The sequence below is a fragment of the Prionailurus bengalensis genome, chromosome D1, assembly GCF_016509475.1.
Source record: "Prionailurus bengalensis isolate Pbe53 chromosome D1, Fcat_Pben_1.1_paternal_pri, whole genome shotgun sequence".
Lineage (NCBI taxonomy): Eukaryota > Metazoa > Chordata > Mammalia > Carnivora > Felidae > Prionailurus > Prionailurus bengalensis.
Window position 1 is genome coordinate 84,870,851 of NC_057346.1, and position 72,089 is coordinate 84,942,939.

At 37.8% G+C, this 72,089-nt stretch overlaps 1 protein-coding gene across 1 annotated transcript; it reads right to left on the bottom strand.

Annotated features, from left to right (window-relative positions):
* Positions 1 to 24,701: 24,701 nt before the first annotated feature.
* KCNA4 (potassium voltage-gated channel subfamily A member 4) lies at positions 24,702 to 33,576 on the bottom strand. Its single transcript, XM_043580854.1, has 2 exons — positions 33,169 to 33,576; positions 24,702 to 30,025 (listed from the first exon to the last, which is right to left on the bottom strand). The coding sequence occupies exon 2, from the start codon at positions 29,243 to 29,245 to the stop codon at positions 27,281 to 27,283; it is 1,965 nt and encodes a 654-aa protein (XP_043436789.1). The 5' UTR covers positions 29,246 to 30,025; positions 33,169 to 33,576; the 3' UTR covers positions 24,702 to 27,280.
* Positions 33,577 to 72,089: the final 38,513 nt, after the last annotated feature.

Consider the following 72,089-nt stretch of genomic DNA (forward strand, 5'->3'; position numbering starts at 1 on the left):
TAGAGTTACAAGTTCTTAGAGTGAGTGACATTGCCCAAGATGATTCACAAATACTACAAAGAGTTGTGTCTTCATTTATGAGTAGATTCACAATATGAATATCATCGCTCCCTGAAAACTGTGATTAATAAATTAGTCAAATATAAGGTACTACCCAGTACTGAATCAGGCTAACCATTTAGTACCACCTGAATCCATATATTTAAAGAAAGCAGATAGAGCTTAAGACACAGAGAAACAACAGCTGAATGAGAAAATACAGTGACAACAGAATGAAGAAAACTATTCTGGGTTTTTACACTCCCCATCAGCCCCTCCACCCATACACATGTCAAAACCTGGTTATATGGACTTATATACCTATATTCATGTTAAGTTCTCAATTTCTGTTCTCTTCCAAAAGATATATCAAGTAGGTCTAAAATTTCACAATCCCCACCCTTTCTTTAACTTTTATATTATGGACAGTTAGTGTAAGGCAAAACTTCAACCTGTTGTTAAGAGTAGCTGAGGGACCCCAGGGAAATTGTATACTCTGTAACCCATGCATCACTCAGACGAGCAACACCTGATCATAGGATCAAGGATAGAGTCCCTTCTCTCCCCACAAATCCTTGCTTGTTAGATCCTAAATACAAAGACAGGAACAAAATAATGCCACAGGCTACTGTCTGGGGAGGCAGATATTCCCCTCTGAATCCTCACCACCAAGACCTCAGAGACTGATTCTTTTTAAGGGTGAAGGGTGCCCAGCCAAGAATGGAGGACGAAGCCACACCAGGAGACAAGTGTTTTGATCCCAAACCAAAATTAATAGAGCCCTCAGGGTATGTTTCATTATGAACCAGGAACAAACAACCATACAACCACTTATCTCAACATTCCCCCAAAATGTAAACACAAGCTCCTATCTTATTAACAGCTATTAATAAGTAAGAGCTCTTAAAATCTATACTCAGATTTGCCCACCTTAGGACCAAAACTTCAGTGCTGCAATTTAAAGATATTAAACTTTTTTTTTGAGACAGAAAGAGGAGAAAAGGGTCCATTTGATAGTAATAGAGGTAGAGCAACCAACCAGGTTTGAGCTACACACACACATACACACACACACACACACACACGCACACACACACACACACAAACACACACATACATTAGGTACATCAGGCCCCCAAATTGGATCCTATGTCATACAATATATTCCAACTTTCAATTCAGAAAATATGGTCACTCTAACATTAACAAGAGTAGAAGTATGGGAAATATCTTGAACCAAATTTGGTAAAGATTGCATGACTTCAGAGGTAAATAAGGAGGAAATGCCACATTTTGGACTCTCAAACTAGTTCAAGCTGTAAGTCGCTAGAAGGTAGAACCTCCAAACAGCTGCTCAGTAGCCTGTGCAAAATGAGTCAGTTTTCTAAATCAGGTCTTCAGTGAGTTGTAGAGGCAATGGAGGTTATAGTGCTTTTAAGAGGGGCTATGATGCCGTCACACAGATGGAAACAGCTGTGTGGGCAACTATGGGAAACAGAGGATTTCCAGAATCACACACCTAAAAGAAAAAATGAATCTGACCATTTCTTTCTTCTCTGAAAGAAAATCTTGGTTCCATGGGCCATGAATAATTTCTATCAAGGACTTTCCCCCAAAACTAGCCTAAATCTCTGCAAACCAACCACATGAGATTACTCTAATTGGACCCATCTCACTATCAGAAGTTCTTTCAGGGGAAAACATGACTTGCCTTTTAAAAAATTAATAAATGTATCCTATTTAAATTACATATAACTTTGACAAGTATAGAAGGATCAACCCAGAGTGCCTTTGCAGGAAAAGACATTAATCCTTGATGATATATGAACATAGCCAGAAGTTGGACTACAAGAGACAAAACTGGAAAACTCGAGCACTGGATAATGCACAAAATAGGGCACAGAAAGCAAGCTCATGGGGAGATCATTCAGGAGACAAGTGAATAAATCACAGAGCCTGTATCTCTAAATATCTAAATCCCCTTCCTCTTTTAAGGGCCAGCTAAATGCCATGAAAATGCTCCAAGAAGGCTTTTCTGGTCCCCACAACATAGTTTACCTCTGAACTCCAACGGCTTCCTATTTGGACCTTTCTTGTGCCACATAGCACTTTGCCTTGTATATAGTTATTCATAGATATCTTTCTTACCAGACTGTGAGCTTTTTGAAAATAGAAATGAACATTTATGAAGCACCTCTGCATGAGCCACTGCACTTGGTGTTTTCACATGCACTATCTCAATTTAATCCTTTTAACACCCCTGTAGTATGGGTCTCGTTTTCCTACTTTTGGAGGTCAAGCAACAGGTTCAAAGCGGTTATGCATTTGCTCACAGTCTTTCTTTTACTAAGGGCTAGAGAGGAAATGAAAACTAAAGTTGCATCTGAAGTTGATGGCTTTTCCATTATAAAGAGTTGTAGCTAATTCATCTTGATAACCCAGTACAGTTTTTTCAACATAGGAGATACTCAATATCCTTGCTTATTTGGTTAGATAATTTAGACATGTCTAGTGAATATAAATGACAAAATCTATTGTCTATAATTCACGTCATCTTCTGAAATGCAGCACAGAATGTAAAATAGCATCAAAATGACCATGTGTATCCTCTACAGACTGTAAAAATTCAAACCGCAAAAAGAATAAAAAAGAAAATGAAATAGAGGCATCAAGCCAGTTTCTAATTTATTCTTGGGAGAGCTCCATAAAAACTACATATATTGTACAGAAGAGCACACTGTTCTAATTCACTATAGCATCCGGGTACATTACACAGATGAGACGTGGGAAAGTAGATGGTACCAAGTTTTCTCAACAGATCATTAAGTAGTCTATAAGAACAATCAATGACTAAGCTCTAATTGTGCCCTCTGTTCATAAAAATCAAATGTTTGCCATTTTTAGTATGTAAATTTCTTAGTTGCGGCCTAAATGAGAAGTATTCACAAAGATCATATTTTCCCCTCTAAGAATTCTAGGTGGCACAATTTCAACTGGAACCACACTTATAAATTTTATAAGCTTCTTGGGAAAGCCTTAAGGTATTTTTCCCTTAAAAAATATCAGGGTACTTGGGTGGCTCAGTTCGTTAAGTGTCGGACTTTGGCTCAGGTCATGATCTTGTGATTTGTGAGTTCAAGCGTGGCATCAGGCTCTGTGCTGACAGCTCGGGGCCTGGATCCTGTTTTGGATTCTGTCTCTCTCTCTGTCTCTCTCTCTCTCTCTCTGCCCCTCCCCCACTAGCACGCACACCTGTGCACGCTCGCTCTCGCTCTCTCTCAAAAATAAACCTTAAAAAAATTTTTTTAATGCGACTGAGCTAATTTTGAAATATTCTGTTAAGTGTGTCTACAAATGAAGTCCAAGTGGCTAGACTATCTTCAGATTTCAAAGTGGCCTCAAATTCAGTTTAAAACTACTACTGGGAATTTTATAATGTGGCCTCTTAATCACAAACCAATTAATTGGCTAATGGATACACTTTTAAGAAATGCTGTGTGAAGGGGCACTTGGGTGGCTCAGTTGGCTAAGTGTCCGACTTCAGGTCAGGTCATGGTTTCACATTCACGAGTTCTAGCCCCATATTGGGCTCTGTGCTAACAGCTTGGAGCCTAGAACCTGCTTCAAATTCTGTGTCTCCCTCTCTCTGTGCCCCTCCCCTGCTCATTCTCTCTCTCTCTTTCTCAGAAATAAATAAACATTAAAAAAATTGATAAAAAAAAGAAACAAAAGAAATGTTACATGAAAACAGTTGAAAAAGTCACCTGATTAGCGGTCCAGGACCTGGGTTTTAGTTCCAAATGGTATAATCCTCTCTGCTATGTTTTATTTTCCTCATCTCTAAAATTAGTGATCTAATGTACTTTTCAGATCCAAAATCTGTGATTCTACCCACCAAGTAATGGCCATGGCTTCCAATGAACCTTCTTTCAGGCACAATTATGGACCCCAGATATATTCACATCCTGATTCCCACAACTTGTGAGAGAGCTTTTGTTCATGTAATTCCATTACAGATCTTGAGATGGGGAGATTATCATGCTTTATTCAGATGGGCCCAGTGCAGTCACAAGGATCCTTACAGGAGAGAGACCAAGGGTCAGAGTCAGAGAAGGGAATGTGATGTGGAGGTTGGAATGATGTGATTGTTAGCTTTGGAGATGCAAGAGGATCAGGAGCCTAGGATTTGGGCAGGCCCTAAAGGCTGAAAAAGGCTCTGCTAGAGCCTCCAGAAGGAATGCAACTCTACTGATAGCTTGCTGTCTGATCAAGGACCTTTGATCTCCATAACTGTAGAATAATACCTGTGTGTTGTTTCAAGCCACTTGATTTGTGGTAATGTTTTAAAGCAGCAATTGGAAACTAACACAGACCTGAATATGTTTCAGTATGATTGTATCAGATATGCCACAAAAATATGAAAAGATATTGTTCTCTTGCTTACATGCGTCAATTGGATATATTCAAAGGTGAAAATTTTGTGTTGCTAATGATTATGAGGAATGGTAGAGAAATGCTTTATGTAATCCTACATAATCATAAGACATTCATGTAAAAGCAAAGTGAAGTAATGAGAATAATAATTATGATAATAAATAAGCATTGAGCATTTATTATACACTAGGTACCATTTTCATCACTTTGCATGTGTTAACTTTGTTGTGGCATGCTCCGATGTCACTGATTATACATCACTGCATTCTTGCCTGCTCCATAAAGCAACATTTGATACCTGCAGGTGGGGAACCATAGAGTAGGAAGGCAAGGTAAGATTAGTTAGTACTAGGTAATAGTCTTCAGAAAGAAGAACTAAGGGTCATTTTTTCTTATTTAATTCAGAGAATACTCATGTTATAATAATGAAATATGAGTCAGCCCTCTCAGACCAGTCAGACACTAGTTTACGATGTACCAGAAAACCTCTCTTCCATTTGAGACTAAATACTTTGTTCAAAATCCATCCCTGGAAGCCAAGAGCAGAAACTTAAAAATTAATGCTTAATTGAGCTGCTTACCTAGAAATTCCCATAAGAAGAGTCATATTATTATTACCTAACTGGGGCCCATTATATTCTGTGTATGTGTATGTGTATGTGTATGTGTATGTGTATGTGTATGTGTATGTGTATGTGTGTGAGAGAGAGAGAGAGAGAGAGAGAGAGAGAGAATGAGAGAGAGAGAACACAGCAATGGGTTAGGTGCTTTCACATTTAATTCAATTACCTGGAAAGGCAAAAGGCCAGAAGTCAAATTTCACTGTTGTAAGGGATACATGTTAAGAAACAACCACAGCCATATCTCTATAAACAACATAATAATCAGCTGATGAAATAACAAGTTAGTGGTACATGAAGAAATCATGACAATTAACAAAGATAGACATCCGAATTATACACCCCAATATCCAATTTTACAATCATATGCAGAGAAAATATGTCATCATTTGTGAAAATATCACTGCTTTCACCTGATCGTAATCAATTCTGACCAGTATCTCTCTAAATATGGGATATAAAATGTTTCTTTCCAATAGGAAACACTATTTCAAAAATAAGTTACAAAATGAAATTGACACTATTAAAAGAATATGAAAACTACAGTTCTAAATACATATTTGCAAGAGTTTAAAATAAAAATAACCATAAGGTTAAAATTGTGTGTTTTCTTCAAACTAAGTCTTACTAAAGCAACAGAATGGGTTTAGCAACAAAATTACATTTCTTCCCCCATAAGTTTTCCAGAAAGCTCTGGTATGAAAGAAATGCCAAGTCAACAAGGAATTTAAAATTCCCATGACACTGGGTAATGCCACTTGATACTCACTAAGAGTTTTTTGAATGATAAATTAACAAGTTAATACCAAAGACTTTGACCTGAATATACACTGAAGTCAAGAGTATGCCTCATCTATGCTATTGACACAGCACAGGTTTCTGCATATAAAATAGGTTCACTAAATATTGGTTGAAGACAGAATTAATGAACAATTACACCATATGCCATCCATGGCATTTTAAAATTTTAAAATCAGTGACATCAAATTATAACTATATTTCAAGACCCTTAACTATCCACTAGCCAAGTCTGATGTATTCTCTCCTCGCTGGAGTGGCTGTAAATAAAATAATAAATGGCAATTTTTATTAATGCTCAATGACAACCCATCCCAGGGTATCAATACCTCTTCTCTCTACTTCTCCCATTTCTCCATTCACCCATCCACTTAGCCAACTGGTTCACAAGGGTCCCAGTCTGCATTTGAAAGCACAATAGAACTGCCTAATTGTTATATCATGACAACTAAACTGTGATTAGTTTAATGTGAGATGGAATGTGATAGAATCCCAGGAGCCCCACAGTCAGTTCAGCCAAAGCAACTATGGAGTAAGAGAAAGAAAATGTTTCTGGGGTAGAAGAGGAAGATACCTCCAGGAGCTTAATTAGTGTAGAGATATACATATGTGTGTTTGTATATACCTGAATATACACAAACACACATATGTTTGTATTTTTATGTACATAATCTTTATACTGATGAAGTGGTCAAGTATTTTGGCAAAACATTTTAAGGACAGCATTTGGCTAAAATTCTTTTAGGAAAGCAAATGGAACAATGCTACGAAGATCTCAAGGCAGCTTCTAAAACAGAAATCCCACTGGGACTGGTTCTAGGAGCTTTGCCAGGGTATAGGATAGAGAATTTGCTCCAGCAATATCATTGAGATTTCTGTGTTAGGAAAGCAAAATTTCATAGGCAAGATGGTCAAAGTAGAGCCAAAAGAATTTCTTTCGTGGTAGTCAGTCCTTCCCTGGAGAATCTTTGTGGCTAGAGGGAAAAAGGAGAAAAAGAGAGAAATGTAAATGCAGATGGAAAATAGACGAAGAAAACTTCAAAGGAGAGGACAAATGAAGAAGGCCCCAGAGAACTTAAAAATGTGAATGCACTTAGACATTAATATTAGATTTAAGAGGATAAGTCTGGAGATTTAAAAGAAGAGATGTTAAAAGAAAGATTTAAAAGAGCAGGCCTCCTAAACTCACATTGCTCTTAACTTAAGTAACTATCCTAAGTTTGACAGAGATAAAAATGGTCTTTTTGCCTCAGAATACATTTGCCTCAGAAGAGAGACTGCAGCTCCCCTGGTGAATGCAACTTCTGGTTGAAATGATTGTCACAAGAAGAAAGAAAAAGGAAGGAAAGAAAGAAAGAAGGAAAGAAAGAAAGAAAGAAAGAAAGAAAGAAAGAAAGAAAGAAAGAAACAGAGGCAGGGAGGGAGGGGAAGGAGGGAGGGAGGGAGGAAGGAAGGAAAAAAAAGAGGAAGGAAGGAAGGAAAAAAAGAAAGGAAGGAAGGAAGGATGGATGGATGGAAGGAAGGAAGGAAGGGAGGGAGGGATGAAGGAAGGAAGGAAAGGAAAGAAAAAGAAATCTAATGAAAGTCTCAAAGAGCTTAATTTTAAATGGGGAACATAGAAAACTCTGCATTTCACTTATCAACTCTTATAACTAAAATCCATTTAAATGTCATGTACTGTTTCTTCAAACAAAGAAGTGCTCTGTCAGCATACTGCTGGTCTACTTATACGTCAACATGTATTTCTACAGAAATCCTCATCATTGCTGCCATCAAAGTGACAAATGGCCTAGAGATAAAAGTGACCTCTGGAAGAAAAGATTGTGCATTCTTGATTAGAACCAATTTCCTTTGGGAAATAAATCATTAAGACCTGAATTTTTAAATACTAAGTAATTCAATTTAAATATACATATCTTGTTAACTTTTAATCATCTGTTATTTTCCTGTAGTGTACAGAGAAAATACATATCCAAGTATTATAGTAAATGACAAAAGATGAAATTTAGTTCTAAGGACATGAAACAATTAGCAGGTGGCACTGAAAACAACTTGGTGAAAAACATCAAAATAGGGCTTAGAAAACCTAAATGTCCACCAACAGGTGAATGGATAAACAGAATGTGGCATATCCATACAGTGAAGTACTCAGCGATAAAAAGAAACCAACTATTGATACATGCCACAACATGAATCAAAAGCATTATGCTGAGTGAAAGTAGGCAGAAACAAAAGAGTCCATAGTGTATGGTTCCATTTATATAAAATTCTAGAAATTCCAAAGTAGTCCATAGTGACAAAATGCAGATTTAATTTGTTGCTGGAGTCAGGGATAAGATGTCTGTACCTTGACTGTAATGGTGGATTCATGGGTATATACATTTGTCAAAATTCACTGACGTGTACATTTTAAGTGAATACTGTTTATCATACAAAACTTATTCTTCTGTAGGGATGATTTTAAAGAAAACACAAGAAATAGAAAAGAATAGGGTCTGGGTCCAATCTTGCCACATTTTCCAAAATAAATTAGCAAAGGTTTAAATATACCGTAACAGGATTAGTGAGTTGGATTTGCATGTCAGGGCCTGTTTCTTCAGAGCTTCTAGTATCAGTTCAGATACTTCACCCACCACTGGATAAACAGGATGAACAAAATTCAATGGTCTCAACCATCAGAGAGGAAAGATTGAGGCATGGAAGAGCTCATGAATAGGATAGCCATGCAGATGAAGGCACTATGACAATAAGTGGTCCAAAAGAACAGTTTCCTGCTCCTCTTTTGCTTTTAGAATGTGATTTTTCACATTTCATGGTGATATGAAAAGATGTCTAACAGTATTATCAACATGGCAAAGGATACAGAAGATAAGTGAAAGTCTGTCCAATTGTTTTTGACAAATATTTCACATTGCAAATTCTCTCCAGATCCTTCAGGAAGGGTCCCTGTAACCTCTCTTTCTTGGCATTTTTTTCTTTGACTTTTTAATATTAGCAACCATATCACTAGGTGAAGAACACACAATAAGTGAACTATAAATATACTATGTGTTCCTTTATGAAAAGCTAAATAAATGTTCTAAAAGAAAATAGAAGGTAAATTCAGGAAATAACTTTTGACTACTCTTACCTTCTCTCATTAAATACACACATATTTTTTTGTGGTCTTCCCATAGAAATCCCTAAAAATAGAGTAGTCAATGAAGCTACCCTCATCAAGCAGTGGATATGCCTATGTTCTGGCTAACAAGTGTTTAGGAAACCCTTGTTGTTTTTGTCATTGTTGTTGTTGTTCTATGTTCTGGCTAACAAATGTTTAGAAAACCCTTGTTATTGTCATTGTTGTCGTTCTTGTTGTTGCTCTCCTCCTCCTCCTCCTCCTCCTCCTCCTCCTCCTCCTCCTCCTTCTTCTCCTTCTCCTTCTCCTTCTCCTTCTCCTTCTGTTGTTCTTATTATTAATCAAAATTTAATCTATATGCACACAGAGGATACTACAAGAGCTCTGCTGCCTTATGTGTGTGGAGGAGTAACAGCTGCAAGAAATATAATTGATGGAGATATCCACAGAAAAGAATTGTCTTTAGTTATTAAAGAATCCTAATGTTATCCAAAGCACTGACTTTGCCATCTGATGGGTATCTGGAAATGAAAAGGCAATGTTCAGGTATGAAATTTAAACATGACAAAGGAACCATTCAAAATCTCTTATGGATAGAAACAAAGAATTCAGAGTTTTGAGCCAAAGGGGAAAAGATACAATCACATACATGTCTATACAACAATAGCAAGGGAGAGAATTATTATATTACTATGTATAGTGATGATAATTTTCCTGAATAACAGATTGATCTGCTCTACCAATTCCAAAGTCCCTGAAAATTAATGATTTGCTGATAGATAAAGCCATCACGTGCATTTGGAAGACATCTTTATACCATAAGGAAGAGAAAAAATATAGAAATTCTCAAAGCATTTCCTCACAGATACATTAGAAAAAAATCCTCTTTTTAGCCTATGATGCAAGACATCTACTAAAAGCAAGAGAAATACAAAGTTTAACATAACCGTTATTGATGTCAGTAATGAGCCAATATGAATACTCTGAAATCACTTGAAAATTTGTTATAAGATTGATAATACACTCGCCAGATATCAAATTGAGCACATTTCAATACCAGATATTTCATTTACAACTGACTAGAATTGATCCACTGCTTGATGAAATTCGCATGTGCTACATATAAAAAGATCCAAAGTTGGACATGCACTTTCTAATCAAATCTCACAGGAGATAAGCTTTAAATTCACAATGGAAAGCAATGTTCTTGGCTCTAAATTCAAAGAAAGAGTTCACGTTAACACAAAGATTTATTTTTTCAGATTGTTTGAAACAACTGCTAAAAGTACTGAGTCACAAGAAAACAAAATGATGTACTCATTGCTTAATGTGAAATTCTTGTCTCTGTCTAGCCAGTGGAGTCTATAGATTAGCCAATAACACTGTGTAGGCCACTAGCCTGGGAAAGAATACTAGAAGAAGCAAACAATCCTTTATATTTTGAAACTTACAATTTTCTCAGGAAAGAATTTCAAAAACCTAATAGAGACAAAATCATTTTACTTTCTACAAACTACTACCTTTACAGACACATATAATCAGAGTCCATAATGTGAGTCCATTTCCCAAGATGCACTACACAGAAGAGAGTTTGAAAAGTAGGCTAAATTAAAATATTCTTTTTTCTATGCATTCTATCCATAGACAGGGTCAGCTATCTCTAAAAGATTAGTTCTGGAATAGATTCTTTATCAGACCAGATCTGCTCACATGCTGTTGTTAAGTCTATTGTTTTAAGCCACAAAGCTTTGGAGTAGTTTGATATATGGAAAATGCGAATTATATACATGCTACCATATAAACCAATTTATAATTATAACTTTTAAGCACTTTAAAAATTCAAACTGGGATTTATCTACCATTTCTATGAATCTGTTTTCATCAGACCCAGGGTGCAGATACACCTTAGTAGACTAAGACACAGAAAAAATAAATAGATTTACAAGATCTGAAACAAAAGTCAAAAATAGAAACCAAATCCAGAAATGCTAGAACTACTGGATTGCCTGAAGTCTGTTTACATATCAAGAATGATATTTGAAATATACATGAAACTGGTAAAGCATGAACAATTAAGATGAATCATAGCCTTAGCACTTGTAATAAGTTTTGAAGGTACCTTGAGGTACCTTAATCCATAGCTCTTAAACAGATCTAAGGGGTGGGGGGCAGACCCTGGGGCATTTACTGGGCACCAACCAGAGCATCAGCTGGTAACTAATCAATACAGATACATTCCAACAATGCCATGCTAAGCTCCAAATATAACCAATGAGTTTTCAAAAATAGAAGCATTATTCATAACTTCACTGTCTCACTTAGAGAGTTAAAATGTTCTAATATCTTTGTTTGCTTATTTGTTGTAGAAACTAGTATTTGGCTCCTGGCTTTATCGTCTCTTCATTGACATGACTGAACCTCAAAAGCCCATTGTTACAGTTTAAGATACCAAGACCTCCCCCTCTCTCTCTGAAAAGCAAGATGCAATTTGGCAAACTGTCTACAAGATATTACAAATTGTTTCAAATCTTTAAAAGGAAAAGAAAAAACAAACAATCTTCTTTATTTCTATCATTTCTTCCTAACATGAGAGGTGATCTCTAAGAATAACTGGAAACACCTCTAATTTAATTGGATTAATTCCCCCAAACTAGCATTTCCAAAAAATAAGTAGATAATAAGAAACAGGAAAGAATTATGGGCTCAAAGTTCAAAATAAGCAGAGATTTTCAAAGATTCCAAAAATCCTTTTGGGAAGTCCTTAAAAAAAAAAAAGAAAGAAAGCTAAAAATATGCTTTTAGCTACAAATAAATAAATAAATAAATAAATAAATAGGTTAGACACTCTGCCTTCCCACCCCCAGCCTCTTTTCATTGAAGTATTGAATTCAGGAAGTTAGGTAAAGAGAGATTATTTTTGGAGAGCAGGAATTAGAATTCCTAGGAATAGCCTGTATTATTGCCAGAGACAACTTCCACAAGAATATAGGATTCATTCCCATAAGGTTTATGTACAACCCAATAGTCCATGCAGCTCAATTCTCTAACCAGAAGATGGGCTGGTAGGCTTTGACCTGAATAGTTTTAAGCTCTTCTAAGGGACCTTCCAATTCCATATAAGTGAGAAGAGAGAAGTGGGCAGAGAGTTTCTCATTTGTAATCTGTCCCATAACATTGAAACATCACATCAGTGAAAAGCTAGATATTCAATCAAGAGAGAGAGGAGAAATCGAAGAAGAAGGAAGAAGAGAACAAAGAGAAAGCAGAGAAACTAGAAGTAAAACCTGTGTCCTGTTATTAAATATCCTGTGATGAAATTAGCAGGAGACCATTCACAAGCCACACAGAGATTAGGTGGTTCAGGACAATACGTTGTCTTAAGGGCAAATGAAGGACTTGTGATGGTAGAGTTAAGAGAGATGAGAGCTGAAGGCAGGCCCTTCAGGTAAGATGCAGACAGAGAATTAACCTGACCACCTTGAACCCAAAGAAAAGTTATAGGAGTCTGCTTACGATAAGACAGCAGAGAACTAATGTGAACTACTTTGTTAGGAGTTGTTCAAGCAACATTTATCATCTCAAACAATTTGCTATATGATTAGGCAAACCTGAGGTCAACAAATAGCCATTACATTATTGATATTTAAATGATTAATGCTTGCTAAATGGCAGAGAACATAAAATGAATTATTTTCAAAATTTATTTCTTGTCCCACTAGATTCATTATTAATATATTGCATTATACTGGAAAACAATGCAATATCATTTAAAATTAAAATCCCTTTATTTAAAAACAACTTCCTCTGGGAAAATAGCTTTAAAAATAGTAAAAACATATTTTAAAATATTATATTCATGAAAATATTCATCACAGTTTTATTTATAATGAAAAAAATAAGCAATTTAGAAAATATCCATCATACTGGAATGAACAAGAAAATGACATGCATTGATTCCGTGGAATATGGTGCAGACACAAAATCATGGCAAAAAAAATGAAAATAAAAAATTATGTAGCAACACTAAGAAAAAGGTAGAGATATTACATTCAAGGGAAAACACAATTCAAATTATAAATATGTTATAATTACATTGAGGTAGGATAAAAATGCTTAGGGAAAAAGGTGTTACAATTACAATAACAAAATTCCTCCCCCCTCCCTTCTCTATTTACATATTGAGAACATAATAGAGTAGTATTTAGGTAAAAAATATTTAAAATAACTCCTCTGGCCTTAATTGGAACTCTCTTCATTATGATCACATGCCATCATTGTTACATGCAATCATTACGTTACACTCCGAAATACTAGAATGAGATAAACAAGCTTTAATGGTGCTTTAAAAAAATATGAAAACACATGCACAGAACCCACAAAAGCAATGAGTAGATAATTTGGTCATCCTCACCACTATAAAGGCACAATGCAAATGCTTCAGAGCCTCTTACAAACTGCTGGAATTCATGGAGCATACCACACAACCTTGAATTTCAAATGTCATTACATAGCACAAACCAAGCTAAGTAGGAAGATTTCTTCCACTAGCATGAATACAAATGAAGACCCTTTTGTCAGCTGTGTAGGAGTCTCTTTGAAAACACTTCACATATATACAAAGCATATATCAGCCACTTAATCAAGGAAAAGCACGGATGTCTTCATTTGGTTATGGACAAACAACCCAACTGGCCAAAACCACAAACACATACTACAGCTTCTGCCAAATACTGTTGCCATGTGATCTGTATTTCAAAGATGGATTGGATACACTCTCCTAAAAAATAAAACTTTCCTTAAATAAAATAAAATTAAATACTATTCTCCTAAGAGAATCTGAGAAAGAAATAAAAAAATAAGAAAAAACTTTCAGCACAGATATGTTGATAGTACCAGTTAGTAGTGATAGTGGCAAATTCTATGACCATGTCTCCCCATCTGCTAACTACTAACAGACTGCAAAGCACACAATCTGGATTTACCACCTAGGCTTCACTGGAAATTAACAAATTACCAAAATATGATTATATTAACATGGTAATGATAGAAATTATAAGATAATAGATTTGTGTTATAGCCACCAGCAGAAACATACAAAGGCAAATTTTGCTTCTTCATGGTTAATCTAACCTTCTTGTTCTTATCTATAGAAAAAATAGCAACTAATAATTATGACTTGCTTATAGGGGTAACAATGATGTCAAAAAAAAAACAAAACAAAACAAAAACCTGAGAACAATCTGAAGGTTGATGGGGGTGGGAGGGGGGGAGGGGGGGTGATGGGTATTGAGGAGGCCACCTGTTGGGATGAGCACTGGGTGTTGTATGGAAACCAATTTGACAATAAATTTCATATTAAAACATAATAAAAATAAAAACAAAAATATTATTTTATTTAATAGCAAAACCCTCCATATCTCTACACCTCATCCCTCAGGTTTTCATTTGACCATTCGATAATAATTAACATTTGGCAACTAATATCATTTAAACAATTGGAGCTATGAGAATCTGAACTTTTTTTTTTTAATGAAATTGAATCACTTAAGTTGTCCATACTTTCTATTAAATGCCCTGGAGTTACCTATAATACTCTCCTTGAATATCTGCCATAGAACCATCTTTCTGGTGAGAGATTATAACAAGATGCTTTTAATACTATTCTGTGGGGACCAAGAGGTTTACTTCTCTATGCCAAGCAGTTAGGTTTAGATAAATAGCATGACAAGGCTGCAATAAATACTTAGTGAAATAATGTGAGTTTGAAATTTTAAAAAAGGCAGAAAAACAAGATTATTACGAAATTGCTTTACATGACTAATAAAGAAAGAAAAATATGTTTTATGTGCTAATTCTCTAGGCAATCTGCACAAATTATTAGTCTCTCCTATTTTTAAGGCAAAGTTTTATTTTAATGGAAATAAATAATTAATTATTATTTAATGCCATAGAAGCCACCCATTTGGTGCCAGAAAAAGTAAAACCTAGAACCAAACTGTAAGATCAAGATCCAAAATAAAAGTTAAAGATAGTTAGGCTAACATATTTATATTCAAATGTGTACATAAAGAGAACTTTTCTTCTGAAAACATATTGCTTTTCTAGGGAGACAGGCTTTCAAATTGCCAAACTCTATTCTAAGAACATTCACACATAGCCTGTGAGGCTATTTAGTATGTTTTAAAAAAATAGGCCCTAAATAGAGTTAACATTATATGATATGAATTTATTTAAAATCTCAGAAATGTAATCTACTTAATGTAATACCACATTTCTAAATTATACACTCTGAATAGATACAGAAAAATTCTGATATATTTTAAATGCACTTCGCTTCCATTAAAATACTTATAAATGAACCACACAGAATGTTTTGACAATAAATATATATTAAATACATATATAAACACATATATATTAAATATATATAAACATATATGTTTATATACTATATATTAACATATATATGTTAAACATAAATGTTTATATATATTAAATATATATAAAGTTAGTTCCTCCTTTATACTATAACAATGAGCAATTCAGCTATTTGCCCAAAGATCTTCAAATATTAACTATGTGTCTGTTAATTTAGGCTAAAATATATATTTCTAGTTTGCAAATACTTTCATGAAAAATTGCAAAGGAAAAAAATCTTAGTTTTAAGAAATCACATAAATAATGGGTTCATTACAGAATGTCATATTTCTAAGGCACAAGAATAGTTGCAGTTTGCTAAAGTTAGAATAAAAATCCTACAACATAATGATTTTACAATTAAAGGTATTTCCCTGACAGAATAGATAGCAATTGAAAACTCAAATTTAAAGAGAATCCAGGATGTGTTTTATACTAATGGCTTTAATGAAGCAGAATTGAATGTCTGACTTCACAGTGCCTTGGCTTTTTTTTTTTTTTTTTTCTCTTCACTGACTCCACCAAGTGTTTTGGCTTCAAGTAGAAGTGGCTTCAATTAAAGATAATGGTTGTTTGGTGTGAATGAAGACTAAAAGCCAGTGTCTCTAATGTTATGCTCTGAAACAGTCGGAAAATAAACAAGATAGTCTTTAAGATATATTTCACAGGAAAAGTCTGAGTTGTTAAGAAGTTAAAGCTAGTTAGAGAGAGCTGAAAATGTTATTGCGACTGCATTTCAAATGTGAAAGTCTGAAATCCAAGAGAAAGAAATCAGACATCATCTTGAAAGCAAATGGAAACCTGAGCAAACACCTATGGGATCTGATCAATGTAGATAGAGGCACCTCAGAAAAATCCCAAAAGTCTGCCTCAACTGCCCTGACTTAACCATGTAATTGATGCTATTTCATTTGACTTGTCTCAGTAGAAATGTCCACAAAAAGAACTATCTTTTTCACATCTCTCCAAAAAAGAAACCCAGGTCTTTATTCAAGTCAAAAATTGTAAATGCACTATCAATGGCAAGCAAGCCTTTCCCAAGGACAAAGATATAGGTGTTTTTGTTTGTTTTGTTTTTAAATGGGGAGGAGTGGCAGAAGAACCATGGTCCTGGAAAAAACCTACTTTAGAATAAAAAATATTATTATCATTTACTGTTTCATAGATGTTTATTATTTCAGTCAAATCCACTTTCTCTCACTTATAATTTAATCACATGCTATTAAATAGAAGAAATAGAAGTTCTGGGGATTAAAAGAAGTAAATATTCTGTACAATCACCTCTACTATTTGAAAGCACTGACTTGTTATTATTCATGCAAGAATCATAAAAAAACTGGCAAGTTGGAATTCAGTCCCATTTACTATGCAGTTTATATAGAAGCTATTACAGAAAATGAAGCACATTACAGAACACAAGATATAATTTATAAAAATTATTATCAAAGCATGATAGCATGGAAATTCACTCTCCAAGGAGAAACAAGACCTAGTCACATATATAGATTCAGGGTTGGGGGGAGGGGGGGACTAATAGTAATAATAAATGAGAATCCTGCTATTTAGAAAAAGGAATCTTTCCGTAACTCAAAAATCCTTCTACATGGACTGTGATTCTTTGAAGTGTTAGTACATTTGGAGACTGGGAACATGGGCACAGCCCAGTCATCTAGCATGAGTCTAACAAACATCTGTTGAAAAAATAATTGGTGAAAGAAAAGAAGTCTGTACACCCTTTTTATTCTAATTTTAGCCCTGGGTGAGGAACCGACAAACAGCACCTGAATTAAATATGTCCCGTTCACAATACCAAACAGTTTTAGAAACCTACAGATCATCATAATAAAGCATTGCCTTGTCTTTAAATTTCAACCCCATCTAGTCAGGGTTGAAGCTAGTCACAAAGGGACAAACCTAAAAATAGATTCTGGTGCATGAGAGGACTGAAGCCTGCCTGCTCTGTCAGCTCCTCTTGCCAGCAGTGAATGCAAAACTCAGGTAATGTCTCAACATGTGTAGACATTTCCCCTGAAGCAAATAAATGTAACAGCCAAAGCATAGCTTCAGTAGCCTAAGGAATATAGCAAGAGGCATTTTAAAATTTGGTAAATCAACTGTTTCACCTAAAAGTGGAAATGAGTACGCGGTATCTAACAACATGTTTGCAAAGCAAACAATAGCCAAAACTGTTTGCCCTGAATTTTCTTGATTAAATTCCTAATAACAACAGTTGCACAGAACAAGATTTCCGCTATTATAGTCCCAGCTCATTCTACACTGAGGCTGTTTCTACACAGTAATAAAGCATCTGAGTGAAAAATGCAAAATACACAACTAATCATCCAGCTGTTTCTAAGATCCCAGCTGTTCAGTAATAGGCAGACAATACCCAACATAATAACAGAACATAATAGACTCACATTGCAGGTGACTGTAGAAGCTTCCCGGGTTTGCACTGGAATGACCTGATTTATAAAATGGGAAAATGTCTACCTGGATCATACAAAAAACCTCCCCCTGAGAAATTTGTGAACTTGGGATAGCAGAAGCCTTCCTGATCTGGGCTTTCACGGAAATAAATGTGAATGGGGTGCAGCGGGGTATGGGGAAGATGAGGGTGCCAAGCATTTTAATGTCTATTTCTGCAGTTAAAAAAAAAAACAGGCTTAGTAACTGAGGGAAAAGATTGAAACAGGAAACTAAAAAGGAGACCTTTGAACAAGTTTATATTTGGTCAGAACTTAGAATCTTCTACATTAATTTCCCGTCCCAATCTTTTCAGGGGTGCAGTAAAATTTTTAAAAGTTGAGTGACTTTCTAATCCCTCTTGCAGAGCTTATAACACAACTACAGCTTTTCACAACTGCAATAAAAACATGTTTCTGGTATGTAATCTTCAGCTTATTTTAACAATGATGGCAGTATTTATCCCATGCTAGACTGATTTCCAACAGTGATACCACAAACAAAAAGGGAACAGTAATTCCTAAACAGAGCCTCTCCTATCCAAAAATTCAACTCAGTCCCTTGAGTGAGTAAAAATAGTCTGGTGTCACAAGATGATTCACACCTTAAAATACTGTATGTTGCTTCACCCTTATCTGTCTAATCTAACCCTTTCTTTCCCCCACTGTTTCTCACACTGCCTTGAAGCCTGTGAAGTATGTGGATTCTAGTAGTGAAATGACATGTCTTCTCTTTGGTTGAGCAGCAGCAGCAACTAAATCAGCAAAGAGCATACGATGACAGCAAGAAGTTCTAATTATGTTGCACAGATTTTATGATTTTTCCATTCCTCTAAGAATTGCACACCAGCAATAACCAACATAAACACATCATTCAGCTCTGTGTTAGTGACAAGCACTCTTAGGGCTTCAATTGATGCTTAATTCTTAGTTTTAATACACCTACCACATTAACATTCTGCATTGGATTAAGGGTGGGGGAGATTATCCTCTGTGAAATATAAGTGCCCGCATGGTAATCTTTTAAGAATGTGACTCTTGCTCTGAAGGGAAAAGTGAGTTTTACCCTTAGTAAGACGCAGCTTTGGTTTAATGGTATGTGAGTGCTCTCAGAATACCAGCAAAGGGAGTTAGAATATTGGTACATATACATACACATGCTTAATACATCTGGTACCAATACTAAGTGATCAATCTGCTTTTCTGGATTTCCTAGATTAAAAAAAAATTAATAGCATTACCAAATGAAGCAGTTTCAGTCTGATCTACCTATTTTCACCATCAAATGAATGACTTCACTTAGGCAAAACTCCTTACCCCTTGCCTACCTCCCTCCCATTCCCCAATGCCCCAGTTAGCCCTTGATCCTTCTTACACCCTGTTGCTATACCAGGAAAAAAGCAGTTTACTAGCTTCACACCAGTTGGCTCAGATCTGGAGGAAACAGGTCAAGAACTCTGAGAACACATCTAGGATCCCAGAAGGAAAATCTATTCCGAGTATACCTTCTCGGTCATCTAGATTCTAATATGTATATGCATTATGTTATGTTGTTTTCCATATATACTGAAATCAGACTGATTAATAACAAATGTTGCAAAAAAAAAAACCCATCAAATGATCTTGTCATCCTCTGATCAATTTGTAATCAAGCTTATCACTTGGTTTGGTAAAAGAAAATTCATAACCACTAATTTAAGTATAATCCATAAATTTAAATACAGTTTTCAAAAGTCAGGAGACAGGGAAGAAAAATAAAGAGATTCCATTAACCTCTCAAGAAACCTGAATAAATGAATCATTATTTATGGGCTAAATCTCTTTCCAAATAAATGGCTCTAAATATGAACTGCAATCTCCAAATCTCAAATTAATATCTTAAAATATTTAACTAGAGTTATTCCTCAAGCTAATGAGATAGTGTGGAACTTATGATCTCTATTTTGTTATCGAAATTCATTTTAATATTAGGTAAATCACCCTGAAATTAAAATCCATTCCCCCAACAGTAATGTCAACGACACCAATTAGGAATGACAAATAAACAAATAAATATAAATCCTACTATATTCCCTAGAGATTCCATACCCCTTGCTATATTTCAGTCCAGTGGGAGCTTCATTAATTATTTCCTACCTTATCTGCTAGCGAATGAAAGCCTCGTTTGGATCATGATCCCTACCAATTGAAGAAGAAAAAAAAGACTTGTTCAAGTGCTATGAACACATTAGTGTTCTCTAGGGGAACCATCAATCTACTCAGGTATGAGTGAATTAAGTTTATAAATAGAATAACATGCATCCTCTATGTTAACTAATGTGTCCCTATCATTGAAGGAGCTCAGATAATACAGCTCTAGTCTCTAAGAGATATGAGATTTTCTAATTATCTTACAGTTTTGTGTGTGAGTGCCTGCAGAGGCTGAGATATTGAAACATTTGCCCAAAACAAAACCAACCTGAGACTTTTTAATACTGTAATTGAACCTAAGAGAATTAAGGAAGTCACATCAAACAACAGCTACGATAAAAATGCAGAACAATAATGGCTTTAAGTTAATTGATTTCTAGAAAGCACAAAGTAGCTCTATGGGCCTAGATAGTCTAGTTTCCATGCTCTATGTATCCTTTATGTAATGGGAATAATGACCATGAAAAATAAGACAAACATTTTGCAATGTTTCATAAAACATAAAAATCAACCCTTCCTGGGAATGAAACCCCATATATCCTTACCACATGGAATATCTCAGAGCTTAGCCTTAATACCACTGTGGTTGTATGGCACAAAATCCAACCTAGAGTGTAAAGAAAGGTTCCTCAATCCTTAGGTCTCACCATTTTCCCCAAACACAAAAGAATTATACACTTTTACTTCATTTCAAAAAGTCTCTTGCAATGCCTTAGACAATTCATTTTGCTTATATATCTTTGGCCAGAATAAAGGCAGAATATTAAATATATGATATGTATATAAACATATGAATAAATATTAATCTAATTATTTTAAAACAAATATAAATATTTGGCTCAGCATTGGTACAACTGTAGTCAATATCCACAGGGGCTATTTATTTCACTGATTTAAGAGGTGACTGATTCTTCAACAGTCAGTAGCTTAAGAAGCTGTGTATAAAAATGCCTTCATGTTCTGTGGCTTTAAAAATATGCCTTTGGTCTACAAAGTCATGAAAAATTAATCCAAGTACATTTGCACATAACACCAATAACTGGGAAAAAACAGCATATTTTCCATATTCACTAGTTATTCCTAATAATTACTATCATGACCACTTCTAGGTAAGTTAGCATTTCTGCCATTTTCACAGAAAATGTTAACTTGCATAATATCTCAGTAGCTCATTTCTGCTTTACAACACACAATAGTCACTCCTGGTTAACTCTGCTAATGGCAAGAAGATAGGGGAAAGGTTATTCCTAAATCCTTCATATTTCATTCTAAGGTACATAAACATTAATTTGAACAACAGATTTGGTTTTCCAAATAGTTTACTTGGCTACCTAGTTTCAGGGTATTTGTTGTTTCTTTGTAGTATATTGTTTTCTGTTTACAATTCTGCATGTTTCTAGCCTGGCTATTGAAAGGGAGACCATGGTTTTGAGCCTGAGTAAAGCCAACTCAGATGAGAAACTAGTTTTGGACAATATGTACAACAGGTAATTTGCAAATCAGGAAGCAGAAGTTAACTATTTGTGGATCAGCGATCAAAATCATTTAGCTCCTGGTACTCTGGATACAAATTCTCCTTCCAAGATACCAATGATGTTAAATAAATCAAAAACTTGACTGCAAATCAGCAACACCATGATCAGTGGATGTGGGAAAATCCCTCCCTAGACAACATTAAGATGCCTTCTTTAGCATTTTATTTCCTTGATATATCTATTCTGGTACCATTTCATATTACCTACAGGCCTGAAAGGGAATATGTTGTAGCCTCACTTAGAGCCATAGCTCATTACTATATGCTATGTTTTTCAAAGCACCCAACTCATACCCTGGGATTAATTTATTTATCCGTAAATAAAGTAACCATACTTTCTGTACCTCAAATTGGGCCATATGGTCTGATATGTATTAGCATACTTTTTTATGAAGATACTGTAAGAAATTGGGACTGCTATGGAAACAGAGAACCAAGTCAGAAATAAAACTCATATCACAGTCCTAATCTTAATTTACATTTCAGAACTACACATTCCCATTTACCGCAAAAATAGCTCTGCTTCCTTCAATCCTGAACACAAACCACTCCATCAACATTCTTTCAAATAGGAATACTGATCTTCGTACTAGAAAGTAGGATTGTTTTCTAACCTGTAACAGTTACATTGGTTTGGATGACCCTGTGTTTTGAGTCAAGCTTCTTTGCAGGCAGGAAAACCAAGAAGTACCTTTTGTCCACACCAAATGTCCCTTGCCGAACTCAGAATGACTTTTGGGTCAGGAAGATTTCCTGGAACAGGCCCCTTTGCCACTGAATGACAACCCGTAATCATTCTATACTGTATCAATAAAACACACACACACACACACACACACACACACACACACACACACACAAAGAGGGATGTTACACTCCGCATCATGCACATGAGCACATCACATGCTCACCAAAAACTGTAAAACAAACCTAGGTGTATTTGCCACTTTACCTAGGAACAGCTGCGATGTGGTGGCTAAAGGTGCATCACAATCCTCAAAATCAACAACAGAGAACACCATTTCTGATTCTGTTGGGATGTGGAGATACTACTGTTTATGATTCCAGTGCAATTAAAAATAACTTTCTACTGGCTAATGTTGACTTTCTAAAAACTGGATATATATCTGAACTCAAAAGTATGTTCCATAGTTATTTCTTATGCATAGATTGGATTCTATTTCAACAGATGTTTTATGAAAACATTTTCACAAACCTTCAGTGATCCTGTTTAAAACTAATTTGACAAGCTGGGGCACCTGGGTGGCTCAGACAGTTAAGTGTCCGACTTCAGCTCAGGTCATGATCTCAGGGTTTGTGAGTTCGAGCCCCACATCAGGCTCTGTGCTGACAGCTCAGAGCCTGGAGCCTGCTTTGGATTCTGTGTCTCCCACTCCCTGTAATCCCTCACCTGTTCATGCTGTGTCTCTCTTTCTCAAAAATAAATAAACATTAAAAACAAAACTAATTTGACAAGGAAAGCAGTGACACTTGTGAAATACTACATGTGCTTAGGCATAAAATGAGTTCCCCAGCATAGGTCGGAACACTCGTTTACTGACAAGACTGTACTATAACAAAGCAAGAAATGAAAATGTTTACTTACCAACTTTCACATGTATTCAACTGGAGACTGAGTTATTTTTTATTAAGGGAATCCCTTCCCTTTCATTGTTAGAATAAAGAGCTTCAAAATACACCCTATTCATTCAGTTTCATTTACATTCTAAAAACTCAATCTCAAAATCTCTGGTTCTCTATTTAACCCAACAGTGAGATTTTAAACTGTTTTTGCTCTTATTACCTATATCAAGACCGATATGATTTGAATACTTAGAAAATATCCAGCTAGTCTAATAACTTCTTTCCACTCCAGAGAATTTTGGTGCTAAAAGGAATCAAGCGATAAGGTAGCACAACAGCCTGGTTGTACACTTAAAAACAAAACAAAACAAAACAAAACAAAACAAAAAACCTGAGAGTCAAGATGAAATGATGTGTCAATGTCAACGAGCCATCTCTCCACTCCCAGACCATCCATCATTCCTTTGGCACAAAAAAAGCTCTATTTTGCAGAAATTAAAAGGAGTATTTAGTCCTCTTTTCTCCATAACTGGTCTGCATAACTGTTTCCCTTTCAAACATTTAAAAGAGAGAACAATGTATCCACCCTTGAAAAAACTCTGGTTAGGATGACCTTCAAATATTGTACTTCTGGTAACATTATCATCTGAAAAGCAACTAGAGGATCCGAGGTTCCCAAAATTCAAATCTCTAAATGGGGCCACTTCTCTTTTATCTTACAGCCAAATGTGTGTGGTGGCCTCTGAGAGGAGAGTTTCCTAAATGTCAGTTACAAATAGCTTCTGAAAGCATATTACCCAGTAGATAAAATGTTTACAAATGGTACTAAAGCACCTTGCTTAGCTAGCTTTAACTTGGAAAAATGTTATACATTCACAGCTGCAATTGACACTTTCTCTACCTTCACACATTCTCTACAAGAGAAGTGTTCCATACAAAAGTGCCCTAGACAAATCTTGAGGGCTTGCATGCTTTCTTCTTAGTGTGGAATCAAGATTCAGACATCCTAAAATAAATGCATCTTGAAAGAAAATGCAAACCAACACACATACATGTAGTGATAACCTAATATTTGCTTTGGAAGCCCATGGCTGTCACTTCTTGTCTGTATTACACTTAAAAAAAACTATGTAAGATACAGGAAAATCCCAGGATCCCAAAAGGACTATATTTCTTGAATTCACAGAATTATCAAATCTAATACATATCGGCTAAATTTATTATAACTTTCAGCTTTAAAAAGGAGCTGTGGTAGAAATGTAATACCTTTTCCCTTCCAAGCATAGCCAAATCATTGCCATTGGGATTATTGAATGTTCAATAAACATCCAATGCTGGATAGCATTTAAATTATCTAAAATATAATCTGACCTAGTTGGGTACAGAAAAAGATACATGGTACCTCACTCACAGAGTCAACTTTTTTACAACAGGACATGCCGGGGATCTTTCTTTCCCCCAAGTGAAGAAACTGTAGCAATTATTCAATGAGAGGCTATCTTGTGTCTGCATATCCACTTCCTGTAAGGAGCTCAAAATTAAAGAAATTACCCATGATTTTCACGATATCCTAATAAAGCAGATGTAACTCTTGGGTTCTTTTTTTTTTTTAACTTTTGTTTAATGTTTATTTATTTTTGAGAGAGCACAAGTGGGGGAGGAGCAGAGAGGAGGACAGAGGATCCAAAGCAGGTTCCTCACTGACCTCAGTGAGTCCATGAGGGGCCTGAACTCAGGCACCAGGAAATCATGGCCTGTGCCAAGGTCCCAAGCTCAGCGGACTGAGCCTCCCCGGTGCCCCATAACACAGGGGTTCTAATTCTTCTCTTTCCAGAGGAAGATTAAGCAATGTAGACATAACATCAGGCATTTATATGGAACTAGGCATTTCTGAGTTATCACGTGTTATTTGCTTTCCATAACAATTCTGTGAAGTAACGAAAGCCTTTGTGTGCCCTTTTTTTTTTTTTTTTTTTACTAATGAGGAAATTGGGGTGTGGAGATTAATGGTGACTTTTTCAAGTGAATAGTGACCAACCCAGATAGCCTTACTCCTAGTCTGTTTGTTATATTTTTGCTTCAAATCCAAAATATATTAAAATGACGTCTTTGAAATCTTATTACAAGATTGCATATCCTTGTTTTATCATTCACTATTGTCCACTGGAGATCTTTGGTCAGAACATTCAATCAACTCCCCCGCTTACTGCCTTTCATTCTCCAACAAGTATTCTTGAAAGGTATGTTTCTTTAAGTGGTGGGGATGGGGTGGGGAGAAGGGTGTAGCTTTGCTTTTAAATCTAACATGGATTTATTTTGAATTTCAAATATCATTAAAGATTTATGTTATTATCAAATGATGGCCTGGGATTTAAAAGCTTGAGAAAAGCTATTCTTGATCATTCTTTTCTTCCTTTCTTTTTTCTTTTTTTTTTTTTTTAATTCACAGTTGTCAGAGTTCATTACGTGCTACATAGTATATTTTTCCCAAACCTCAGGACAACCATTTTATAAAGAATAGATGTTGAAGAAACATTAGAGAATAAGGCCTCTTATGCATTCTAAATTTGCTACTCTATATCTCATTATGACTTACTAGTGTAAGTCCGATTACTAGCTGTTACCTCACATTCTAGAACATCTTGTCATGATTTAAGTGCAGTTACATGTGTCACAAGTTCCCTTTACAAAACTGATAGCGATGGTGATATTGAAACCAAATGTTTTGACACAATCCTTCTTTGTATCATTTTTAGCAAGTGGAATGCTAAATTCTGAGGTGAATCCCCACCCTGTGCCTTTATGCAGCTGCACAAAGAAATAAACTTAATAAATCTAGCATTTACGTTGCACATTTAATAGAAAGCTCTTAAGCCATAATCACTGTAGCTGCTGGGCATCTTATTTTCTTCAAGAATTCTTTCAGTGCATGCATTAACTTTGGTTAAATTATTCTGCATTTAAAAGGCAGAAGAATAATTAAAATAGTATGGTTTCAGAAGCATCATTATCACAGTCCAATTTCTAAAAGATTCCGTTGCTAAATTTTACTTCAGAGTCCCTTTGCAGATCAGTTATTTAGATTTTAAAAGAAGGGAACCATGTGCTGTTATCTGCGTGGCCATTAGTCTCACACAAAGAAAAGAAGAGAACATAAAATAAGACTAAGAAATCATTCTTCCAATGATTGTCACTGAACTGCTACATTAGTAAACACTCACAGTAGGAAGTCTCTCTCAATCTCCATCATATAAAGTAGTGCAAAGGAAAAAAAAAATTCCAGTCCTGTTACTGTGAACAAAACTTGTTACATTTTCTCCAATTTCACTTCTTCCATTATTGTTAGGCATTTCCTGTCATATCTTCCCCCAAATTAATAATAAAATATAATCAATTTCTAAAGGCCCCTGAAGCCTTTTTAAAAGTTAATTTCCAGTTAAAAATAAACTTTAATTAAATCCAAGATAAAACTGTGACCTATATTCTATTAAATAATTCACTTTCCTTTTTTTTTCCCCCTACACAGTAATTCTTACAATTTTTAAAAAACAACCATGGAATCCAAAGACATGAGATGCTATCAGAGCACTGATAAATGACTGCTCAAATTCGTTAGTTCTTACATAGTAAATACTTCAAAATGCCAACTCTTCCCATCACTGCACAATTACTAACAATGTTGACAATTTACTTGTACATACACGCACGCAGCACGTGTGCGCGCGCGCGCGCGCGCGCACACACACACACAAACACACATATACTTTCTCTCCACAGAACCACCTTTACTTTTAACATCTTTTCCAGTTAGTGTGCAAAATTCTTGCATTCTAATAAAAAATATAAAGATAAGATTTGCTCTTATTTTAGCCTCCCTCTTCTCCAAGATGTATCATTTATTTGATATGTAATACAAGTTGAGTAACAATTATGTCACGTATAACCATTAAATGGTGTACTACTATATGCATTAGATTCGTTTGCATATTTCATTTTCATAACTCCACTCTCTATGCATAAATATATTTGGAGATACTGGGGCTGGGGGTGGGGGGAGGCAGTGGCAGGTGGAGAACAAGATTCACACATCAGTCTCCACAGCCTTCGCATTAGAACAGTTGTTTTTATCTGTCTCACTGTCGTCCCCCTTTCCCTGACACTTCTCCTCCTTTGCACAGAGAGATTCCTTAACTCCTTCTTCCATCTCTAGATACTCTGACTTGTCCCCCAGGGAAGAAGAAGTAGAGCTCCGGAATTTCTTCAGCAAATTAGAAGGGAGGTATGGGCAACTGACTGCGTTCTGTGTCAGCTGTGTCTGTTCCTCATTCTCAGTCTCTCTGTGGTAGAAATAGTTAAAGTTAGAGACAATCACTGGCACTGGCAAAGCAATGGTTAAGACACCTGCAATGGCACACAGGGACCCCACGATCTTGCCCCCCACAGTGATGGGCTTCATGTCCCCATAGCCCACAGTTGTCATGGTCACCACGGCCCACCAAAACGCATCTGGGATGCTTTGGAAATGGGTGGTAGGTTCATCTGCCTCTGCAAAATACACAGCACTGGAAAACAGGATGACCCCAATGAAGAGGAAGAAGATCAGAAGTCCCAGCTCCCGCATGCTGGCTCTGAGGGTGTGGCCCAGGATCTGCAGGCCTTTGGAATGCCTGGAGAGTTTGAAGATCCGGAATACTCGGACCAGACGGATGATCCTGAGGATAGCGAAGGACATGGCCTGCTGCTGCTGACCATTGCCACCCCCCTGCTGCTGGGCCAGATCAGTGCCCAGGGTGATGAAGTAAGGCAAAATGGATACAATGTCAATGATGTTCATGATGTTTTTGAAGAAGAGTGCTTGGCTGGGACAAGCAAAGCAGCGAACCACAAACTCGAAGGAAAACCAAACAATACAGACTGTCTCCACGATGAAGAAGGGGTCGTTGAAGATGGTGTGCCCTGAGTTCTCTAGGTGGGGTGCCGAGGTGTCATTCGACAACCCACTGTGCCCGCCTGCACTCAGTGCCATGATGAGATCCCTGTCGTCCCTAAACTCAGGTAAAGTTTCCAGGCAGAAAATGACAATGGAGATTAAGATGACCAGGACAGAGACGATGGCTATGCCCCTTGCTGGACTAGAACTCTCCGGATACTCAAACAGAAGCCAAATCTGCTTTTTAAATTCATTCTCTGGCAAGGCCCTGTCCTCCTCTTCTCTCACAAAGCCCTCGTCCTCCCGAAACTTGAGCAGGGCCTCCTCTCCCAACTGATAGAACTTCACCTCCTCAGTGAAGATATCAAAGGGGACATTGACTGGCCTCTTGAGGCGGCCTCCTGATTGGTAATAATATAAGATGGCATCAAAGCTAGGCCTGTTTCTGTCGAAAAAATACTCATTACGCAAAGGGTCAAAGTACTGAGTCCTCTTCTCAGGGTCTCCCAACAGAGTCTCTGGAAACTGGGCCAGAGTCTTCATCTGGGTCTCAAAGCGCAGGCCCGACACATTTATCACCACACGTTCACAACAGTCACTGTAGCGGACTGAACTATAGCCACCGCCGCCCCCGTCATCCTGGGGCAGCAGGTCCGTGTAGGAACATTCATCACCATGGTCATCCTCACTATAGTAAAACCTTCCTTCCTCTTCCTCCTCCTCCTCCTCCTCCTCCTCTTCCTCTTCCTCACTCAGTTCCCTCAGAATCTTCTCCTCAGAGCCACTGGGCATCAGGTCGGAGCAATGAGGAAAGCTGCTCTGGCGGTGGTGGACTCTCCTCTTCTCAGGCCGCTGGCGCCTCCTCCTCCGACTACCCCGGCTGCCCTGAGGGTCATGGGAGGTGCAGGCCCCACGCGACTGGTGGTGGTGGTGGGAGCTCCCTCCAGAACCCCCACTGCCCTCCACAGCAGCTGTGGCAGCTGCCACGGCGGCTGCCGCAGCTGCCCTCGAGTGAGCAAGCCTCTCCCGCTCCCGTGCCCTAGCCTGGGCCGCGTAACCATAAGGCATGTGACTGTTGCACCCTGAGCTCTCCGCACTCACCATTGCAACCTCCATGGTGGTGGTTTTTGGAAATGGCTGGTTCCAGTTGTAGAAGAAGAAGAAGAAGAAAGAAAAATAGGACAGCTTCTTTTGTCACCAAATGAAGGTAAGTTTGGAACCCTTAAGCAGATTGCTTGGAAGACTAAGGATATTTTCAGTCCAACTTTGCATTTTCTGTTTTTAAATCAGCACGCCCCATGCTCTCTGTTCCCAGGGATTCAACATTGCTCTCCAGAGCTTGGCTGGTCTAGATAAACAACCTAGCACTCTCAGGCCTAAGTCAGAAAATGTTGGGGTCTCCCAAACACCTGTTTCAGGGTGGCTGTTCAAATTTGGAAATACGTCTAGGGTGGTTGGTGATGATGCTGCAAGATTCAAAGGCAGCAAGTGTCTGACAGCCAGCAGTTGTGCCTAGAAAATGGAATATATTTTTCTGCCATGGAAATTGTCCAAAGCTCAGTCCATCAAATTTAAATAAAATGCAAATAAGCCTTTAGTCTTAGCACTTGCCTTCTAGTGATGGCTTGACCCATGTTAACACGTGGCTTGAAGTATGTCCAGCCATTGCTGCTCAAAGCCTATCAGGATGATTCTCCAGGTGCTCCCCTTAAGTTCATCATAGGCTTCCTGGACCCAGGGGCAATGCCAAGCTATTGAAAGAGGCAAAGACCTTGGGAGGTAGAGAAGGTACAAGATGAGGTGTCAGCAGGAGCAAACCCAGCTCTGAGGTCTCCATAGAAATCAAGGAAATGCAGAGCATCCTTCAGCTAAAATCATGCAGAAGAAGTACTTCACCTGAAAAAGGAAGGGAAATAAGCATAGGAGAAAAATAAAAAGAAGAATCAAATCATAAAGAGCAAACAGCGTTTCCTTCCCATACAGTTCTTTTTCTTGTCCTCAAGCAAACCATATAAAGCACCAAGGGGCCACAAATTTCCAAGGAGTATGGGGCAGGTTGTTAAATCTCCTCCCTCACTAAACCATCCTTCTTCCCTTCTTCTTTGGTTATTATTTCGGCTCAGTCTATTTTCACGGCAACTCAATTATTTTTCTTCTCTCCACTCTCGACCCACATGGCTCTTCCTTCAGCTCTCCCTTTCACTCATGCCAGGTCTTAATTCTCGCTGTCATTTTCTTCATGTCACAACAATAATGCTGTCACTTTATAGCTGCTTCCATCATTCAGTGATCTCAAGGCAGTTTTTAAAATTTCCACTCATCAAATATTTCTGAATTTAGTGCCTTTCCACCCCTCTCTGTCTTGATTCAGGATTAGAGCAGTTGGAAAAACCAGTTCTCTTTAATCCAGGCTCCATCACTTCCACAAGATTCAATCATCTCATCTATGAAGTGTGGGTCATAATACAACCTCCTCCATCCCACTTTGTAAGGTTTGAATGAGACAATGAATGTTGATAGAATAGCACCGACATAATGAATATCAATACACACTGGACGGTAACCTAAGCTTTTATCATCTATCTACACACCCCCAGATGTATATGTCCTTATACCATACTGTCTGAATTAGGGGAGGACAGAATGTGAGGACATCCAAAACATTTTGAGACTCATCAATGGCCTGTATTAAGTTGGCACTTCTTGACTCCCTGAAGCATGTCCCTGTTGTTGTTTTTCTGTTCCCCAGACTCCAGAACACTCTCTACCACCCACAGCCTAGGAGCTAATCCCAGTTTCCACTTCTCTGATAATCATCTTCTCTCCTTGCTGCTTCCTCCGTGTTCACCTCAATGCTTCCTCCTACACTCTTCTCAAGAGACTATTTCCTTATGTTTTAAATCCCAGTTTGTGTGGACTTCATTTTCAGCCTGTCATACTTCCCCCCATAATTTCATCCATGATCTCCCATCTCCCAACTCCCTCTGCCTCTCCCTGACTCTCTCTGCCCACCTTTGTCTCCAACGTGCCCACTTGCTGATCATGTCTTCCTTGCAGCCCCAATCTGGCTCCACCGTCACTTGGTAATCCTGGCCTTTCTTCTCAGTTGGCTCTCTCTAGGTCAGGCTAATTCATTTCCTCAGCCAAGACCTGTAAAAACTGCCCCAATCTCCTGTCTCCTATGCTTTTGCATTCACTGTGTCCAACAGGACTTCCAAGAATGCAGACAGTAGCCCAGAGACTTGGGGAGGATAATGCCAGTCAGAATCCAGGGCATCTACCAGGTTCTGTTACTGGAAGCACTTGGGAAGCAAGAGAAATGGCTTTCTGGAGCTATGAACAGGATTCAGCTCCTGACCACCTGCTGCTTCTTGCTGAATCCTGTCAGGCTAGAAACCTAAACCTACCAGAGTTTTATGAAGTGACAAAGCAGAGAAGGGACAAACAGAGGGCTTCCCAATCATCTCACACTCTCCTAGGGCAAGAAGTGCGCTTTATTGGGACACATAAAACCCAGAAAATACACTTCTGAAGGTATCTCAAATGACAAGCCCCTTCCTTTGCCTGACTCCTAACATCATCAAATACTCTGAAATGTTTACCCTCAGAAGGTCTCCAAATCTCTACTTACAAAACTACCCTGGGGTTACATTTATTCTGGAAGGTCAGGCCACCACCTTTTAAAGACTTTCACAGGCTGAAGAGCCTGAGAGTTTGCTCAGTTTCTTTCCCAACTCCCTCAAAGCCGTTACAATACACTATTTAAATAAAACCCCAATAGAACCAAAGTGCCTGTATATTTGTGTACTATGCACACCCCTCTCCCAACTAATTGACTCCCAGAAGGTCATGAATTAGTAGGTCTTCCGATATCCCATCAATTCTGCAGGAGATAGAGACCTGCCCTCATCTGGCTCTACACTATTTACTTTATGTATTTATTTATTTATTTATTCATTTATTTATTTATTTATTTTTGTTTGTTTGTTTGTTTTCTTCCTCCCCCACCTTACAAAAAGCAAATTACCTTCCTTTTAATTGGCTACCAGTTACCTCACTATCCCTAACCTAGAAGAAGATGATGATGATGATGAAATAGAAGAAGAGGAGGGCGAGGAGGGAACAGGAGGGAGAAGGAAAAGAATAAGAAAAAAAGAAAAAGAATAAAAAAAAAAAGGAAAAAAAAAAAAACCTTCCACACAGCAAAACTCATTTAAAAATCTCTCTTCCTTTCCAAGGTATTCCTGTTTCGGAGAATCTATTCAATCCGACTCCCAGGAGCCTTGATGGGGGAGACCTTTGCAGGGAAATTTCCTTTCCTCTTTAACACCATTAAACTAATAGGATTTAGCAGACTACCTATTCCCGAATCCCTGTGCCCCCCCCCAAACAACAGCCAAGCATGCCTCCCCTCCTCCTCTCACCCCCCAACAAGGAGGCTGTTTTCCTCTCTCAGTGCTAATTCCTGCAACTGGCTTAGGGTGGTACCTGAACCTATCAGAGAGAGAGAGAGAGAGAGAGAGAGAGAGATTGAATCAAAAAACCAACACCGTGAGAAATATACACTTCAACGCACGCCATTTATACAGTCCCTATGTGCTGCTGAAATGCTCGGAAAAGGCACGCAAATCCAAATGCTGGGGGAGACAGCAATTCAAACCCGTTCGCCAGCTGTTCCCAAAGAAACAGAACCGGTGAGTCTGGGATGTGGCAAAAGGATGCTAAATCTAAACCCCACCTCGTTGGGAAACGACATGTTTAATCGCGCCCTCCCCTCCAGACCTAGGTTCCCGCTCGGGCACATTAAGCAGGGCGCACGCACCCCATCCCCGGGGTTAGGAAAATAACAACTGTTGGCCCCCCGGAGCGCCGCGCTGCATCTGCACCTCCCTTCTTCCACCTCCTGGTTTATTTTTAACCGCCTTCCATTCATGTCCTTCTGCCACATCCCCCAATATTATTTATCCCTCAAATGTCCACTGTTTCTTAACAGCCAAAAGAGAAGAGTGGAGGAAAGAGAAGAGAGGTATCATACTCACCGTTCCCAGGCGGAGTGAAAAATAAATATAAAGAAAACCCCCGCTCGGTTTGTCTTTCCCCCTCAAGCTGCAACAGCTGGAGGAGGGGAAGAATGTTCTTGGGGGTAGAAGGAATCACTCCGGTGTGGCAGGTGGAAGCTGCAAAATATCCACGGAACAAGTTCTGTTGCCTGGGGGCACAGAGTCCTCACTGCTGGAGCCCAGGGTGGGGATCAGGGCTGCCCCGAGGAAGACCCCAACACTTCTGGTTCCTCTGGAGTTCAGCACAGGTGGGCACGATTGGGAAAGGAAGTCAAGGTTCCCCAGAAAAAGAAAATCCTAGACAGCAGCGATCACTTGTTAAGCCCAAATTCCTCCTCCAATATCCATCCCTCTCCCTCTCTCGCTGGCTGCAGAAGCAGCACACGCCTCCCCTGGCCGGGAACGCGCGCCGGCCGGGGGCGGGGCCAGGGCCGTGCCGAGGGTGTGGCGTGCAGGCGGTCGCCTGGGGCACCTCCCCGCGCCGCGGGGCGGGCGCAGTCACGACGCCTGCACCGCCCGCCCCCAAGCTCGGACCCCGACGCCGAGGCTTCGGGGAGCAACAGGGAGCAGTTCCGGGAGCCCCTGGCCGCCTCCCCCAAAGGCGAAGCCCTAGTTTCCGAGGGAGAGGTGTCCGCGCTGGAGCTGATATCGGGGTCCCCACGGCAGAGCGGGAGCCCAAGACGGAGGTTGGGAGGGGAGACCTCGACGGGAGGTCCAGGCTCGCCGACCGGGTGCTTGTGCGCGGCTTCTCTCCCTGACCCGCTTTCTCTACAGCTCAGCGCACACACGCACCCGCATAACGGGTTTGTGGGTTTGTGGGGTTGGGAGCCCGGGTGCATCTCTAGCTAGGCCGCTAATCGGGAGCCCCCCAGTCGCCTATGCACGCGCCGATTCCCCTTGGTCTCCCCCTCCATTGCACGGCTTGTCTGCCTCGACTGGCGGCGGCGGTGGGGGTGGGGGTGGGGGGTCGGGCCTCAGGGCGCAGAGGAGGCCGACTTTATAAGTGTGCTTGACCCGGGTGAGGGGTGGATTGCAGAAATTGGAATCAAGCCCAGGTTAAGAGTTGCGCACCAGAGGCACGAGTCCAAGTGGAAGAGACTCAGAGGGCTCCCGGCCCGGGGGTGGAGGCCCCTGGAAAGAGTACAGGAGCCCTCGGCGAACCTGTTGCAATAAGAACACATTTCGGCCAGAGGTTTGGCTCCCGGGAGATCTTTATGGTAGAGGTCGGAGTTCTACACCACCTACCTTCACTGAACAGCAAAAACAAATGTAGTACCCCGCGGGACAAGCCAGAGCGCCCACAGCGGCGTCCTCGCCCTCGCGGGGGCATGGACTTCTAGGTTGCTTATTAGGCATCAAGCATATGAAATGCCCCAAGACAAGGATGTAAAATTGCAATTCCCATACATCCACTCAAAGAAGGTTAGCGGTGGAAGTGCGAATTTTTACACACACATAACCACCCAGTCTCCAGGCACCTTTCCAACTCCCTCTGATGGACCAGACAAACACTAGGACGCACACCAGGACTGCTGGAGTAAATCCGACCTTGGGCGGGTCACTTGGCGCTGAGGCGGCCACTGTCGGCCTCAGCTGGCAGCTTTGTTCGATGGCCCTATTGGGCCTCCTCCTTTTGTGGTGCTCGATTAATTATTAAGAGAAATATTCCCGAGCTGAATTATAGATATGCTCTGCTCTCACCTAACTGCTGTTGGCTCAGCGAAGGACACCTGGAGGACTTCTTTTCGTTGTCTGATTTTTTTTTAATCTTTTAAAATAATAAAATAATAAAAATAAAATAGCTAAAAAATTCACATTATAATCAGTGAAAAGAAAGAAAAAGAAAAGAAAGAAAGAAAGAAAGAAAGAAGAAAAGAAGGAAAGTAAAGGACAGAAGAAAGAGGAAGGATGGAAGGAAGGAAGGAAGGAAAGAAGGGGGGAACGGAGAGAAAGAACTGATGTGCGTGGTGGTTTTCCTAACTTCTTCTAGCTAGTACACCTTGAATTTGTGTCCTGAATAAATTTACCTGTGATCTTCTGGCCTCAACCAGGGGAGGAGGAACTGAGAGAAAGGTACCTCCACACTGGCTCAAGTGAGGTTTCATTAAGGCAAGTAGGGAGGGTGGATTTCTTCAAAAGTAAAAGTGGTCACGTGCTCTGGTTGAACCCTCCCTCTGTACCTCCATAATGTGATGTAGACGCTGTACAGTTTCACACATACCAAAAGCAGATATTTGAGCTTATTGCTGTCTCATGAGAAACATGTTTCTTGGGATGGTAGAAAGCAGGACTGAGAACACAAGATCTTGGGACTGGTTTCCCAAAAGCGATTTGTGAGACCTATCCAGAGCAACTGAGGAATGCTTTCAGAGAGATGAAAACAGAGAGCGATATGAAGTACAAAAGATGACAGCTATATTGAAGTTTGGGTATTTTAATTGGATCATGTTAAAACTTTATGAATTATGTCTCCGTGTGCCCTTTCTTGTTTGTTCCTTTCATGGCCCAGAGAATTTTAAGATTTAAAAATGTCTGAGGACTTTATAAATACTTTGTACTTCTTAGGTATCGGGAATCTGAATTACTAAAGCACCACAGTGACAACACAGCTGACGGAAAACCACTCTCACCAAGACAGTCATTCAGGTCATACAAGGAGGACTTATTGAGGACTCGATCGAGGCAAGTAACACTCATCGAGTACCCACCTAATACCTGGCTCTGTGTAAGTTCTTTGCATGAATATTGTCTAATTTTATCTGCATAAGGAAACACGTTATATGGTAGGCACTATTTTATTTACATTTTATGGAGAAGGAATTGGGGTTTACAGTGGTTAACAAACTTGCCTAAAAGTTATATAGCTAACTATGTAACAGAACTGGGCCTTTAACATCAGACTCAGTAAGCAGGATGGACCCTGTGCTAATGATGTAACACCATGTGTTCTGTGCCCATTTGTCCTCACAAAGGAATGGCTGTTTCAGATACATAGATTATGAAACAAGGGGGTATGTGCTATGATGAAGGTATGAGAGTGGTGTTCCGGGGATACAAAGAATAGAGTAGCATCTAACTGGGGGAAGCAAGGAAAGATTGACCAGGAAAGGGGAAATGTGTCTGAACAATGGCGAGAATAAAGTTTATGCAGGCATGTGTCATCAGGGTGAACCAAGAGTAACTAGGATATGGGGCGCCTGGGTGTCTCAGCTGGTTAAGCTTCGGACTTTGGCCCAGGTCATGATCTTGCAGTTTGTAAGTTCAAGCCCCATGTTGGGCTCTGTGCTGACAGCAGAGCCTGGAGCCTGCTTCAGATTCTGTATCTCCCTCTCTCTCTCTGTTCCTCCTCTGTTCATGCTCAGTCTCTCATTCTCTCTCTCTCTCTCTCTCTCTCTCTCTCTCTCTCTCTCTCAAGAATAAATAAACATTAAAAAAATTTTAAAAAAAGAGTAACTAGAATCTGATTGATAGGTGGGGTCCAACTGGGAAGAACATTCTGCTCCCCAGCCTTCACCCATCTCTCTCTCTCTCTCTCTCTCTCTCTCTCTCTCTCTCTCTCTCTCTCTCACACACACACACACACACACCTCTTTGCCCTTTCTTTATAAAGCAAATGAGAAACCTTCCATTTCTCTCCCTGAAATTCTCTTAAAGAGTCCCAGAAATTCACATACACAGTAGCAGAAAGATTTTTTGCTTGTGACCAACAAAATCTACCTTGTCTCAGTCCCCGAAATCTATTTTCCTTGGAGAGGAAAAACTCATTTTCTAACCTTTCTTAGTCATTGACTAGTCAACATTCTTTAAGCTCCTCATCTCCAAATACACCTTTTACCACAAATAATTTCTCCCTGGCTTTGAATTCTCTCAGTGGTGGTACATATGTTCCAGACCACACTATGAAGTCTTTGTTTATATAGAAAGGGGCAAAGGGCATTAGATCTTCCTTTGTACAAAGCAAATAGGAGGCCCTGAGGGATACAAACTAAGTCCATTATAAATGTTTTTGTTCTCTTTGGGGACTGTGATCCCCAGTGAATTGCAATGTTCTATTTACTTCTCTCTCTCCCTAAGAAGCCTTCAACCCTTCCCTGAAAATAGGCACTGTATCCCAAGCAACCAGTGCAAAATACCTGACCCAGAGTAGGCACTGGATAAGAATGTAATAAAATGAATGAATAATGGAAGAGGCTGGCTTTCTTTCGTTTGCCAAAAACGTTCAGCGCATGTGTTGGGAGAAAAAAAAAAGAAGATGGTTTTTTGCCTGCTTACTCCCAGCCTCTCAACTATCTGACTTTTAAAATTCTGAAGGATGTGAAAATAAAGTCCTAGGAAAGTTGATCTCATGCTTCCCATTCCCATATTTATGGATGTGGATGTTCTGTTCTGCCCATATAATTCCTTATAAAATGTAGATCACTCAGCCAGTTTTTCCTTATACATGGATTTTCAATGACTGTCCATTACCATTCCCCATTCCTGATTCCATCTTACCCATATCAGTACTGGTGAGGTCTTAAGATGTAAGAAAAGCATATTTACTTTTTTTGACAGTGAGGAAACATCATCCCTGCAGAGGAAGACTGACTACTTTCTTCCTGACTTTCTGATCACAACATTGCCCCAGGCACAATGGGCAGCAGGATATCCTGCACCTGCCTGGGGAGGACGCCTGTGGTCTAGAAGGTGCAAGATGAGTCAACATACTTAGGTGGTAGGGGTCTGTCTGGTAGAAGTCACACAAGGGGCAGAGAGAAGCAGTAACGTAAGTGAAGCTAGAAAGAAAAGTCCTAAGGCAGAAGGAGCCCCAAGGCAAAGGCTAACTGAACAAGAATGGCACTTGTGAGGATAAGAAAAGATAAGCAGACCACACTATGGTTTAGGGAAGGAAAGTGAGGGTGGACGTGGATATGCCGTGCTCAAGAGTTGGAACTAGGGGCTATGACAAAACACTGCATAAAAGGATTCACAACCCTTCTTTTATCTCTACATGGAGGACAGATGGGGTTCATACGCATAGTGCATTGCCCTAGGCAAACTTAGATCAGCAGTGGCAGCATCTACTAAATAGACTGAGTTACAAGCATTTCTGGTCTTCCTGGCTGCAATGGTATCCCTTTCTCTCCATCTATGAATGCATCTCGGAGGCCAAGTGAGTGAAATTGAGTTGGCATAGTCTAAATTATCTCTGAATAGTTTTCTAAATGCAAATCCATCAAAAATGCCCTTTAATTGAAGCAAAGCACCCCACCTTGAACAGTGATACACTGATGTGGGGTGACATCCCCTCTGTCAGATCTACTCTTCCACAGTGAAGTACAGTCTTCCTTTTAGCTCTTTGTTCTGCTTTCCTTATACCTAAGTGGAAAATAGGGCAATTGTGGAGACTCACTCAAATAAACTTAGGTGCAAATAAAAATCACCCACAACCTTGTCTTGGCACCAATCAGGAGCAAACCTGGGGCAGAGGTGAATCAAGTGAGGTTTAGGTATAGAATGGTGTTATTTCCTATAGACACTACCACCACCATGCCTTTTGTAGTAACTTCTATTAGTTTACATCAAGGAACTTTCCCATATACCTACATATAGGCCTTTTCATAAAAATAAGAGGTCATGGCATACTTCCTGCCAAAACTATGTTCCAAACCCCCCAGAATCCCTTTTAAATTCAGTCAATAACCATGGATGGCTTTTTATTCCTTGCTACCGGAGAATCTATAATGAAACAGAAGTTGTAACTGAGGACAGCACATCCTGCCTTTTAGAGAATAAGCAGCAGAGTGTCAGACCCTGGGGAGGAATCTGGGAACTACATTTACAAATCAGGACACCTGGGGATAGCAATCATCATCGCCTTTTATGTAAATGTGAGTGGAATTCAGATTGTAGAACTGTGAACATTTCTCTCTGCCCAGGGCTATCTTCTTAACCCCTAGAAGAGTCCCCTACTATCCATTCCCTAGCCCTTTGGGGGAGCATGTGCTAGACAAGAGCTTTCTGACAATTAACCAAATCAGAAGGAGAGGTATTCAGGGTGATGGCATCTTGGAAGAGGTGTGTAAACATTCTTATGATGCAGAACAGAGGCCTATTATGAGCTTTGGTGATGCCTGTTCTAGGGAGTGAATGGTGTTGATCAAAATCAAACTGGGGGAGTAGGGGAAGGAGTCAACTCTTACAGCAGAATCTAGCCTTTCCTATTTTAAGAGGCAGAGAGAGAGAGAGTGCACAAGAGGTGGGAGGGAGGAGGGGGGGGGGGAGAGAGAGAGAGAGAGAGAGAGAGAGAGAGATCCTAAGCAGGCTCCGTACTGTCAGTGCAGAGCCCAATGCAGGGCTCAATCTCATGACTATGAGATCATGACCTGAGCCTAAACCAAGAGTAGGACACTTAACCCACTGAGCCACCCGGGCACCCCTCCAGCACACTAATTCTAACAGCATCTTGCCAGATTGTTTTTAAAGTCTTGGGAAATCTTTGGTACTTTTACAGAACCTTTCTGGCATTGTATCTAGCATATTTAAAATGCTTACACATTCCATATTAAAGGTTATGTCAACTATTTTACAATTGAGTTGCAACTGACTAGTAGACAGTATAATACTGACATTTCACAGTATTTTTCCCACTGTATTTCAGAGCTAATCATTTCATTTTCAGAGCATAAACACTTCATAACCTTGTGAAAAGCTTATAGGCACAAGTCATGGCCCAGAAACAAACTATAATCCCTGAACAAAGAAGTAGCTCCTTGATTAGTATCAATTATTTTAAGATTTTTGGCTTTTTAAGGAATTATTCACTAATCTCATTGGCTGATAAAGTCTGGATGAAAAGTATCCTCCTTCACCTGTTTATTTGCGTATGAATATATGCTGACGTATGTGAATGCATCCTGTGTTTATGTTGTCTTCTATGTTGTGTGTAAGCTATAATGGGAAAGCTAATTATTAAAGTCTGCAAACGCACCCAGAGGCTACTGTGAGCGATGCATCCAAAAAAAAAAATCTAAAAATAACTAAGTAATAAATAACCATTTGCAGATGGGAATTGTTCATGCAGTTTTCTAAACAACAGCAGATTTCTTTAAGATATGTTTTTTTTTTAATTTTACTAAGTGTACTAAATCTTCTGTACTTAAAGGCAGATAATTTGAATAAGAGTGACATAAAATTGACTGCCTCCAAATTAGAGTTATTTTTAAGACAATATCAAACCATCGCTCTCATCTTAAAATAGCTTTACACATGCATATTCTATGTTAGTTAAAAGCACGAAGAGAGTCATTTCTGAAAGGCAGGGCAATTTTTTTAGCAATTATATTAGCAACTATTTTAGAATACTACAATTGCTAAAAATGTAAGGGCTACTCTTCAAAATAATATCATGATTGCTTAGTGTTATATTTGTTCGGGTTCACACGAAATAAAAAATAAAAATAAAAAGGATAAAAAAGGAGACTAAACTAGAGCTACAAAGTTCATTATAGTCTGGGAATAGTTTGCAGAAATAGTCAGAAAGCTGCAGTTTTCAGCAAGGAAAGATGAAAGGAAATTAGGGATTCTTAGGAGGGGTGGCATTCCAAACTTTGCAAACAGTTAAAATAGTACTACTAACCAAAATTTAAAATCGCCATACAGAGTGGGCTTGATATATGATAATATGAAACAGTTTATTCCATCCAGGATGGATTCAAAGTATTTGGCACAATCTTTCAAGAGAACTCCAGTTCACATGGCTTTTTACCATCACTAATGTATATATAGTTAGTGGTCTGGTCACATGCTCCAAACTTAGCTCAACACAGACCCTGCACTAATAACATATTTAATAACACAATTAATTTTCCTGTTTGCAAGGCAGTGTACATCCATCAAGTGAGAAACTTTGGGTCTGGTATTAAGCTTAAAGAAAACATTAGTATAATCTCCTCTTCCACTTGGGGAAGTTACTAAATATTTCATTCCTAAATGAATGTGATATATGCAAAAAATAATTTCACTTGCTTACAGTGATATATAGGTTACAGATTAAAAGCACAGCCTCTAAAATCAGTAGATATCTATCTATTATTAGATGTATGAGTTTGATTAGGTTTAAACTTTCTAAATGTAACATTCTCATATACAATATGAGAATTGCACCTGCTGTTTATTATACTTAACACTTATAACTCAGAGAAAACATAGCTATTTTTATTAAACCAAAAATATTATGTAGTTGTCATTTGCCAAAGATTTGCCTAAATTATGTGAGCTTGAAATCATAAAACATTTGATTTTATTTCTGTAAAGGTACTTTTTAAATCTAGCACATTGAAAGTCTTAGTAATTCAATTTCCTTAATTTCTGGGAATTTTAGGGATATTCAATTATATATGCAATAATTTACCTCTAAGCCTATCAGAATAGAACTCCTTAAAGAGATCTTATAATCAAATTCAGTAATTTCATCTGAAAATAGGAAATATTATATAATGAAAGGCAAAAGCCTTTCTAAATGACAGACATAAATATCCAAAGGGAGAAAAGAAAACATAGCTTTAATTCCAAAATTTCAGTCATAAGTGCGCTTGAATGGCTTAGTCAGTTAAGCATCAGACTCTTGATTTTGGCTCAGGATGTGATCTCATTGTTGTGGGATTGAGCCCCATGTTGGGGCTCTGTACTGAGTGTGGAGCCTGCTTAAGATTCTCTCATTCCCTATTCCTCTGTCCCTCCCCTTTCAGACTCTCTGTCTCAAAATAAATAAATGTTTTAATAAAATAGAATAAAATTTCAGTCACAGGTCAAACAGAAACACAGAAACACAAAATTCACTGATCCACATTAATAAGCTACTCCTTTCCCAGTGGGCATAACTTCTTAATTAATTTGAACTCAGACAAATAGACAAACAGAAAAGACTAACAAACCAGAGTCTCTTACTGTCTTTCACATGAAAGAGACAAGATTTCTATAAATCATTAATTCCTTTACAGAGACCACCAAAAGAAGACCACAAAACCATAAGAAGCTGGCCACAGAAATCAAGCTGGCACCTTACCCTGCTACCTGTGGACATGAGTCCATAGCACAGGAATCAGACTCACCACTGGGTCTCCAATCATTCTTCAGGAGCAGAGCACAAAAGGGGTACCAGAGGCTTCTCTACCTGGGTATGTAAACAGGGACCCAAAAAACCGAGATCTGGTCCTCTCTGAGTTACAGCACCAAACTGTGAAAGACAAATACACCAGCCAAGGAGATTATTTTATGCAAAGTATTACAATAGCAAGAATACTCATTAATAAGGAATGTCTCAAAGAACAAAAGGGGACCTGGGACTTTTTAGTGGCAAGTAAGCAAGAAAGTCATCTCAGACTTTATGGGAGTCCTGAGAGAGGACAGAAATGGGTCTTCTCTCAAGACACACCAGTGCAGGGTGCAAAGTGGTCCTTAAAGGGTGGGAAGATTTCCAAACCATTCTTATTTTCCAGAACCGAAAGGGCTCAGATAAAGTTCAGCATTATCACATTGTCAGTTTTATAAAATGTTTACTCATAAGGGGAAAAGTGTCAGCAATTATTGTTGGAGGGCACAGTACACTTGGCAGTGTAATTTACATATTCTGCATAGAGTCAAATACTGACTATCCTTTATTACCTGTAGGACGTTGGGGAAATTACATAATTTCTCTGGTTTTTAATTTTCTTATCAGTTTATTGGGCATAGAAAGTAGTGGTCTCTTCGTAAAGCTGTTGTGAAGATCAATTATCACAAAGACGAAAAATTCAAAGACCAGGTTTTCACTGCTTGCACTCACAGTGGTTAACTATCATTGTCATCACCACTTAGAACTGAATGAATGCCGTAAAACAAGAGGTTACTGTTTTTTTCCTAAAATCCACCTGGTGAACTAAACATTTCTAAAGCATAAGGATTTACTTTTTTATTTTCCCAATTGGCTTGGTAATTTTAACAGAAACTTTGGTACTTCTTAATATAATATTTAAACATTATGGTCACTTCATTGAGATAGAGGGAAATTTTGAATTTATTTCTTTAAAAAATTCTGTTACTGTAGAGGAAGCAGGAGATAAGCTGTTCCCTAAATAATTAACTGAATCTTAACAAATTAAACCAAAATCAAAGTTGGAGAAAACTAAATGACGCTAATGATGTTGTGTTAAAATTCATAATTCTGCTGTTCTCCAACTGAGCTTATGTAAACTAGAATTGATTGTATGTAGTTTGAGAAAGATAATGTTTAACTTCTTGTCATCTTCTTTTCCTTTTAATGAGTGAAATTAATGGTAAGGAAATTTTGCTAGATCACTGACTATGGAAGGACAAAGGTTTTCCCATTGAAGAGTAGCAAATAAAGCAGTCCTACAAATTCTTGAATGACCAGGCAATTCTCTTCCTCTACTTAGAGCTTGGAGAGCTCTGTCACAGGGTTCAGAGTCTGTGTCTCTTTCAGTTCTCAGCCTCCTACTGATGCTATTAATGCTACCTAATTTAATGACCTTTACAATATCAAGAAGGAAAATAATTTATGCTGATTTACTTGACTCCCTACCTGTGATGAGGACAGATTTAAAAGGGGGGGGGGGGAGATGGTGAGATGAGGGAGCATTTTTTTTCTCATTCTGAGCGGAGTCTCTCAAGCACTTTACATCCACATTGCAAAGGACTTTAGAGGTAATACCTGTTTGCTAAGTGGACCAAACTTAGAGCTTTGAGCTAAAGAGCTCTTGAAATCATCCAGTACATTTAGTATATTTAAAAACAAGACAAAAATTTTATTCCAAGAACTGAGCATCATAACAGATGATTATAAGAAAGAAGAGTATGGCCATAAGAAGATTCAAATCTACCTAAATGCTTGAGAAGACAAAGCCAACCTTTACATGACATTGTACTAAATATATAACATAATATATAAGTTTCTATGGTTTCTGAAGTCCTTTGGTTCAGATTCTGATTCTATCACTGATAGACAATAGGCAGTTAACTGTAAACTTCCTTTTCTTCATCTGAAAAGTGAGAATAAAGGAAGTATACACATTGCAGAATTGCTTTGAGGATTAAAGAGAAAATTCAATTGATTAGCTCAGTTCTTGGCCCATGGTAAGTACTCTAAGAAATGTTAGTCACAGTAGTAGTAAAATAGTACATATATATATATATATATATATATATATATATAGAATAAAAAATTTATATATAGACCACATGCATAGTCTACAATTAGAAAATCTGAGAGTATATAATTAAATAATATGTATGGTGGCACAGATATAAATGTAATAGCAAGTCAAAGGAAGGAAGAACAGTGGGGATATCCTTTGGAAAATTAATGTTTTTTCTACCATGCCTGGCAACTAGTAAGCTCTTGATAAATGTTAGGTGCTTTTATTATCACTGTTATTGATTGTGGTAGGATTTGTAGAGGAGGTTAAGACTGGAGTTGAACCTTAAAGAATGGGTAAGATAAGAGTAGCAAAAAGGACTCTCAAATGAAGATAATTTCAGGACTGAGGTATCTGATGTGGGAATTAGCATGACACAGCCTATGAAGATAAGACACTGGTCTGAAGAGAACCAGTGAGGATATCCTCCAATTTATCAATAAGGCGTTTTCATTATTATCTTCATTAATAATCCTTATAGTGTTTGAGTGCCTGTTACTATATGTAGTAAGCTGAACCATAGCCCCTGGTCCTTTGTGTCTTAATCCCCAGATCTGTAAATATTATCTTATTTGGAAACAAGGTCTTTGCAGATGTAATTAAGTCAAGGATCTCGAGATGAGGAGATCAACCAGATTACCCAGGTGAGCCCTAAATCCAGCAAATATCCCTATAAGAGAAACACAGGAGAGGCCCACAGAGAACAGGATAAGGCAATATAGCCATGGAGCAGAGACTGGAGTAATGCAGTCACAATCTCAAGACTACCAACAACCACCAGAAGCTAAGAGAAGCAAGGAACAAGAACTCCCCTTGAGACACATTGGGTTTGAACTTCTGACCCCCATAACTTTGAAAGCATACCTTTCTATTTATTGGTTTGACAAATAAAGCTGTGGTATTTAAAAAACAAACAAACAAACAAACAAAACCACAAAGCCACACTGAAAATGAGTACACTATGCCAAATATTTACTTTATTCAACCTAAGCCTTCTACAATCTTCTAAAATACAACATAAGTGTTATCATCACCAGTTACAGTTGCTATAGAAATATTTAATAGGCACTACAGAGATATTTAACAGGCACATCTAACCTAGTCTAAAGGAAGGGTCAAGAAAAACTTCTCTTTCTTTAAAATGTTTATTTATTTATTATGAGAGAGTATGCATGCTCTGGGGAGAGAAGGGGCAGAGAGAGAGGAGAGAGAGAATCCCAAGCAGGCTCCCCAACACAGGGCTACATCCCACAAACTGTGAGATCATGACTTCAGCCAAAATCAAGAGTCCAATGCTTAACCAACTGAGCCACCTAGGTGCTCCAAGAAAAACTTCTTAAAGGAATAAATGTCTAAAGTTCAATTAATTATATGGGTAGGAGTTAGCCTATACAAGAACTGAGAGGCATGACAAGCAGGTGGAGGGCCTAGATGAAAGGATGAAGGACTGAACAAAGTTTGGAGAGGTTGGGGAACAGGAGAAAGAGTATCTTGGATGGAGCACTAGGGTTTGACCAAAGGTGGAGGATCTGCCTGAGCCTGGTGGGCTTCCCAGAAACAGAGGGAGGCAGGCTAGAGGAGAGGCAGAATCTAGGAGATTCTAATAACAAGGAGAGATCAGAATTTCTTTGTTTTATCAGCTAGCCTTTTGATAAATAATAGATAGGCCTGGATTATTTTAAAGCCGTGCAGGTGTGGAAGGGGTAGGGGGAGAGAAAAGGGATAAAATACACATGGAAATCGGCATATGCTCTCCAGGGTTTTGCAGAAACCAGTTGGTAGCCCCCAAAGAAAATCAATAACCACTGCTTCTATTTGTGGCTCTGTTTCCACAGAAACGTGTTTGCGGGTGAATTTGGAAGGCAGATTTACAATGCCAAAACCACCAGTCCAAAAAGGAGAAAAATTCAGTTCAAATAAACTTTTCACTATAGTAACAAATGTTTGATTTTACTAACATTTTTCCATTTAATTAACTGAATTTGGAGAGGATTATCAAATAAACTCAGCCATGCTCCTGTAGGCACAATAATAATGAAATCTGGGAGCAATATTAGCTTCAGTATAAGCAGAGTATACAAAAGCTGGTAGGAAAATGTTTGGCTGGCCTGTCAAGTTGAACCTATTTTCAAAAATAATGAATATAGTCAAACTTTAGGGCACTATGCTAGTGAGGTTAACACTGATTAAAAGAAAAAAAAATCTCACTTGTGCTTTTGTGTCTTCCTAAATTTTTTTTAATGCTTATTTATTTTTGAGAGAGAGAGACAAAGACAGAGGCAGAGACAGAGCAGGGAAGGGGCAGATAGAGAGGGAGACACAATCTGAAGCAGGCTTCAGGCTCTGAGCTGTCAGCACAGAGTCCGATGCAGGGCTCAAATTCAGGAACTGCCAGATCATGACCTGAGCCAAAATCGGACACTTAACTGACTGAGCCACCCAGGTGCCCCATGCCTTCCTAAATCTTTTTTTTTAAACGTTTATTATTTTTGAGACAGAGAGAGACAGAGCACGAACAGGGGAGGGTCACAGAGAGAGGGAGACACAGAATCTGAAACAGGCTCCAGGCTCTGAGCTGTCAGCACAGAGCCCGACGCGGGGCTCGAACCCACAGACCGTGAGATCATGACCTGAGCCGAAGTCGGACGCTCAACCGACTGAGCCACCCAGGCGCCCCATGCCTTCCTAAATCTTAAATACTGTGCCATATATGTTATAGACGCATGGTAAAAATGTTCTTGAAATTATCTGCCAGGCATAATTCATACATGACCTCTTACCTCAGACAAGATAAAGTTCGCCCTATTTGTCCTTTAGTAGAATGAGTACACTTCAGTATTTTTGTTAGTATCAAACCCAAGATATTAAAAGTGGTCATAACTTTAATCATTTAAAAATATACTTATGAAATTCTAGAACCCAGCAGGTTCCCTCATACCATCTCCTGTTCATAGAAGTGGAAATATATTTTCCTCAGCATAGGTCTATGAGATTCATTCATGTTGTAAATGCAGTTTTTTTCATTGCTGTGTATTGTTCCACTGTATAGTGATATCACTATTCATTCTACTCTGATGCATTTTTGGGTTATTTTAAGTTTTGGCCTTTAAAAAAAAAAGCGTGGAGGCCAACATGGGACTCAAACTCATGAATATGAGATCAAGACCTGAGCCAAGATAAAGAGTCAGATGCTTAACCAATGAGCCACCCAGATGCCCCTAAATTTTGGGCTCCAATGGACAAAGCATCTATGAATATTCTTGTAAATATGGTTTATAAGTACTCATTTCTTTGGGGTGTGAACCTATAAATGGAACTGCTGAGTCATAGTGTATACATTTTCCTAAAGTAGTTCAACCAATTTACACTCCCACTATTATATGAAAGTGTATACAGTTGCCCCACAATATCTTGGAATTTTTAGTACTTTTAATTTTAGTAATTATGGTGGAGTAATGGTGTCTCATTGTGACTTTGATCTGCATTTCCCTAATGATTAATGGTGGTTAATAAAGTTAAGCTTCTGTAGTATGCTCAAAAATATACATAGTTATGATAGATTATTTTTAATACTTCATTTTTAGAGTAGTTTTAGGTTTGCCACAAAATTGAGAGGGAGGTACAGAGATTTCTCAGATACCTCTGCCCCACACATGAATAGCCTCTCTCATCAACATTGCTCACTAGAATGGTACATTTTTTACCAAGGATAAACCTACATTGACACATCATAATCACCCAAAGTCCATAGTTTACCTTAGGGTTCACTCTTGGTGTTTTACATTCTATGGGTTTGGGCAAATGTACAATGACATACATATTATCTATTATTATAATATCATACCAAGGATTGTTGCTATCCTTTAAAACTTCTGTGCTTTGCTTATTCATCTCTCTCTCTCCTTCCACCCCTGGAAACCACTGATCTTTTTATTGTCTTCGTAGTTTTGCATTTTCCAGAATGTCATATAGTTGGAAGTATACAGTATGTAGCCTTTTCCAATTGGCTTCTTTTACTTAGAAATCTTCACTTAAGTTTCCTCCATTTCAAGTCCTGAGAGCTCATTTCTTGTTAGCACTAAAGAATATTCCATTGCCTGGATGATAGTTCATTTCTAAACATGGAATTTTCCCAGCTTCTAAAGGGAACATGAGCTTCATTTATTAAAAGTGTGCCTTAGTATTGAGTCTCAGATCCAGACCTCACTAAGTTCTCCTAACTTTCAGCTTGCCTACAAGAGAGGTAAGAGAGAGGATAGGAGGAGGAAGATAATGCCACTGGCCTTAGCTGTGACATCTGTGGGGGATTTGAAGGAAAATGAAATAGGGATCTAGGTAGATTGGGATATTTACAAGGAAATTTCCTTCTTATCATAATAGACAGTAATCTCCATAAATGATATGGAATGAACCAGTTTATTTACCTTCTCACTTCTTAAATCTGATTCTTCTCTTTCTCCCACCATCTCTTATCATAAGTGGACATTGTTAGTTACTTACTGACCATCCTTTAGCATCACAAATTGAAACGGCATTACAAATTGAGTGGCCTTGTACCTGGACACCACCATCCTTATTCTAAAAGCCTCCTCATGTGTCCCCCTGCTTCTACTCTTATTCCCCTAAGTTCTTTCTTCTCATAGCTCTTATCTTTTTAAACTTAAATCAGATCATTTCACTATCCTATTTAACTGACTTTACCAGGTATTGAGAATAATGTCCAAACTCCTTACAAGGACCCACAAGGTTCTAAGGACCAGGCAATGCCTCCATCTCCGACCTTACACCTGCTGCTCTCTTTTAATACATCAAGTCCTTTCCACCCCCAGGGGTTGTAGTAGTTCTGTCCCTTGTAGTTCCTTTTGCCTGGGAGACCTGACCTCATTTCTTTGGGTGATTGACTCCTTCTTATCATTTAAGTCATCAGCTAAATGTCATGGGCCCTTCTTGCCCACAGTCACCATCACAGCGTCTTGTTTTATGATCTCCATGCCATAGATCATTATCTGAAATACTTGTATTTACTTATTGTTTAATTTTTTAGAATGAAATCTTTTTTAAATTTTATTTTAGAAAGAGAGAGCACGTGAGGAGGGAGGACGGGCAGAGAGAGAGAGAGAGAGAGAGAGAGAGAGAGAGAGAGAGAGAATCTTAAGCAGGCTCTATGCTCAGCACAGAGCTCAACGCAGGGCCCAATCCCAGGACTCTGGGATCGTGACCTGAGCCAAAATCAACAATCTGACGCTCAACCAACTTAGCCCCCCCAGGCACCCCAAATGAAAGCTTTATAATGCAGGAAGCTTTTCAGTGTTCTATCCCCAAAGCTTAGTAAGTGTGCAGTAAATGTTAAATAAAAGAAAAGAAGAAAGGAAGGAAAGAAGGAAGAAGCAGGGGAAGGAAGGAAAGGAGGGAAGAAAAGGATCGAATATAATTCTGATTGCACTCAATCTATAAGGAATCAAAATACATTTTTAGACTCACAAGGTACTAGCTGAGAAACATGAATCTAGGTTAGTACCTTAGAAATATGATGAAATAAACACCTGAAATAAATTTTTTAAGACACATGATTTAATAAACTCATGGATGACATAACCTATTTCTAATGGTTGCATTAGCTTCCTATAACATTGTACCCTAGTTGGATAGAATTGTCTATAAGTAATGGGAAACTTTAAAAAGTAGCATCAACTTTTTAGCAGAATGATTGGGCATAGTCTTTGGTGCCAACAGGCCTAGGTTTAAAAAGCAGCTCTGGTATTTACCAAATATAAACCTTGGGCAGTTTGCCTAACTTTTCTGGGCAGTTTTCTCATCTATAAGATGGGACTAATGCTAGCCTCTCCCTCATAGTGCTCTTGCCAGGACTAGACAAGTTTGCATGTCAGGTTGCTTAGCACAGCTCTTCCACAAACTGAGGATCTTTCAAATCTCCACAGTTATTAAAGTGTTTTATATTATACATGTTATCAACTGATTTTCTAAGTGGGCACTTGGCTTTCCGACGTACAGAAAGACCAAACGAATGAGTCACTCAGCATCGGGTCCACAGGCAATACTTGATACTCTATTCTCGGGGCCTTGGCAGTATATTCATTTCTCTTTAATAATGACAGTAACACTTTCTTCTGCTGCCAGCCAGGCATGCCTGCTAGGTCTTTCTTCCCTTTCTATAAAGCTCTATTTTATCACAGCTTCACATATGCATCTGATTTGCTCTCTGCTCTATGTTGCCGCTGCTATGTAGAATCTGTTTGATCTTGATGAAACTACAGGGGAAGGGATGGAAATTTAACAGGATCCCACAGACATTCTTTTTCTCCCCTTCCAACTGGGTTGGGTATCTTGAAGATAAAAATAAAGAAGCATTATTTTCAGGCTGATTCCTAAAGAAGGTTTCAAGTGAATTCAACAGCCAGTAAAAGGTATACAAAGGGCTACAAAACTTGGCGATTATAAATATGTGTTTAAAAAATGCTTATGAATAAAATGTAACAAAAAGCAGATGCTGACAGAAGCAGAGAATAAATTACCTAATCTCTCCTAAACTCTTAGAGCAAGCCACCCTTATGCACCCCACACTATGGAATTTCCATGGAGAAAAGATATAAAGGCTGCCCTTAAACCAAAGTTCTGAATTGGATTGAACCCTAGTTTTATAATTCCATATTTTCCTGATATTTTTGTGGTTTGTGTTATATGCTCATAACAGCCTATCATGAAATGAAGCATAAGCAAGGGAAAAATTGTTTCCCATGATACACTAAGGCCAAGGCAAGGGGAAAAAAAAGGAATAAGGAAATGAAATTTAGAGGAAAGTTAATTCTCTTGGAACATGAAAAGCATAATTTTTCATGTGATAAATAGCTCTTCCCCAATAAACGTGGTATAATTGTAAATCTTTCAGCTGTAGACAAAAGTTACAGATGAATCATGCCATCATAGGGTAGCTCATTTGGCAATTCAGACTTAGATTCAAGGAACATTTACTATATGCCAAGTGCTGTGCTAGACGCTGCCTCATGTTATCTCACTTATTTCTCACAATTACCCTACAGAGAAAGCATAATTGTCAGCTTTTGTTATATGAGGAAACTGATGCTCAGAGAAGTGAGTTCACTTGTGCTTAGTAGCACAGCTTAACATGACAGCTCTGAGACTCACACCTGAGTCATTGGATTACAAGTGATTTGACAGACATACTCAGATCTATCTATAATGGGAGAGAAATGAACACTGGCGAGTTGGAGACCAGAGGGTGTTGAAGAAAAGAGGTTATAGATACAAGTAAGGCTGTGAGGTTTAAAACAAAATTCTCAGAGAAACAGAAGAGGGATTGCTCTGCTGCCTCAATTTATTATCCTCTCCCTAAATGTGGGTGATCTTCAAGGCTCCATCCTCAGTTCCTCTCTACTTCCTTCATCAGGGACATCATCCACTTTGCATGCCACCTCCATGCAGACAATTCTTAGTTTAGTACTTCTAGTTTTGACCTCTTTCAAGAGCTCCAGACACATCTCTCTTATCATTTCTTATATTTATACCTTTACCTTTTACTATGTTTGGCTAATTTAAACTCTTTCCTGCTGCCTGGGAGAGATTCTTATTGTCTCCTGCTTGTCTAGATATTCAGAATACACTGTCTCTCTTGTCCTACCCTTATCTCCAACCATTAAATCCTGCTTGAGACTCAGGATCCAGCTCATGTGCTGCCTCCTTCAGGAAGTCTTCCCTAACTAGATTCCCAGTTAGATCTACATTTTTATTCAGTAATACTTATTGTCTGTCCACCTTCCAGCAGCATTTAACAACCCCTCAAGAGTAGGACTGTTCTTATTCATCTGTACACCTACCCTCTTATTTATCGTTCACACACTCAGCTTCCTAAAGCACCGTGTTTGAATGTGATTGGATCGAACTGTGTCTGTGTTCTTCCCTGCAAAATTGTTAGAGATAAGGGTTAAGGTCAGAACTTAAACTTTCTCTTAATCTCTATAAGTCCCTGATCCAAGTTCTTCTATGTAATGCACAATTGATAAATGAAAAAAATAAGCTACTTATAAAAGTAGCTGAGAAAGGATCAGAGATTTGTTGAAGGGATTTTAAGCTCAGAATTCACAGAAGCAAGGAACTAATTGGTGTTTTCATGTAGTTACAGATGAACAACTTGAGCCTATACTGGATTTCTTCTCTGTATATAAATTGTATAATGGTAATTTTTCACATTCCAAAAGTAAAATGATTTCAATAAAGGTGCATATGAATATAGAAAGAAATAACAGGGCCAGACCACAATCTGAAACCTGAAATCTAAAGAGGAAAATTCCCTTTAAACCCTTAATTGTAAAGTGTAGATCACTAACAGTGGCACCCTTCTACAGGGGAACATCTTAAGTATTTTTTTTAGTGAATTAAGACAACACAGACTTATTATCTCACAATTTCTGTGGGCCTAGAATTCAGTGAGCATAATTGAATGTTTTGGCTCTGGGTCTCCCACAGGCTGCAGTTAACTTAAGGCCCAATTAGGGGTGGATCTATTTCCAAGTTGACTCCAGTAGTTGTTGGCAGGATTCATTGTCTCACGCTGGTTTTGAACTGAGGGCCTCAGAAGTTTCTCAAAATCTACTCACTGTGGGCCTCCCTGGAATACTTGCCACATGGGCCTGTCCATACTGGTAGCTGGCTTTGTCAGAGCAAGCAAGAGAGAGGACAAGAAGGAAGATGGAAGTCATAGGAAGTGGTGTCCCACCATTTTTGCTGTATTCCATTCCTTCAAATCAAGTCACTAGTTCCAGTCCATACACAAAAGAGTGAGATTATATAAGTGCACGAATACCACACTTCTCCACTGGTCACTTGGCTTCACTAGGACATCTGAGACCATGATTCTCCCACATGGGCTCTTGCAAGGTGCTCTAATGAGAAGGCAGGTGGAGTAGTAATCGTAACTTGGAGGTATGTGAGGTAGGTTAGCCAAAGCAAATTCTTCTCAGGGTACGTACACTGGTAGAGTAATGAGAGGGGAAATTCACATCAAATGTAGCCCCAGTATCATTAGTGGAAATTGCTTTAGACAATGAATTGATTCATTTAAGCATTTATATCATCCATATATGGCACAAGGATGATGATGATGATATGTTATTATTATATAATAACGTTTACTATATTATTATATTATATAATAACATTATTATAGTTATTATTACTATTACCAAGATAACATTCTAACCACATCAAAGGAAATATGCTAAACCTTTCTACATTTATGCCTTAATGTGGCCACTTAAGTTTTCCGTATTCTTATCTATGTTTTGACCATATGTATACATGTTCTTATATATTGTAGTGAAAATGTAATTTTTTGTTCTCCTTTCTTTCATTTAAAATTACATCATATTATAGGAAGTTCTGTGAGAGATGACTTAAATTAGATTTAAATTATATTTAAATTTAAGAGAAACTACCTTTAGCAAATTAAACAAAAGCAAGCAAAAAAGGTTAAAATAGCAAAGATATGATAACATTGAAATATTTAGTAGAACAAAGCTCATGCCTCAAACTGAATAGTATCATCTATAACAGAAAAATTTGGACCAAGTTGAAATAAGACACAGGGAATTTATAATGATGAAGGATCCAAACCATGAGATATAGCTACCATTTACCTATAGGCACCATTTATATATGGTAGACAGCTAGTAAATTAGAACATTTCTAAAATTAACAAAATATATTGATAGTGTATTTTGTTTTTATCACATTCTCTCACTCTAGAAGACAATTCAGCAGATAAAAAATAAGTAAATAAATAAAGGAATAACTAATATAGTCAGGATGATCAGTAGGTCTTAAAATGAAGAAAAGCCACCCTTCGCTCAAGTGGCATAAAGAAAACAGTATATTTCCCCAAAGTAGAAATAATACAAATTAGATTTTCTAATCACAAACATTAAGACATTTGAAAGAAAGCAGAAAATTTTAATTATCTACTAACTAAATTCTGTCAAAAGTAAATCAAAAGTAAAAACAGAATAACAAGAAAATGTAACAATAATAGTATATTTTAGGTTATGAACTACAGTCAAAGATGTACTCAGAGGACACTTCATAGCAAAAAAGAAAGGAAGGAAGGAAGGAAGGAAGGAAGGAAGAAAGAAAGAAAGAAAGAAAGAAAGAAAGAAAGAAAGAAAGAAAGAAAGAAAGAAAGAAAAAAGAAAGGGAAAGAAAAGAAAGGTTGATTCCCTTTAATTAAAATTGATTTCATTTTTTTATGTTCATTTATTAATTATTAAAGAGAGTGTGCATGTACATGTGAGCAGGGAGGGAGGGGCAGAGGGAGGAGAAAGAGAATCCCAAGCAGGCTCCAGTGCAGTTAGCATGGAACCCGGCTTGGGACTTGAACATAGGAACTGTGAGAACATGACCTGAGCCGAAATCAAGAGTTTGACACTCAACTGACTGAGCCAGCCAAGCATTCCTAAAACTGATTTTAAAACTAAATTTGAGAATTTAGAGAAAAAACAATATATTAATCCAAATAAATCAAGAGGAGTGAATGAGGATAAAAGCAGAAATAATTTAGAATAAACTAGAGAACAGAAAATTTATCAACAACTCTAAGAACAGGTTATTTGGCAAAAGTGGGTATATGAGGATCAGGCTGGGGAGGTACAGGAGATGAGAGGAGTAAGGGAACAATGAAATAGGTAAATAACTACTTAGCCTAACTTTTTCTGTTTTTTAATGTGGACACAACTAGTATACTAAATTAAGAATGATTAAAAGAAAAAGAACATAGTTTTTTTTAAAATAAGTTAAAATAATTATAGAATAAGAGAATGTTTTGCACAATTCTATAAAAGACATGTTTTTTTAAATTTTTTATTAACATTTATTTATTTTTGAGAGAGAGAAAGAGAGAGAGAAAATTCAAGTGGGGGAGAGGCAGAGAGAAAGGAAGACAGAGAATCTGAAACAGGCTCCAGACTCTTGAGCTGTCAGCACAGAGGCCAATGTGGGGCTCAAACCCAGGAACCGTGAGATCATGACCTGAGCTGAAGTCCAATACTTATCCAACTGAGCCATCCAGGTACCCCAAAAACATAAGTAATATTTAAACAAAATTTTTTAAAAATTGACTCAGACAGGGGTGCCAGGGTGGCCTAGTGGGTTGAGCATCCAATTCTTGATTTAGACTCAGTTCATGATCCCAAGGTTGTGAGATCAAGCTCCACATCAGGCTCTGTGGTTAGTTAGCATGGAGCCTGCTTGAGATTCTCTCCCCCCTCTACCACTTGCACTCTCTTTCTCTCCCTAAAATAAAAATATAAATAAATAAATAACTCAAATAGACACACATATCCTAAATGGAACAAAAACAGAAAAGAAATTAGGAACTTTGTTTTTTAAAAAAAAATTGGAAAAACTGAACAGCCACATGCAAAAAATGAAACTTGATTCCTATCTTACGCTACACAGAAAAATCAACTTAAAATAGATTGAAAACTTGAATGTAAGACCTGAAACCATAAAATTCCTGGAAGAAAACATAAAGAAAGAAAACATAGCTTAAGCTATTTGATAATCAGTTTTGTAATTATTTTTTTTAATTTGACACCAAAAGCAAAGGTTACAAAAGCAAAAAATAAACAGGTGGGACTACATCAAATTAAAAGTCTTCTGCATAGCAAAGGAAACTGTCAACACAATTAAAAGGCAATCTATGGAGTGGGAGAAATATTTGCAAATCATATATCTGATGAGAGGGTAATGTCCAAAATATCCAAAAAAAATGCAAACAAAAAACAAAACAAAACTCATACAACTAAATAGAAAAAACAATATGATTAAGTTGGGCAGAGAATCTGAATAGCCAGTTTTCAAAGAATACATACCAAGGGTCAACAGGTACATTAAAGGTGCTCAACATCACTAATCATCAGAGAAATGCAAACAAAACCACGGTGAGATGTTATCTCACACCTGTCTGAATGGCTAGTATCAAAAAAGTATCAAAATAAAAAGCTTCTGCTCAGTGAAGGAAACAATCAGCAAAACTAAAAGGCAACTGACAGAATGGGAGAAGATATTTGCAAATGACATATCAGATAAAGGGTTAGTATCCAAAATCTATAAAGAACTTAATCAAAGTTAACACCCAAAAAAACAAATAATCCAGTGAAGAAATGGGCAAAAGACATGAACAGACATTTCTCCAAAGAAGACATCAGATGGCCAACTGACACATGAAAAAAATCCTCAACATCACTCATCAACATCACAGATAAAAACCACAATGAGGTACCACCTTACACCTGTCAGAATGGCTAAAATTAACAACTCAGGCAACAACAGATGTTGGCGAGGATGCGGAGAAAGAGGATCTCTTTTGCATTGTTGGTGGGAATGCAAGCTGGTGCAGCCACTCTGGAAAATAGTATGGAGGTTCCTCAAAAAACTAAAAATAGAACTACCCTATGACCCAGCAATTGCACTACTAGGTATTTATCCAAGGGATACAGGTATGCTGTTTTGAAGGGACACATGTACCCCAATGTTTATAGCAGCACTATCAACAATAGCCAAAGTATGGAAAGAGCCCAAATGTCCATTGATGGATGAATGGATAAAGAAGATGTGGTATATATATATATATATATATATATATATATATATATATATCCCACACACACACATACACACACACACACAATGGAGTATTACTCGGCAATCAAAAAGAATGAAATCTTGCCATTTGCAACTACATGGATGGAACTGGAGGGTATTATGCTAAGCGAAATTAGTCCAAGAAAGACAAATATATGACTTCACTCATAGGAGGACTTTAAGACAAAGAACAGATGAACATAAGAGAAGGGAAGCAAAAATAATACAAAAACAGGGAGGGAGATAAAACATAAGAGACTCTTAATATAGAGAACAAACAGAGAGTTATTGGAGGGGTTGTGGGAGAGGGAGATGGGCTAAATGGGTAAGGGGCATTAAGGAATCTACTCCAGAAATCGCTGTTGCACTATATGCTAACTAACTTCAATGTAAATTAAAAAAATAAAATTAAAAAGATAAATAACAAGTACTGGTGAGGATGTGGAGAAAAGGGAAACTTTCTGCACCGTCAGTGGGAATGTAAGTTGGTGCACGTATGGAGTTTCCTCAAAAACTTAAAAATAGAACTACCATATGATTTTGGAATGCCACTTCTGTTATCTGTCCAAAAGAAATGAAATCACTATCTCAAAGACATACCTGCTCCCCAAAATGTTCATTAAAGCATTATTTACAATACCTAAGATATGGAAACAACCTACGTGCCTAGTGATGGATGAACGGATAAAGCGTGAGATAGATATACCCATACAATTTGAAAAAAAGCTTTTAATAAATGCACTTAGGCAAGATATTTCATGGATGACTTTTTAGAAACTTAAATAATTTTTACACTTTTCCAGTGTTTCCCCAAATCTTATATATGCACACTGATATCAAGAATAAAATACTTAACAAAGGAAAATAAAACTATAATTTCACTCACTTGTGAATAGAACTGTCAATTTGCATATATAGTACCTTAAAAGAATAATACATTATTACCAGGTGTGGTTCCTTCCAGAAAACCAAAGATTACCCTATATTAGAACATTACGACAGAGATGAACAGCTGTCCATTAACAATTCTTGATCCCCTATCCATGTTGTATATTTGCAGGTGGAAATTAGCTGTTTAACTGGAACTATATTCCCCAGCTATCTTTGCAATTAAGTTTGGCTGTGTGATCAAGTTTTAGGCAATGAAATGGGAACAAACGTGGCATGTGCCACTTCAAGGTATCTTATGTGAGGTATTTCTCCATGCTCTTATTCCCGGTTAGACAGTGGGACTAGAAATGATTCTAGAACCTGAGAAGCTATATTTTGAAGATGGTAGAGCATCTGTCAATCTGGCTATCTGAATGATTATGTGTAAGAGGATTGCCTTAACTTACTAATTTCTCCAGTTCTGCCTCATAAAAATAAACTTGTATTTGAATTATTATACTCTGGATGTTCATTGCAGAAGCTAGCCTACTCTAACTAATAATATATCTATTAATGTAAATTGTATAGATAACAAAATAGACACAATTATTAATAAATTCTTATACAGTTTTTTGATAAAATTCAAATTTTCATCATTGATGTCAGCTATTTCTGATGTCCAACAGATTCTCTGACTTTGTTCCAGTTTGGCTGTCCATTCTGATGACCAAACCTCCTGATGACTTTCCACCCTTTTGCTTAAGTGGAATGACCTAGCTTCCATAACTTGATACCATGGCCCAGTTAATACAAAGCTAAAATAACTAAATGTACTGTTTTCAGGAATAATTTTATTTTCTCCTAGGCAAGCAGAATACTTTCCTCCTTTAATCCAAAAAGAGTACAGAATAAATTCATTAGTATCCTAGCACTTGCAAGAATAAGAGCCTGTTAAGATTCTGCCTTCAAATATAATGTCACCTATTCTATTACCAAGCAGCAAGAAATGGGTTTTGGTGATCAATTGGCATATGTTGTTTTGATACAATCACTCATATAACAAGACCAGTAAATGAAGCAAATACCATCCCCCTCAGGTGAAAGAACCCAGAGCATTGTTAACATCCTTTTGGCAGATAATAATAGCCCTTCGTTACTGAGGCTTGTGTACTATTACATAATGTTCTGTGACTTAATACACCCATAGCATTTTTAACAACCGTAAACTTCTCCTAGTTATAACCACAAATTGATACATAGCTAGTTTCTTCTATGAAAACCATTATGGGTCCACAGCAGCCTTCTTCATGGAAATAATTCCTACTTCCGAAATTACAAAACCTGCAGAAGAGCAGAGAAATTTCCATTGTGTTCTACAGAATTATCCCTACTGGAAGTCTTTACAAGCAAACAAGGTTAGACATGCTACTGAAAGACAGATTTAATGTTTATATTATTTAAAATATGCTATTACCAAAAGGACCAGCCCTTTTGTTACAAATGTTTTGAAATGCTTTCAAGTAATCTTAAGTTTTCCCTTATAGAATATTGGTTTGTGAGCATAATTCGTTCTGGAAACATGCTTGTAATTCATGTATCAAAGAGAATTTCAAGAGCCTTTGGCTCAGTTGTGATCATTGACATTCAGCATCCTGTACTACTCGTATTGCAAGACATAGCTCATTTATCAAGTTAAAATTAATTAGAAATGTTTGCTCATCTTGGAGAACACTCGCAGAACAAGTTACTTGCAACCCAAGGTTTTACTGTAGTAATTTCCTGACTTGATGTGATTTCTATAATCAGGCACTTTTTAAAATAGATATATATGTTTTAGAGAGAGACAGCACATGAGCAGGGGAGGGGCAGAGAGACAGGAAGACAGAGAATCCCAAGCAGACCCCACTCTGAACTCACGAACTGTGAGATTATGACCTGAGCTGAAATCAAGAGTCAGACATTTAACCGACTGAGCCACCCAGGCGCCACCCCCCACTTTTTAAAAATATTTATTTATTTATTTATTTATTTATTTATTTATTTATTTATTTATCTATCTATTTATCTATTTATTTATAAGAGAGAGAGTAAGGGAGGGACAGAGAGAGAGGGAAACAGAAGACAGAGTGTATGAATCAGCCACTGTTGAAAACAAGTGAGAGAAGTCCATCTCAAAAAAGTTTAAGAAAAAAATGGAGGGTGTAATTTATATTGATAATGTAACTAAGAAGTCCAGCCTAAGCTAGGTTGGATCTAGAGACTCAAATGTTGTCTTTTTTTAGATAAATTCTCCTCATATGGTAGCAAAAATGACAACTGTCAATTAATTCTAGTTTTACATAATACTTAAAGCTACAGATCCAACTGTAAAATTCTTTTGAATTTTCCAACTGATGTCATCAGTTTTATAGCCATCCTTGAATCAATCACTATGGTGAGTGGATGCAATGTACTAATTAATTGGTCAGGTCTTATGATTAGCTCTGTGGCCAACCTTCTGCACCAAAATATGTGTAATGGATTCTCCATGAGAAAGAGGACTCTGTCAGCAGAAGGTGGGGGTGGTGATGAAGCACAAAACTTTGAGCTGACTAAAACTTTAGCTATCACATTCCACAACAGTTAATTTTATTTTAATTAATATCAAGACTCCTAAGGGGGAAAAGCACCATTATTTCAACTAACATTAAGAAATTGTCATTTCTGAAACTTGATGCTGCTCTCTCTGTAGGGACATTTATTTGTTTCTGGCAAGACTTACACCTTTTTGAGTTATGGTTACTCATCAAGTTGTCTTCTAAAATTCACTTTGACCAATCAATTCCTATGTGGGGAGTCTGTGAATCCAATAAAAGGACTGTCTGATGGTTGGTTAGTCCTTTTTCCCATTTAAAGCTTTCTGGGCAATAAATGAATAAAATGCGACCACAACTCATTTAACAACATACTCCAATCCACTGAGCTAATCAGTCCAGAAGGTCAGCAATAATTATGATTCAGATGGACTCCAGGAAGATTCCAAGAAAAAAAGAAAAGAAGGAAAAAAGAAGGAAGGACAGGAAGGAAGGAGGGGTAAAATCAATGTACAGTTGATCCTTGAACAACACAAATTTGAACTGTCAAGGTCCATTTATATGTGAATTTATTTTTTATAAACACAGTACAGTACTGTAAATGTATTTTCTCTTCCTTATAATTTTCTTAATAATATTTTCTTTTCTTTAGTTTCCTTTATTGAAAGAATACATTATATCATACACATAATATACAAAATACATGTTAACCAACTGTATATGTTATCAGTAAGGCTTCTAGTCAACAGTAGGCTATTAGTAGTTAGTAGGCTATTAGTAGTTAAGTTTTTGGAGGAGTCAACATTATATAAGAATTTTTGACTCTGTGACGGTCAGCACTCATAACTCCCATGTTGTTCAAGGCTCAACTGTATATCAAGTTATTTGTCAGATTCTCAGCCCATAATGTGAGGTCTGTAAGAAATACCTCATTAAAATGTGTTTTCAGTCAACCAAATATTGACTCTGGTCCCCACTTTAGTAGGCTGAAAGGTCATGTAACCTGGTTTGTTGTTAGATCATTCCCCATGCTCCAGAGTGTGCAAAACACCAGGATCAAAATGACACTAAGACTTCGGGAAGGCCCATCTGGTTTTCACCCATTCATACCAGTGCCCATACAGGCACCCATGATGATCCCAATCCATGTAGGCAAGAGAGGTTGCCCTGCTGCTTCCCTGTGAGGCTTCAGTCATATGACTCTTAAGTAAGGCTGGTTGGCCTACAAGGTGGCAGCCATTGTCCTCTGAGATTTCACCATCATCCCCAAAGCAACTGAATCCTTGAGCGTAGGTGCCCTCTTTTCTGGGGAGGCATAAACTTTCCTGTCTTCCCAATTTCTCAGAAGCTCCCCTCCCTGCTCAGTTTATTTCTGACTTATATACCTACTCCTGACTCCCTCTCTAGCAGGACACTAACATCCTATTTATGGCTTTGAGATCATAAAAAATAAAGTTTAACAGAACAGAAAAAGCATGATCCAGCTTCTGCTTTCTATAGAATATATTACAAATGTACCAAAAACAAGAAATTACAAAGCATGGTTACTACCTTAAAATGAGGATGAAGGGGAAAATTAAAGGAAAAAAAATTACCATTTCCCACTAGGTCATTTGCCCCATTTATTTGAAAGGAAACAGAAAAAGAAGAGAAAGAATGTGAAGTTTGGAAAATTTAAATAAATTGCCAAAACCCATCTGCCAGTAAGTGGTAAAATCTGGGTATTTTTTTTCCAGTACTTTTTTACTAACCTATCCTAAGATGATCCAAGTTGAGACATTTTAAAAATTAGAGTTGAACTCCACAATTAAAATCCTCAATTGATTTTATTACTCTTCAAATTGTTTAATTTTGTCAATTTTGTTGACAACTGCTTTAGAAATATCTTTGGATTTCTTTAAAAAAAAGTCTTGGTTTTAAGAACTTAATCATCTATTAGAAAAGTCTTTTAGAACTAAAACTTTCATAAATTACAGTGGTATAGCTTAGGATTCAAAATGGTGAGGGTACTAGAATTTTAGGGGGGAAAAACCATCAAAAAAATAAAATCCCTGAACTCCTATTTCTTATAATTCCCTGGTAGCAAAGTGGGATTCGAGAGTCTTCTTTTAGTTGCATTTGTTCCTAGCTGCCTTACTCAGAAGACATCAAATGGTGAAACTAAGTCACGCGGATAAATTTCCTACCATTAAATTTCTAACAGCAAAGAATAGATATGTGAATCCTCTGCTTTTACTATATATGTTCAAAGATCTGGGAAAGTTCCCAGAAAGTATGTGGGTTAGCTGAAGTCCAAATATGTGAGGGAAAATTGTGTTGTGAAGAATTGTTTAGCAACAAAGCTAAGACAAGAGTCATTAGTTCTTTACAATAATGAACCTATTTGATGATCACAGGCTCTGAATCCTAGAACCCTTAGGATTTCTCTGAAATTTAGAGCAGTGGAGATTCTGTTTAACCAGAGAACAATCCTAGAAGAGAAATTAAGGGAGTTCATAGACCACTAGACAATATATTCTCTGCAAAATAAATAATGGCCTTGGTTTTAAGCTGTATTACAGAAATTCAGTAGAGTTGCATGATGCGTGCATTTAATTTATTAGAATTTCATATATAAAACAATTATATTTTTTTAAAGAAGCCAGATCCTCCTGGTGATTGATTATAGAAAATTTTTCAAAGTCATTTTGACTTTACTCAGTTTTTTCCATAAGTTCTAAATTTTGAATCCGATCCCAACACAAGAGCATGTTGCTGCAGTGTTGTTGACTAAAACTAATGCTGGCTGCGTGACAAGATGCATTTCAAAGACTGCACTTAATCTCAACTTAAGTGAATCTTACTTACCTCATCTGCAAAGTCAGGGTACAATGTCCGTTTTCTTACCAGCATAGTAGCCCTTCTCTAAAAATCATATTACATAATAAATATGAGAGTATTTGATTAATTCTCAAAATACCATTTAAATATGAGCTACCAGTTATTGTTATTTACATGGTGGTTAATTACATTTTTATTCTTATTATAATCAGGACCCTCCTTTGAAGATTCAACCAAATCTTGCAAGGGTTTGTAAAGTTTAAAACAATTTGCACCAACTGTAGTCTGTTCAAAGGGCCCTTTACGGTCTCTTGGATCTGCACCCTCAATCCAATTCAGAGGATGAAGTTGCTATTAGTGTCTACTATTTGTTATTTTTGGTATTGCTACCTCTGTTTTCTTTCTTTTTTTTTCTTAATCTTCATTTATTTTTGAGAGAGAGAATGCAAGCAGGGAAGGGGAAGAGAGAGAGGGAGACAGAGGATCCAAAGCAGGCTCTGCACTGACAGCAGAAAGCCCAACGTGGGGCACAAAATATGAGAACAGTGTCTGGTACATTATAAATGTTCCCCCCAAATTGGGCTAATTAATTAATACATAGAGACCTCCTACTGGCCTCAAGCTTTATCTACTATAATATTTTTATCTCCCAACTTTCCATTTGATAGCACTGGTTTATGTGCTCTTTGTATTTTAAAAATAGAATTCTTTAGGGGCACCTGAGTGGTTTGGTTGGTTAAGCTTCCAACTCTTGATTTTGGCTCACATCTTCATAAGGTTGAGCCCTGTGTGTGAGATCAAGTCCTGTGTCAGGCTCTGCACTGAGAGCATAGAGTCTGTTTGGGATTGTCTCTCTCCCTCTCTCTCTGCCCCTCCCCTCTCATGCTCTCTCTCTCAAAATAAATAAACGTTTTTTTTTTAATATAACTCTTTAATGTATAGATTATCAAATCATAAAATTGATCTCATTAAATTATTGTTCTTCTTCAATTTCCTAATTCTTCTATTTTTTTTTCTTAAACTTGATAGTTGGCCCCAAATACAGAAAACATGGTTTTATCAATTGACCTATATTGTAATGTATAAAACATGTAATTTCAGGGGCACCTGGGTGGTTCAGTCCATTGAGCATCCAACTCTTGATTTCAGCTCAAGTCATGGTCTCATGGTTCGTCAGTTCAAGCCCTGTATCAGGCTCTGTGCTGACAGCATGGAGCCCGCATGGGATTCTCTCTGTCTCTGTCTCTCTCTCTCTGCCCCTTTGCTGCTCGCACTCTCTCTTTCTCTCAAAATAAATATAAATGAATTTTTTTTTAATTAAAACAAGCAATTGTTTGAATCAATCAATCTTAAGATGCATTCCAACATTTGGGCTCATATGATAGAACCCTCCCTTGCCAGGGAAAACACAGCAGACCTCATTTCTGGGAACTGTATTGTTTTCATTTCAGTTGTTGTCTTGGCAGTTGGCCATGGGGGTAACAAAAAAGGAAAATGCAAGCAAACATCAAAGGAGTTCAATGCTTTAGAAGTACCATTGCCATTGCCAGTCTCCATCCCACCACTGGTATCTGTTCAGATTTTTAAATAAAGCCATGCTGTTTACTACAAGTTGTATTTTAAACTTGAAAGGTGCAATCAATATATAAAACTTCTCTCAAACCATGAAAATGGGCAGTCAACTTCAGGCCTTGCCAAATTTTAATCAGGGCTTCCAAAACTAACTGGCCCTAGCAACTGTTTTTTCCAGGCCTCTCTCAAAGTAAGGAGAGAAGCTAAGAGTAAGTGAAAGGGCTTTTGTACATGAGAATCTACAGTGTATTTTTTAAAATTTATTGAGAGAGAGAGAGAGAGCAAGAAAGAATGCACACACATGAGTGGGGGAAGGGCAGAAAAAGGGGGAGAGAGAGAATCCTAAGTAGGCTCCGTGCTGTAATCTTGAAGTCTGATGCAGGGCTCCATTCACAAACTGTGAGATCATGACCTGAGCTAAAATCAAGAGTTAGTCACTTAACCGACTGAGCCACCCAGGTACCCAGAGAATCCACAATGTATTAATTTCAAAATTCCCTTCTCTGGACCCTTTGGTTCTCCCCACATTGAGGTGAGCACTTCTCTTCCTTTTTCTTGTCCTTTGCGATGGAGTCTACTGCACCAAATCCAGAAGTACAAATGTAATTGTATTTGTGTCTTGTGCTTAAGAGGCAAAAACTTAATCTGCCCTGTTAAATAGAACTTAACTGAAACACTACCATTTGAAACTCATTTTCTTTTGGGTTGTCAAATTTAGTGTTCCTTCTCTCCCCTTTACTCTTACGGGATTATTTAAGATCCTAGGGAAATTACTTGTCATCCTAATATGAGGAAACCGTGGCTCTCCTTGTATCCATGGCTGCTTGGTATGTTGTCCATCCTAATGGACAGAGTCTCCCCTCCTCATCCTTGCTAACTCGGGCCATGGCTCTGTTCTCATTCCCATTTCTAAGTTCTAAAACCCAACTGTACCCTTCACCCTGGCTATGGCTTGGACTTCTCCCTTTAAACTCTGCTGTGGGGTCTTCTTGACCCATGATATACACATGGCAGGTACACTGGCTCAATACCTCTGGGTTTTACACCTCACCCAGGCATGTCAAAACTTTTCCTATTTGACCTTTGTTCACTAATAAACTGGATTAATTCTGAATTTAGGCTGTTACAATGCTTCCCCAAATAACATTCTGCATTCTCCCCCAATATATGCCCTAAAATGTACATATACCCTGTCCATTCTTTGGGATTCATCTGAGTCCAGGATAACTGCTCAGGAAATCTGGTTAAGTAAAGCACAAGTTCCAGTTGTATTTAACTGGTGAAAAAAGCAAGCATCTTTTTCTGTTTGATTTTTTTAAGTTTTTTTCTAGTGTTTTTTTTTTTTTTTGAGAGAGAGAGAGAGAGAGAGAGAGAGAGAGTGTGTGTGTGTGTGTGTGTGTGTGTGTGAGCGGGGGAGGGACAGATAGAGAGGGAGACACAGAATCTGAAGCAGGCTCCAGGCTCTGAGCTGTCAAGCACAGAGCCCGATGTGGGGCTCAAACTCACAAACTACAGGATCATGACCTGAGCCGAAGTTGGATGCTTAACCGACTGAGCCACCCAGGCGCTCCAATTTCTGTCTGATTTTAAATTTTAGTTGTTAAGGGTGGAGGTGCTCTTTGGAGAGGATTTGAAGATGCTGTAAGTGAGCCTATGATATTCTGGTCCTCTAATTAAATGTCTTGCTAATGATAAGATTGTATGTCACCATCTTTTTTTAAACAGATATTTATGTGTTTATTTCATAAACTCACATTGTCTTTTCCCTTGAGCTGGTCTCTGTCAGTGCCATTAAGTAGGGGGTTTGGGCTCAGTTAGTCCTCAGTGTGACAGGGGAAAAACTCCAATCCAAAACAAGCCTGTAAGCTTTGTTGTTTCCTCTGAGGAATCAAAAATAGAAATGCACTTGGTGGAAGGCTGACCTGATAGGTGCCTGGGATACCTTTGAGCTTCTGATAAAGCAGAGGGTAGTCATGGACATAATATGCAAAGAATAAATGGGTTTATTTTTCTTAAGAGGAGAGGCAGTTTAAAATAGATTCTTTCTTTACTTACTCTTTGTAACATATTGTATGTTTCTTATGAAAGGATTTCTTTTCCCACATGAAAACTGATATTCTCCTGCTCTGATATTGCAGTTACAGAAATTCTGATATAAGAAAAATATTCCACTTCATTCCAGAATTGAGTTTTCTAAATCATTTGAGTCATCCCACAGTAGCTTGCCACTCTGTGGGTGCTAAAAAAAAATACAACAACAACAACAAAAAAACCCAACTCTTTGTTGAATAATGCTTCTCCTGAAAAAGACCACATAGTAATTATCTTCTCCCTTTTAAAAGTGGAAAACAGTTACCCTTTGTAGATCCATAGCACCTACAGAGTTTAAAATATTCTTCAAGCAACTTGAAAATGTGTTACAATCCTAATCAGAAATAAAATTCAGTACTGTTCCCACTTCATAGGTATTAAAATGAGACATGGGGAAGAGAGTGCAGTCATTCAAATATAATAACTCATATTTATTGAGTCTTTAACATTTGCCAATCACTGTTCTGAATATGTACAAAGCTCACTTAACCCACATCACAATCCTATAAAGTTAGTACTATTATTATCCCCTTTTTACAGATGCACAAGCAGGTGTAAAGCAGTTGGGCAACTCACTTAAGGTCACATAGACAATACGTGTAGGCTTGAGATTTGAATGTAGGCCTCCTGAGTCCATTGCTAACCTTCTTAATACTATTGTATGTTACCTTTTTTTCTCCATCTTTTTTGAAATATAATTGACAAAATTGTAACATATTTAAAGTGTACAATGTGATTATTTTATATATGTTCACATTGTGAAAGGATTTCCACAATCAAGTTAATTAACACATCCAATACTTCATATAGTTACCTTTTCTTTCTATTTTTTAAAAATTTATGTATGTATTTTGAGAGAGAGCGCCAGCTGCGGAGGGGCAGAGACAGAGGGAGAGAAAGAATCCCAGGCAGGCTCCATGCTATCAGCACAGAGCCCGATGTGTGGCTGGATCCCATGAACTGTGAGATCATGACCTGAGCCACCATCTAGAGTCCAACACGTAACCAACTGAGCCACCCAGGTGCCCTCGTATAGTAACCTTTATTACAATGAGAATACATAAGACCTATTCTCTAAGCCAATTTCAAGTACACAGTACAGTATTATTAAAATTATTTTTTCAACGTTTATTTATTTTTGGGACAGAGAGAGACAAAGCATGAACGGGGGAGGGGCAGAGAGAGAGAGAGACACAGAATCAGAAACAGGCTCCAGGCTCTGAGCCATCAGCCCAGAGCCTGACGCGGGGCTCGAACTCCCGGACCGCGAGATCGTGACCTGGCTGAAGTCAGACGCTTAACCGACTACGCCACCCAGGCGTCCCCACAATACAGTATTATTAACTAAAGTCATGCAGCTGAATATTAGATTACCTTATAACTGGAAATGTATATCCTTTGACTTATATCTCACCATTTCCTTCATACCACTCCCTCCTACCCCCCTCCCCCACCCAAGTCCTTGGTTGCTACCATTCTACTCTTTGTTACTATGAGTTTAACGCTTTTTAGGGTTTGGGTGTTTTTGTTGTTTTTTTTTTAGGTTCCACATATAAGTGATACCATACAATACTTGTCTTTCTCTCTCTGGTTTATTTCACTTAGCATAATGCCCTCCAATTTCATCCCACAAATGGCAGGATTTCCTTATTCCTTATTTTCTGTGGCTGAATAGTATCCCATTGTGTGTATGTGCACACGTGCACATAGGCACATGCTCACATGCACATGCATGCATGGGTATCATATTTTCTTTACTCATTTATCCATTGATGGACACTTAGGTTGTTTCCATATCTCAGTTATTATGAATATGCTTAAATGAGCATGGGAATACAGATATTTCTTTGAGATAATGACTTCAGTTCCTTTGGATACATATCCAGAAGTGGGATTACTAGATCAGATGATAATTTTATTCTTAATTTTGTGAGAAACCCCCATACTGTTTTCTATAATGGCTATGACAATTCATAGCCAAGTGCACAAGTCCTTTTCTCCATATCCTTGCCAACATTTGTTGTCTCTCACCTTTTTGATAATAGACATTCTAACAAGTGTGAGGAGATATCTCAGTGTGATGTTGACTTGCATGTCTCTGATAGGTAGTGATGTTAAGCATCTTTTCATATATTTGTTAGCTATTTATATGTCTTCTCCGGAAAAACGTCTATTCAGGTCTTTTGCCCATTTTTAAATCAGGTTGTTTTTGTTTTTTGTGGGGTTTTTTTGTGGTTTTTTTTTTTTGGTTTTGTTTTGCTATTGAGATGTAAGAGTTGATTATATATTTTGGATATTAACATCTTACTGGACATATAGTTTGAAGATATTTTTTTCCATTCCATAGGTTCCCTTTTCTTTTCTTTTTATTTTTTCATTTGTTTCTTTTGCTGTGCAGAAACTTTTATTTTGATGTAGTTCCACTTATTTTTGCTTTTGTTGCGTGTGCTTTGGTGACATATCAAACAACCATTGCGTTGACCAATGTCAAGAAGCTTTTCTCCTACATTTTCTTTTAGGATTTAATGGTTTCAGGTCCCACCTTTGAGTCTTCAATCTCCATTGTGTTGATTTGTGTGTATCGTACAACAGTGTAATTTTTTAAATGTGGCTCTCCAGTTTTTTCAAGATAATTTTTCAATAAATTATATATTTTGGGCAACCTTGTTGAAAATTAGTTGGCCATATATGTGTGAGTTTTTGTTCTGGCTCTTTATTCTGTTCCACTGATCCGTGTTTGTTTCTATGTCAACACCATACTGTTTTTGATTACTATACTTGGTGATATAGTTTGAAATCAGGAAGTGTGCTACCTCCACCTTTGCTCTTCTTGCTCAAGATTGTTCTAGTTATTTGAGGTCTTTCATAATTCCACACAAATTTTAAGATTCTTTTTTTCTATTTCTGTAAAAAAATGGCATTGGAGTCTTCATAGGGATTATATTCAATCTGTAGATTGCTTTGAGTAGTATGGATGTTTTAACAGTGTTAATTCTTATAATTCATGAACATGGGATATCTTTTCAATAATTTGTGTCTTCATCAATTTCTTTCATCAATGTTTTATAGTTTTCAGTATACAGTTTCACTTCCTTGGTAACATTTATTCCGAAGTATTTTATTTTATTTCTGTTGCTATTGTAAATGGAATTTTTTTTTTAATTCCAATGCAGGGTTTGAACTCACAAACTGTGAGATTATGACCTGAGCCAAAGTTGGACACTCAACCAACTGAGCCACCAAGGTGCCCTAAAGCCAAACCAATTCTTGAAAAATTTAAACTGCAGGTGGGTCTAGATGTTCAGAAGACAAGTCTAGTGCTTGATGGTACCTGGTTTTATATATATATATATATATATATATATATATATATATATACATATATATTTGGTACCTGGTTATATATATATATATATTTTTTTTTTGAGGCATCAGCAAATGTAGCCAGGCTTGATACTTTCTGGAGATTATCCTCTATAAAAGAAACTCAAGGTTTTGAGTTTGAAATACCATTTATCCACTTTAAGGACCTTTGTCAAGGTAATTAGATGAAATATAAATAAATATAAGAACCTACATTAACTTAATGCTTTACAGTTTACTGAATGTCTTCCTGTAGGCATCATATTTAAGAAAGGAAAGAGATGTATGATTTTTCATTTTTTATAGTTGAGGAAGCAGAGGTCCAGATAGTTTAAAAAGTCTTGTTTAAGGTCTCACAGCTGTGAAGTTACATGATTGCAATACAAATAAATTTCGTTTCTCTTTCAACTATGTATCTGGAATGGTTTAGCACTTGCCATTTATGGAATATTTTCATATTTGCATATTTATTGTATTCTTACAGTAGCCCCAGAGGGTGATGGTGTGCAGCATTTAAGAATATGGACTTCAACATCAGATTGACTTGGTTCAAATTCTGACTCTGCCCCTTACCATGTGACCGTAGACAAGGTACCTCACCTCTTTGGGTTTCAGTTTCCTTAGCTCTAAAACAGGATTATAATTATATCTATCTCACAGGGAAAAGGGAGGATGTGTTAGTATTAATAAATTAGATACTCTGAGAAAAACACTTGGAACAGTGCATGGTACAAAGTAATATATGTGAGTTTTTACACTCAGTGTATGCTATTCTTACATAGAGAAAGGATTATGTCCATTTTACAGATAAAAGGACTGTGGCTTCAAGTGAAATGACTTACCTATTGAGCTGGAATCCAAACTCAGTTCTACTGATTCACAGTCTGTTCCTTACTACACCAGCTTGTGCTATCAAGAAATCTAGGTTTTACTGAATTCTATTCAAGTTGTAGCATTATATATAGACAAGGGTTCTACATCAGGTGTCCATCTGTGAATTTCAGGGTTTCTGAAAACCCTCTAAAATGGTACAGAAAATGTACCTTAGTATATTTTTCTAGAAAAGAATTCTTATCTTTCATCAGATTCCTGAGAAAGTCATAAAGGTTAGGGGCTACTGATTGTGCAGTAGTACAGCATAATATTTAGGACTCTAGGCTTTGGAACTGCTTGAATTCAAATTACAAATATAACACTATAAGCTCTGTGACCATGGACCTTTGGTTCATGGACAATTTCTCTCTAACTTTATTTTCTCATCTTCAAAAGAAGTATGATAATTTGTAAGGATTAAATTAATTAATATGTATACAAACACTTAAAACACTGCTTGGCAATAACAAGCTCCATAGAAAGATTGCTGTTATTATAATTGTTATGATCAGGGGATGTTTAAATCCACCTGTTTGGAACCGTAACCATTCCCTCAATAGCTTTGAAGATGATCCTCAATGACCCCAAACTCCTGACTTAACATCATTGTGTAATCCCCTACTCTTGAGTGGATTTACTGATCAGCTTCTAATGAATCAAATATGGCACAGGTCATGGGATGTCACTTCTGATGTTAGGCTGTAAAAAGACTGCATTTTCTGTTTTAAATGTTCTCTTTCTCTTTCTCTTGGACTGCTCACTTTAGGGAAAGCCACCTGCCATATGACCATGTAGCCCTGTGGAAAGGTCCATATGAAAAGAAACAGAGAGGCTTCTGGCCAACAGTCAGCAAGGAAATGAGGCTCTCAATCTAATAGTCCCAAGGAATAGA

Coding starts and splice junctions, on each gene's coding strand:
- KCNA4 (XM_043580854.1), bottom strand. CDS start 29,245: ATGGAGGTTGCAATGGTGAGTGCGGAGAGCTCAGGGTGCAACAGTCAC.